This window comes from Ornithorhynchus anatinus, chromosome 9 (genome assembly GCF_004115215.2).
Source record: "Ornithorhynchus anatinus isolate Pmale09 chromosome 9, mOrnAna1.pri.v4, whole genome shotgun sequence".
NCBI classification, from domain to species: domain Eukaryota; kingdom Metazoa; phylum Chordata; class Mammalia; order Monotremata; family Ornithorhynchidae; genus Ornithorhynchus; species Ornithorhynchus anatinus.
This window is the reverse complement of record NC_041736.1, coordinates 29625487-29697113: the sequence shown is the minus strand read 5'-3', so window position 1 is coordinate 29697113 and position 71627 is coordinate 29625487. Positions and strand designations below refer to the sequence as shown.

General features: G+C 46.2%; 1 protein-coding gene across 2 annotated transcripts; it reads right to left on the bottom strand.

The window, feature by feature from the left end:
• Positions 1–12559: 12559 nt before the first annotated feature.
• Positions 12560–64106, bottom strand: ENTPD6 (ectonucleoside triphosphate diphosphohydrolase 6). Of its 2 annotated transcripts, none has more exons than XM_029072056.2 (14): positions 63968–64106; positions 55745–56051; positions 52365–52441; positions 42802–42945; positions 36438–36513; positions 35641–35676; positions 33194–33282; positions 31775–31854; positions 30546–30610; positions 29938–30039; positions 20677–20817; positions 16704–16760; positions 14328–14440; positions 12560–14216 (listed from the first exon to the last, which is right to left on the bottom strand). In XM_029072056.2, the coding sequence occupies exons 2-14, from the start codon at positions 56004–56006 to the stop codon at positions 14118–14120; spliced, it is 1341 nt and encodes a 446-aa protein (XP_028927889.1). In that variant the 5' UTR covers positions 56007–56051; positions 63968–64106; the 3' UTR covers positions 12560–14117. The 2 variants fall into 2 exon arrangements, with proteins under 2 accessions (XP_028927889.1, XP_028927890.1); XM_029072057.2 differs by having other exon boundaries at positions 55735–56051; positions 63968–64104.
• Between the last annotated feature and the right edge of the window lie 7521 nt (positions 64107–71627).

The following is a 71627-nucleotide window of genomic DNA, read 5'->3' as shown; positions in this document are numbered from 1 at the left end:
CCAAACTAGATGTATACACTCACTATCTCCTATTTATAAACAGGTTTTCGCTCCTTGCAATCCACAGAGAGGACACTCTTCAAAGTCCACAGTGACCACTTTCTTGCCCCATCCTAATCTCCGTCCTAATCCTCCTCAATCTCTTCAGCCTTCAATATTTTCCCTTCTCCTGGAAACACGATCTAACCTTATTTTTTCTGACCCAGTTCTCTCTCTCCTAGTTCTCTTATCTCGCTGGCCTCTCCTCAAATATTTACCAACTCTTCTGCCTTCCACTCCCTAATTGTAGGTGTCCCTCAGTGTTCTGTTCTGGGTCCCTTTCGTTTTTCAATGTATACTCATTTCCTTGGGGAGCTCATCTACTCCTACGGCTTCATCCTCTATGTGGATGACCTTGCAAGCCCTGAATTTTCCCCTTCTCTGTCATCTTGTCTTTCCTTCTACCTACAGGACATCTCTGTATGGATGTCCTTCCAGGCCCAAGTTCAATATATCCAAAACTGAATTCATTTTCTTTTCCAAATCCCTGCCTGCTGCTAACTTACATTCTCATCACAGTTGACACAGCCAGCCATCCTCCCTGTCTCTCTGGTTCACAACCTTGACATTAGCCTTGATTCCTCCCTCTCTTTCAACCGGCCACCAAATACTTGTGGTTCTTCCTCCACAACATTTCCAGAATCAATAGTATTTATTGAGCACTTACTCTGCATAGAGCACTGTACTAAGCACTAAAGAAAGTACAATAGGTACTAGACATGATGCCTTGCCCTCAAAAAGGTACAATACAGTGGGAATTCTCCCTTTCCTTTCCCGCCAAATGACTATCATGCAAATTTAGACACTTATCAGGTTCTGGCTTGCCTATTTCATCCATCTCCTCGCTGATGTCCCCGCATCCAGTTTTTTCCCCTCCTCTGTTGACACTTCTCTGCCAATCAGATCATTTTTCTAAAACATCCTTCTGTCCATGTCTCTCGATTCCTCAAAAACCTCCAATGGTCACACATTCCTTTCATGTCAAGCAGAATCTTCTGACCTTTGATATTCAAGCAGCTCTCTCCCTCCTACTTATTCACTCTCTTCTCCCCCATACTCCAGCTCAGAAGCTTTGGTCCTCTCAAACCTACCTACTCACTGTGCTTCATTTTCATCTCTCCCACCCCAAGCCTCTTGTTCACACCACCCCCTCCAGCTTCAAACTCTCATTTCCTTTACATATCCTCCTCATCCACAAAGCCCTTTTGAAAGTTGCTTTTTATTCATATTAATGCCTATCTCCCTCTCTAGACTGGAAGCTCGTTACGGGCAGGGAATGTGTCTGCTAATTCCATTAAATTGTACTCTCCTAAGTGCTTAGTATGGTACTCTGTGCATAGTAAGTGATCAATAAATGATCGATTCATTCACTCAATCATATTTATTGAGCACTTGTGAGCAGAGCACTGTGCTAAGCACTTGGGAAAGTACAACATAACGATAAACAGGCACATTCCCTCCTCCAGGAGGCCTTTCCTGATTGTCCCATCTCCCCCTAAATCCACTGCAACTCTTCGGCACTACCTAAGCACGTGGGTACCCTTCCCATTCCCTGAGGCACTTTTTTTAAATGGTCTTTGTTAAACACTTACTATGTGTCAGGTACTCTACTAAGCACTGGAGTAGATACAATATCAAGTTGGACACAGTTCCTGCCCCACATGGGGCTCACAGTCTTAGTCCCCATTTTACAGATGAGGTACCTGAGGCACAGAGAAATTAAGTGACTTTCACACAGGAGACAGGTGGGATTAGAACCCAGGTCCTTTGGACTTCCAGGCCCTTGCTGTAGTTACTTATCTATCTTTATAAGTATTATCTCTTTCCTCCTGTAATTTATCTTCATGTTTGTCTCCCACTCTGTATTGTCAACTCCTTGGGGAAAAGAGTAGCTGTCTTCTTAAGTCTGTTGTGCTTTGCCAAGTGTTTAGTGCAGTGCTGGGAACAAAGGTTTATAGTGAAAGCTAAGTGACTGAGGGAAGCCTTTCTTGCTCAGTTTTCCTCCCGGGGACCGAATTCCCAAGAGGACCTCCTCCAGATTTGGCACCAAGGTACTCCTTTCCATTCATTCCAGTGACTCTGTAGATTTCTGTACAGAAGCAGCGTGGCTCAGTGGAAAGAGCCCAGGCTTGGGAGTCAGAGGTCATGGGTTCAAATCCCGGCTCTGTGTGACTGTGGGCAAGTCACTTAACTTCTCCGTCCCTCAGTTTCCTCATCTGTAAAATGAGGCTTAAGACTGTGAGCCTCACGTGGGACAACCTGATTAGCCTGTATCTACCCCAGCGCTTAGAACAGTGCTCTGCACATAGTAAGCGCTTAACAAATGCCAACATTATTATTATTATTTCTCCTATTCTAATGACAACTATGGAAGTGGGAAGATTTTTGTCTCACAGATGATCGGAACCAGGCTGCAGAGTAGGTAAAGGGAGAGAAGCCAAAGATAAGTGAGAAAGCTGATAAAGTAGTGTAATTGGGGGCTGATGGGTGTTGGAACCAGAGTGAAGGCTGTTGGGGTATTCATGCAATTATATTTTTTGAATGCTTATTGTGTGCAGAGCACTCTACTAAGTGCTTGGAAAGTACAATTTGGCAACAGATAGAGACAATTCCTACCCAACAATGGGCTCACAGTCTAGAAGGGGTATGTAAGGACTCCCTGCCCACAGTGCCCATTCCCAACCCTCGAACTCTGTAGGTTTCAGATGGGCTATCTCAAGGTTTGTCTGTCTGCCAGTGGGCCTCATGGTTGACTGAGAGAAGAAGGTTAATTTCATGAACTAGTCCCACTCTAAGGAACTACAAAGAACAGGCAGGAGCAGCAGAAGAAATGAACAAGTACAAGCTCTGGTGGTCATCTCGTTCATTCATTCATTCATCCAATCATATTTATTAAGCAGTTACTGTGTGCAGAGCACTGTACTAAGCACTTGGAAAAGTCCAGTACAGCAATAAAGAGTGACGATCCCTGCCCACAGTGAGCTCACAGTCTAGATGGGGGAAATGGACATCAGTACAAATAAACAGACATCAGTGTAAGTAAATGAAATTACAGATACATACAGAAGTGCTGTGGGGTGGGGAGAGGGGAAAGAGCAAAGGGAGCAAGTCAGGGAGACTGAGAAGGGAGTGGGAAATGATGAAAAGTTGGGATTAGTCTGGAAATTTAGCCTTCTACCTTCACAAGTCAGCTACCTTTGTTCATTCATTCAATAGTATCTATTGAATGCTTAATATGCGCAGAGCACTGTACTAAGCACTTGGAATGGACAATTCGGCAACAGATAGTGACAATCCCCACCCAGTGACGGGCTCACAGTCTAATCGGTGGAGACAGACAGCAGAACAAAACAGAAGAAAACGAAAGCAAGACAATATCAACACGATAAATAGAATCAAGGGGATGTACACCTCGTTAACAAAATACATAGGGTAATAAATAATATATACAAATAAGCACAGTGCTGAGGGGAGGGGAAGGGGGCTCTGCACACACATTTCACATTCACGTCCTATAACTGCCCATGCTGCGGGTCAGGTTTTCTTTTGAAGGTAAGGTTGTAATAGTGGCCCTAGATATAGTAGAAAATAGACATGGTTCCTGTCCCTTGGGGGATTCACCATCTAAGCGTTTCAGTGGAGCCAAGAGAATGGAGACAGTTACAGCTGGAGTGATGAAACATTAAAACAACAAAATAAGCACAAAATGGGCTTAAAATCTCAGCGGGGATGGCAGAGAACGAGAACTTGTGGGAGCAGCTTTAATTGCTGGCCCCTTGGGCCCAGAGCACGCTAGAAGTGGGGACCCTTGGAGGCAGGAAGAAATGTGGGGAATGAAGAGCCTGAATCTCAATAACTTCAGCCGTTCGATCATTAAGAAATTGACACACCTACACCTTGCATGTTATGGTCCCTGGTCATCCCTCCAGTAAGAATCTTACAAGGAGGGGTTCCATGCCCCGCAACGGAGATGTTTGAGGCATCTCTCAGGTCTCGGGTGGACAGGACTCTTCCCAGTATTCCAATCTGTCCTGGGAGTGCTTTAATGGCTCAATGGAAAGAGCACGGGCTTTGGAGTCAGGGCTCATGAGTTCGAATCCCAGCTCTGCCACTTGTCGGCTGTGTGACTCTGGGCAAGTCACTTAACTTCTCTGTGCCTCAGTTCCCTCATCTGTAAAATGGGGATTAAGAGTGTGAGCCCCACGTGGGACAACCTGATTCCCCTATGTCTACCCCAGCGCTTAGAACAGTGCTCAGCACATAGTAAGCGCTTAACAAATACCAACATTATTATTCCTCAGGTGTAACAGGGTTGTTTTTTCTTTTTCCTGGGTGTTTGTGTTCAGTCTCAGGATCGTCATCATCAGTCCATCTTCCCCTTCCCCTTTCCTGGAGAGACCGTGGTCAGTATAGCTGGGTGACTTTGGGCAAGTCACCACTTCTCTGTGCCTCAGTTACCTCATCTGTAAAACGGGGATTAAAACTGTGAGCTCCGAGTGGGACTACCTGATGACCTTGTATCCCCCAGCGCTTAGAACAGTGATTTGCACATAGTAAGCACTTAACAAATACCACCATTTTTTAAAATTATATTTTTACACATGGGCAGTCTATAGGGTTAAGAGGAAGGAACAGATCCAAGAAAGGATGAGAGATTCTTGAATGTGGAGGATGGTGGCATTATCTACAGAGTTGGAAGGTTAGAAGCAGCATGGTCTAGTGGAAAGAACAGGGGCCTGGGCTCTAACAAAGAAGCAGCGTGGCTCAGTGGAAAGAGCCCGGGCTTGGGAGGCAGAGGTCATGGGTTTGAATCCCAGCTCTGCTACTTGTCAGCTGGGTGACTGTAGGCAAGTCACTTAACTTCTCTGAGCCTCAGTTACTCATCTGGAAAATGGGGATAAAGACTGCGAGCCTCACATGGGACAATCTGATTACCCTGTAAATCTACCCTAGCGCTTAGAACAGTGCTCTGCATATAGTAAGCGCTTAACAAACACCAACATTATTATTAATCCTTGCTCTGCCAATTGCTTGCTGTGTAACCACGGGCAATCTGTGCCTCATTTTCCTCAACAGTAATATGGGGATTCAATGCCTGTTCCCACTCCTATTTACACTGTAAGCCCCAAGTGGAACAGGGACTGTGTCCAACCAATTAACTTGTACCAAACCCAGCACTTAGAACAGTGTTAGACATAGTAAGTGCTTAACAAATACCATTTTAAAAAAAGGTTAGAATAAAGAGGCGGCTTAGAAGGCGAAGGTGACAGTTTCCATCGTAGACGTGTTGAGTTTGACATGTTGCTGGGATATATAAGGGGAGATGTTCTGGAGGCAAGAGGATGTTCCAAGGTGAACTCAAGGTCAAATGCTATCTTGTGACTGCCCTAACTAGCAAAGCAGAACTCAGAAATGCAGGCAGGATGCAGCCCCAACATCTGAAACCACTAGCTGGATATCCCGGGCCAGGAATGCAGAAGGTGTCCTTCCACGCCAACCAAATTAGGTATAGAGAAGGTGGGGGACAGAGATTGGGCAAGCAGAAATCAAAAGTCGGAAGGGCCCGGAAGGACAGGTGATAAATACGTGCCGCCTCCGATGTTCTGGGCAGCTGATCGATACTTGCAGCAGCTGGCTGCATGTTACCTCTGCCCAGAGCGTAGGCTGCCCACTCTGCCTCAAGTAAGGAGCTGTAGGACAGGTGATATCCCACTGAACGCTCATGGGCCTGGAAGCTAGGGTGCTTCATAATATGCATATAATGCATAAATGTATTCCTCCTGAGTGGGAAGTGTTTGTGGGTAGAATTAGATGCTTAGCAATGTGCAAATAACAGATATGTGAATTCTTCCCTACTGGGAAGCGTTCATGGATGGGAGGTAGATGCTTCACCATGTGCGAGTAACACATAAGTGAATTCCTCTCAAATGGGAAGGGTTTGTGGTCGGTAGCTAGGGGCTTCACCTTGTGGAAGGATAAGTGTAATCCTTCCGAGAGGAAAGTTCAATTTGCTGCGAGTGAATAATTAAAAATACGTGCATTCCTCCCAAAGGGAAGTTCAGTTGACCATGTAAAATATCTGATCTTGCATGGATCAGTCTATTTTGGGACTCGGGTCAATCCCTCTTGCGGTACTGATCCTTGAACCCATCCCCGTCTGACGGGTGACAGAGGAGATATGAGATTACGGAGTAGATGAGAGATGGTGGCTAGAGGTAGATTTGGAAGTCCTCCACCAAAGCTGGGGACTTTCCAAGGTGGAAGCTGACGGCATGAGAGTAGTTGAGCTCCCCAGTAAAATGTATAAGGCATGAAGAGTATGTGACCCAGAACTGAGCTTCGTGGGACATCTAGTTAAGGGAATGAGAAGGTGGAAGAGACATCAGTGGATGAGTTTGAGGAGAGGTCGGAACACTGGTTGGAAAATGGGTTGAGTATCATGTTGGCAAAATGTCTGAAAACGTTTCAAAAAGAGTCAATTGAAGGCAATTGAGAGGTCAAGAAACCCAATGGTCTGATGAACTTAAAAAGTGCAGATTCAAACCCAATTGTAGTGGGGACAGGAGAATAAGTAAAGGCAGCAAGGGTTTAAGAAATTTGGAAAGGGATGGGAATTGGGGGTTGGGAGATCCTTGAGAGGGTGCTGGGGAATCCAGGTGGGTTTTGGGGGGCTTTTTGTTTTGTTGTTGTTTTTGATAGAGGGACTATGTTTGAAGAGAGAAGTGAAGGAGCCATTAGAAAATGAGAAGCTAAATATAGTGATTGAGGAGGGGAGATGAGTGGGAACAAATGTTTTTAAGATAATGAAAGGTGATGGGGTCAAAGGCAAAGGTAAACGGGGTAGATTTTGAGAGCTGATGGGAGACCTCTTGAGAATTGGCTGGGGAGGCGGTGATAAGAGCAGCGAGGAAGCAACGGAGGAATTGGGGGAAGTTAACTCTAAAAAAGTAGTTGGAAAAGTAATTGGGGGATAGAGAAGAAAGAGGTGGGGACATCGGCGAGGGTCCGGAAGGAGTTAAAGGTTAAAGGAGTTAAAGGTTTGTAAGAATTGGTGGAGGCTGGGGTGTTTGCGTTGCCAAGCATGGCTGTAAGTGTTGTTGAGCAGAGGAAAGGGTTGAATTATAGACGGTCAGAATGAACTTGAAGAGGCAGAAGTTGGCTGGATGGATCTTTGCAACAACTCCAAGAGAGCAGCAGAAAAAGCTGGTTGTAGGGATGATTCCCTCCTATTTAGTGGTAATAATAATAATAATAATAATGTTGGTATTTGTTAAGCGCTTACTATGTGCAGAGCACTGTTCTAAGCGCTGGGGTAAACACAGGGGAATCAGGTTGTCCCACGTGGGGCTCACAGTCTTAATCCCCATTTTACAGATGAGGGAACTGAGGCACAGAGAAGTTAAGTGACTTGCCCACAGTCACACAGCTGACAAGGCAAGGGCAGGCAGTGTGTCTGACCTGATTAACTTGCATCTACCCCAGTGCCTAGTACAGTGCTGGACACATAGTAAGCACTTAAATATAATAATAACAATGATAATAACAATCATCGTAAGCCATGGGGGTGGGGAGTGGTGTGATGGCAGGACAGGACAAGGGAGTTGAGTTGTTGAAGGGCTGATGTGGAGGGAATGAACTTGAACTTCAGAGAAGGGCAGGGTTGGCAGGGTGTCTACGAGACAGGTTGGAGAGGCTTGAGACAGGTGGGATTCCAGGGTCCGGAAGTCACAGTGAGGCAAGAGGACAAAATCTGTTATCAGAATGGATAACAGACTAGATTTTGGTTGGCTAATGTTAAATTACCCTCTCAGGATCGCACCTGGACAGTTTCCAGTATTCTACCAGTCCTGGCTATGGGTTGGAGAGTCAAGCAGAGGCCTACTCACTCCATTCTTAGCTTGGGCAGTGGAAGGTGGAAGGCATTCTGCTAAAAGTCAAGACTCCCGTGCTAGGCAGCAGCAGCACGAGAGAAAGTCGAGGGTGGACTCTACTGCTTGGAAAAAGGAAATGGAATTCCATATTTTTACCAAGAAAATTCTGTGGATACACTCCCAGAGCAATTGCAGATGGAGGTGGGGGCGTTGTGGGTGATAGTGTCCATGGAGTTGCTATGGGTTGGAAATGACCTGACAGTCTAAGACAAGTTCGTTAAATTGGAGGTGAGATTAGAGATAGAACAGTGTCTGCAAATGATGAGATGTGACATCTGTTTCATGTGGTGGTGTGGCTGAAGTGGGATGGGGCAAGGTCAGTGAAGTTGAGTAGGGGGTGGAAGTAGATTTCTGGATGTGTCAAAGGGATCGTAGGCTTGGAGGCTGAAGTCCCCCAGTGGAGAAGGGAATGAGAGGAGGGAGGGAAGAAAGCCAACAAAATCAGAATTGTAGAGGTAGGGCTGGGAAGGTGTAGATAACACTCTTGGACTTTGAGCCCCATGTGGAATATGGATTGGGTCTGATCTGCTTATATTGTATTTACCCCAGTGCTTAGTACATAGTGAGCACTTTACCAAAATTGTTAATAATATACTTATTATGGTCTTTAAATGTTTAGTATGTACCAGGCAGTATACATAGTGCTGGAGTGGATATAAGCAAATTGGGTTGGACGCACACCCTTTTCCCACGTGGGGCTCACAGTCTCAATCTACATTTCACAGATGAGGAAACTGAGGCCCAGAGAAGTTAAGTAACTCACCTAAGGACATAGAGCAGACAAGTGGTGGAGGTGGGATTAGAACCCATGACCTTCTGACTGCCAGGCCCATGCTCTCTCTACTATGCTCCTTCTCTAATTATTATTAGATATTATATATTATACATATATTATAATATTATTATATATTACCACAGCAACTAATAGCTGCAGTGGGTGATAGATATGGACAGAATGTAATTCAAATGAAATGAAGGCAAATGGAGTCAAAACAGCTTTAGAGGAGAGGCATAAGAGACAGCCCCCTTTCCTTGTGTGTTAAGAGAGGTGGGAGAGGTGAGAACCACTTTGGAAGAATACAGCAAGAGGAGTCAGTGTCTTTGGCTGAGCAGCATGGCTTAGTAGAAAGAGCCCGGGCTTGGGAGTCAGAGGTTGTGGGTTCTAATCCCGGCTCGGCCACTTATCAGCTGTGTGACTTTGGGCAAGTCACTTAACTTCTCTGTGCCTCAATGACCTCATCTATAAGATGGGGATTAAGATGGTGAGCCCCATGTGGGACAAACTGATTACCTTGTATCTACCCCAGTGCTTAGAACAGGGTTCATATTCAGCCACCTAAGCATATACCCCATTCACTCAGCCACATATATTTGCCCACAAAGATGTTTCTGACATGAAACAGGAGTAACGGGCAAGAGACTTAAGGGATTGTTTCTTCCTTCCCAGTTTCCTCTGGCTACCGGCTATGAACTCCAGGCTGAGAATTCTGGACAATGGTGATAACTATGGCAGTAACTGCACATGGTTTATTGTTCCCTTACCTTAGTTTTTACATCATAACATTATTATTAATGATATTAATAATTATTAATGGCATTATTATCTAAGTCCCTAGGGATGTGTGCTCATTTGTATGTGTTTGATTGTATCTCCCATCTCTCTGCATCCTTTAGCAAACAGCATGGCACGAGGACAGAGCACAGGCCTGGGAGTTACGTCATGGGCTTTAATCCTGGCTCCGCCACTTTTTTGTGTGACCTTGGGCAAGTCACTTCACTTCTTTGTGTCTCAGTTACCTCATCTGTAAAATGGGAAGTGAGACTGTGAGCCCCATATGGGACAGAGATTGGGTCCAACCCGATTTGCTTAGCCAGCTTAACCCAGCGCTTAACCCAGCGCTTAGTAGAGGGCATGGCACATAGTAAGCACTTAAATACCACAATTGTTATTATTTCTATCTCATAAAAGGCACTGCTTTGCTCCCCCAGTAAGCTAGTGCGTGTGCTCTCTCTCCCTCCCTCCCCCTGCCCCAGTGTTACATGTTTGGTCACATATAATAAAGGTATTTGGAAAGCAAGTACCAAGGCAGGAAATGTGACTGTTTAATCACTGTAGGATACTCTCCCACCCTTCTCAGGATCGGACCTGGTGAATTTCCAGTACTCTACCAGTCTTGGCTACGGGAGGAGAGTCAAGCAGAGGCCTACCCATTCCACTCCTAGCTTGGCCAGAGGCTAGCGAGTGCAAGGCCATCTGCTACGAGTCAAAACTTACCCATGCTGGGCAGCAGCGGCATGGGACAGAGTCGAGGGCGGAGACTCGTTTACTGCACAGGAGACAGTGGTAAACCGTTTTCGTATTTTTACCAAGAAAACTCGCTGGATCCACTACCAGAACAATTGCAGATGCAGAGCAGGGCGTTCCTGGAGAGATGTGTCCACGGTGTCACCATGGGTCGGAGACGACTCGATGGCATAAGGCAAGATACTCTCCCAAGTGCCATAGTGCAATGCTCTGCACACAGTAAGCACTCAATAAATATGACTGAATGAATGAAGCACTAATGTACTAAGCACTGGCAGAGATACAAGATAATTGGGTTGTGCATAGTCCCTGTCCCTCATGGGGCTCACAGTCTAAGTACGTGCAAGAACAAGTATTTGATCCCCATTTTACAGATGAAGAAATGGAGATTTGTTGTGCGCAGGGTGTAAGACTTTTCAGATTAAAATCTGTATAGCACCTACAGCTGCTGACATGAAAAGGGCCCAAGACACAGTTGTTATTGTCATATTAAGATGGGTGTGCATTCACAAAGTCCTGGAGAAGTGAATTAAAAATGAGCACGTTGTTGGGCAGGGATTGTCTGTTGCCTAATTGTACATTCCAAGCACTTAGTACAGTGCTCTGCACATAAGCACTCAATAAATACGATTGAATGAATGAAAAAGCTGAATTTAAACTTTGGCTTGTGGTTCTATTGAAGAGTGACAGAACTGAGAGTCATCTGAGATGTGCAGAGCTTTGTGTTGGGGAGGGACCACGCTTAGAAGAAATTTCATCAATAAAATCTTTTCCATGGTGACTACTATAGCGTAGACTACCTGTAGTGATTTGCAGCAGAAAAAGACTAACATAGTGAAAAGGGGGCAAATGAAATCTTGTCAGCAGAAAGCTGCAAAATACAGAGCTCCCGTTTCATAAACCAAGAAACCCACTAATAGAACTGACCCGCTTATTTTCCAGGTCCTGTTGAATTTCATGACTCAGGAAACTTTCCTATGGTCAATAAAGCTTTCCAATGCTTATATATAAAATTAAAAAGAAAAGAATTCATCCAAATTAATCTCTAACCTTCCCATATAAAGTATCCTTCTTTATTTTACTAGTCTAAAATACTTATGGAAAATTCTTGTCAGACAGCTTTGGCAGGGAAAAGAGGTGAACAAGTAAAGCCTGGGGAGGGAAGATGACGGCAGAAAGCCTATTTCTCTATTCTCCAGCAGATTTTGCAGAGATGAAGGGTTTTAAAAATATTATTTTTCTTTGAGGAGACTCTCCTGCCAGGAAAAGTTTTGTTGTGCTTGCCATTGCACTACTGAGGCAAAGGGCCAAGACTCTCAACCTCTCTGTGCCTCAGTTTCCTCATCTTTAAAAATAGGGCTATGATACTCAGTCTTCCTCTCCCTTAGATTGTGAACCCAAAGTGCGACAAGGACTCTGTCCAATCTGCTTACCTTGGAGTGCTTAGAGCCACATAGTAAGCGCCTAACAAATACCACCATTATAATTACTTAGAGTTGAGTCAAACTCACTACTTTGACTCTCGGAAGAGGGTACAAAGAAGAAGCAAAGGTCTGGTGGGTCAGAATGTTGGTATGGCAGCCACCAAGGTCCAGTCCCGACATGAGCCATGCAGGTTCACTCCTGGACCAATCTGGCTCAACACTCCTGTTTCTCGTCCCTCCGCACCCTGGCCAAGACTTGTGAGGCCCGAGACAAGGTTCTATTCCCACGCCAAACCCCACCATTGATCTTTCTGTGAGGTGGAGGCAGTAGGAGAGGGTGCGGAAGAAGGGGCCTTTGGGAGGGATGACATGTTCTTCCCAGAAGGGCTGGCTTCCCCTCTTCCCCGTGCTGACTCTCTCTCACCGTTCAAGGAGGTGCCCCCATCAGTAGTGTCCCCAAGGATGGGCCAACTGTGCCCTTGCCACACAGGCTTAAATGGCTTTGGCCTGGGAACCCTGGAAAATTTTCTTTTTAGTTTGTGAGACAGCAAAATCTATAAAGAAGCAAAATGCTGGTTGTCCAGGAGTTCAAGATGGCCTTTTTTCCTGATTTCCTGGGGAACAAAAATTTGGAATATCAAGAATTCCACTGTGCTTTAGGCGCTCAAAGCGTTTTACAATCAGGGGTTTTTACTCTGTCCTAAGAGTTCTGTGATGGTCCCATTTGAAATAAGATGATTCAAATCTGGCAACTGGAAGGTTTGACAGCTGCCGGGTTGAAACTGTGCTTTGAAAGTAGCTCACTGGAAGTTCTCTCTGAGCAACCTCTCAGTAGTCGGGAACAGAACTCAAGATGACAGTGTTGGTTGAAAACTTTTTATTTCAGAGAGCACCCTCAATGCTCTGATTGCCCATGAACCGTTATTGCACATTTGCTGGCAAGAATGGCTTGCTCGGCACAATTTCTGAAAATGAAAATGAGGTTATAGCAAAATCCAAAGACCATCTCTTTCACAGCCCATCTCACGCCATCACGGCGGCAGCATGGAGGTAGGAGACAAGCCCTCTGGGAGTGTTGACAAAGTATTAGTATCTGTATGAAGAATCCATTGAGTGCATTCTGTGCTGTTTCAAAAAATAAAAAAAGCCAGATGAGACAGTTCTACAGCCCTCTGAACAGAGCCAAGCTGAGCACATTCACAAGGTCAGCCTACAGGGACTTAAAGTTGGCATGGCTTTCTGGCAGTCTCCTAGCTCCTCCTCCTCCCTGCCTCCTATTTTCTGGCTGTCTGCCAAGCTTAAGACAGCAATACATTCTTTTGGCCCACAAGACAAGAGCCAGGAACACTGGGAACTTCGCTTTTATCCATTTCACTCAGAGCTCTGCAGAAACAATCCGTGAACCAAGCAAGGAGAGAGAGGAGGGAAACCCTGGGGTTGAGCACAGACTGGAAGGCCTGCCTCCAAACCCCGTACATTCTTCACAAGGCTTTTTCTAACTGCAAAAATCTGTTAAAATAAAAAAAGATTATTGTTAACACAGTCAATTTCTGGAAAGACTTCACTGGCTCGGTACATAAATGCAAGGAGCTCCCCTGGCATGGTCTCACTAATGGTGACTCCCTGCTGGTTCTGGCTAGCTGAGCCATGGAACTTCTCTGGCACCACAGTGGATGACAGCTTTTCCCCCTTCATTTGCCTCTCCCTGGGGGATATTGACATTCACAGTAAAGCAGAGAGACCAGAGTTCAAAACCAACACTTCCTACGTTTACTGGCCTCTAACCTGAAGACAAACCCACCCCATCTTTAAATGTCCCCACAGCCAAGGAAAACAATGGAACTCGATTCTCAAGTGCACTACAGCCCACCTAGGGGATCAGGCGGCACTTACATTGGGCCAAGCACTTCTAATCCCTTTTTGAACAACAGCTGGCCAAGAAATCATTCATAAGCTTTACAGCAAAGGAAATACAGCCCCTAGACCTCCTCTTTCCTGTCATAGAAATTAATGTTTTCACTAAGAGATGGCTTGCCTCGTGGGTATCCCCCACCATACTTCAGCAACAGGCTGCCTGCTCAGGGTTCAGGGTGTGCAACAGGAGCAACCTTCGATGGAGTAGAAGGAATTGATCTCCTGCCTTCACTCCAGATTCCAGGTAGAGGGCTCTGAGGTTCACTCTGAAAACATGTAAACAGTAAAAGCTACTAAAAACCCGGGTTTAAATCAGTGTATTTCATCTGAAAGAGGGTCCGTTGCCCATTTTAAATTCCAGAAGAGGGAGGAGTATTTCACAAAGGTGTTCATTTCTTTCAGAGCATGCCGCTTCTTCTCAGTGAGAAACTTCCAGGTCAAAATTTCAGGCTCCTCCCTCAAGGACTCTGGATCCAGCCGACAGTCAGCCTGGGGTCTCAGTAGTTATGAGACTTGGGTCTCCTGTCTGCTCAGGGAATCGATATAATGAAAAGTGGCTCCGAGAGCCCAGCTGGTTTCCACCTCATCGATTTTCTGAGCCAGCTTGAAAAGAAAAGAGAAAGACTTCCATTAGCTAGATGTGCTTGTTGGCTCAAGAAAGGAGAGAGCGAGGGCATACTGAACTGCACAGAGCCTGGGGAAAATGCAGCTTACCTTTAGCTTTTTGTTCTTTGGGAACCCAAGCTCTTGGAGTAATAAACTGACATAGGTGAGATCCATGCAGAGGAAAGGGCTCTCTCGTGAGTGAACTTTTATTGTCCTACATACTAGAGAGATAGAGAAAATCAGGTTTGAATTGACAATCATTTTCCAAATGATCCATCCATCTACCCTGGCCCTGCCATTTGTCTGCTGTGACCTTGGGCAAGTCACTTAACTTTGGCCTCAGTTACCTCATCTGTAAAATGAGGATTAATACTGTGAGCTCTATGTGGGCTATTCACAGTATCCAACCTGAGTAGCTTGTATTCTCCCCAGTACTTAGTAAGTACAGTGCCTGGTACACAGTAAGCACTTAAATACCATTAAAAAAAACCTATGCATCCTGCTTAATTTATGAGCATTACCAACAGGAGGAAATACGCCTATCAATACCTTCTTACAAATAATTTATGGACACCCAGAATAATCTCAACAATGGTTTGAATAGCCTCAAGGTTCCAAACAGTCTTGATGGTTAGCTCAAAGACTAGTTATTTTCTTTTATATTTTTGAGATCAACTATAAATGAGTCTGTACAGTACAGCTGTAGGCATGTCAGGAAATTGATTATTTTATTCTAGGGGATAATATAGTTCAAAAACCCAAAAAACCCAAAGCCTAAAAATAGCCAACACCTTCTGACCAACTTCCTGCCAGGGAAAAGAGGGATTGTGGAGAAATTGATGGTGAGTGGCAAAATTGGGGGGCCCTAGGGGTCTGATGTAGAGGCCGGGGGGACTCATAATCCCATATGTCCACTCTGGCCACCGATTACATTCTTCATCCCTGCTGGGGGTTGTTTCTAGCCTGGCCAAGGCACCAGCGAAGGCTTGTGGGACACGGTGTTTTGGGGACCGCTGTGACAGGACTCCCTGAGGACATTGGAAGGTCATTCCTTCCTCACAAAGGTGGTGGGCCTAGATGAGCTGCCCTGCCTAATACATAAGCGGCCTAGACTATTAGAGCAAGCGGGGACACATTTCCTAGTATCCCACCAGGACAAATGTAGCTTTGGCTGGTAAGAGTAGTGATAGTATTTACTAAGCACTATGGGCAGAACACTGTACTAAGCCCTGGGAGAGAATATATAGATGGGTATTAGAGATTAAATATTAATAGATTAATTCATCAGATATCAGATATTAATTACAATATTAGATATCAGAGAAGCAGCGGGGCTTAGTGGAAAGAGCATGGACTCGGGAGTCAGAGGACATGGGTTCTAATATCGGCACTGCCACTTGTCTGCTGGGTGACCTTGGGCAGGCTGCTTACCTTCTCTGTGCCTCAGGTGCCTCATCTGTAAAATGGGGATTAAGACTGTGAGCCCTATGTGGGACCACCTGATTACTTTGTGCTTAGAACAGTGCGTGGCACATAGTAAGTGCTTAACAAATACCATAATTATTATTATTATACGGTTTCTGAACCTCAGGAAGAGCAACAGAATCAATTATTAACTTTTAAAAAATTTTCACATAGATGGACACCTAAATTCTGGTAACTGCAAAGCTAGCTATTTGGGTCCTTACACGCTTAACGAAGCAACATGGCCTAGTGGCAAGAGCATGGGCTTGGGACTCAGAAGAGATGGGTTTGAATTCTGGCTCTCCATTTGTCTGCTGTGGAGACAAGTCACTTCACTTCACTGTGTCTCAGTTACCTCATCTGTAAAATGGGGATTAAGACAGTGAGCCCCATGTGGGATAGGGACTGTGTCCAACCTGATTACCTTGTATTTACCTCAGTGCTTAGAACAGTATTTTGCATATAGTAAATGCTTAACAAATATTATTATTCTTATTATTAATGAAAGAATCCCTTGAAATATCTTTTAATACATCTTGCAACATTACCTTTAGCAAAGGCTCCCTGGGTTCAGTCAAGAATATGGTTAACTGATAAGATAATCTACCTAAAGGTGATGGGAAGGTTCTCCAATGCAGGCAGAACCTCAACACCCCCAAATTTAAATCTTGATTTTCAAATGCGTGGCATTTTGGCCAGAGTTATGTCATTTATTCCCAAACTGCAAGATGATATTGTTGGTGGAGGAAAACAGTTGCATCCGTGCAGAGAAAAAGAGCGCTCAGTGCAAAATATCTCTAGGGAAAGGTGCTCACAGCTGGCCTGTGAGAATGTGATCAATGTGATCGATTTCTACCAGAATAGTGTACGGATCTGATTTTTTGCAGAATACCTTCCTTTCATGCCAAGACGATGACTATACAATATAATTTGTGTCAGGTTACTTTATTCAGAGGGAAAACACCACCAACTGTACTCTTCGACTCTGCACAGGTTCAACTGGATTTGTCACATACTCACTGTATTTGGCTGCAATTTCGAAGTCTTCCACCGTGAGGTTACCTCCTTTCTGTTGATCTGAAAGAATGAGAAAGGCATACACTGTTTCATCAATTAGGCATTTGGTCCCTGGTTCTCTTGAAGAAACTGTAAAGACTGAAACAAGGAGACCTGGATGCCCGAGAAGCCCTATTTTACACCCTTCCCCACACTCCCATGCTGGAGGATAGAGAACCAAGAAGGGCTCATAAGAAAGCCACGGTTCTAAGCAGCCAATCACCAAGCCTTGTCCAGCCAAGCCAACCGTAGCACAGTGTGAAGCTGAACAGACAATGAGATCATTGCTGAACATACTGGTCAAAGTTTTTCTGGCTTAAGTTGTTAGAACCGCAGAGTATTCAGGCTGGGGAGGAGAAAAGGTGGCCCCAGTTGAACTCTGCCATGGGCCTCCTGGACTCTGCCCCAAAAGGCTCTCGGCCTGAAGAAGGTCTCCCTGCACCCTGGCACATACCCCATGCCTTGTTCTGAAGTGTTTTCTGTACTCTGGCAATATGTTCAGCCCAGCCTCTAAGGATCATTTTCCTCCAAGTTGAAAAGTTATGTTGGAACCAATCGCTTCGAATACCCATTCTGGAGGATGGGATTTATTTCCCAATACTCTCCAGCAAAAGGAAAATGGGCACTGAAGCCTTTTTCACGTTCCTTTGGAGGCTCTGACTGATGAATGACTGAAATGACTTGAGGACCAAACCAAAACAGAATCCCATTGTTCCTTCAGGTTTCTGGCCCTAGACCATTTTATGGCCAAGGATGGAACGGTTTCTACGTGAGGGCACCAAATAATTACACTCAGGCTGAAAGTGGCCCTGCAGTGTAACCCAGATAGAGAATAGCGCATGCTTCAGGAAATTTAGCTCTGCTCAGGACATTGCCAGGGTTACCGACCAATCCTCATTAAAATCCCAAGGCATTCAGACTTTTGGGAAATGGCAGCATTTACAAGACAAGTTTAATTCTGAATTCCACATACTCAATAGTATCAGTTTTTTTCTACTCAATGCTAAATAAATTGAATTAGGTACTCCAAAAGAATCACAGACTACACCTTGAAGGGGGTTGTGAGATTGGGCTTTCATCACAAGAAGGATGTACTTCATTTCAGCTAGAGTGGCAGAGTTTACAAAATTCTTGAACAAGTTGCACATCCTCCAACTCTCTTTTTGAACCACTACAATCTGGTTTGCATTGCCTCCAGTCCATTAAGATAACATTCACCGAGGACACCAATAACCTCCTCCTGGTCAAACTAAATGGACTCTACTCTAGCTTAATCTTCCTTGATCACTCAAGTGCACTGTGGACCATGCCCCTCTGCTGGAAACACAACTTAACCTTGTTTGAGACACACATTCTCTCCTGGTTATACTGTTATCTGTCCGCTCCGTCTTTTGTAAATTCCTCTTCCACCTCTTACCTCTTAATAGCAAGAGTTCCTTAAGGCTCTGTTCTAGGCTCCCTTCTCTTCTCACTTTACTCTCACACCCTTGGGGAGCTCATCTGCTCCTACTGTTTCAGTCACATCTATGAGGGTGACTCCCAAATCTATTTTGCTAAAATCAACCTCTCATTCCTCTATAATCTCTCATTTCCTCTTGTCTGCAGTGACATCTCCACATGAATGTCCACTAGCACCTTAAAACTCACAATGATTAAAACTGAATGCCTCAGCTTCCCATCCAAATCCACTCTTCGGCCTTTCTCACTGCAGTTGACAATGTCCCCATCCTCTGTCTCTGAAACCCCCGCAAAAGTCAATCTATGGCATTTGTTGAACACCTGTGTATGCAGGGTTTAGGAGGGATACAATAGTTAGTAGGAATGGTCTCTGCCCTCAAGGAGTTTACAATCTAGGAGGAAAAGGACGGACACTAAAAAAAATTCTAGATAGGATGATGATGGAAAAGGGGATCAGCACATGAAATAGTGCTTAAATAATAGGGCATATATGTACATAGGTCTTTGGGCAGTTGCTAGTAACTCAAGTGAATACGTAGCACATGAGGCCCAGAAGAGCCGAAGTGACCATTGCGGGGACATAATCTGGAGAGATTCAAAATTAATAGGGGAAGGACTCTTAGGGGAGAATAGCTGTGGTCTGTTAGATTTGAAGGAAGAGGGAGTTCCAGGTAGGGAGAAGAGCATGAGCAAGGGGTTGACAGTGAGAGAAGAGAATAAGACACCGTAAGTAGGTTATTTGGAGAGTAACGACAGTTGAGAGTCGTGGGAGAAAAAGAGTAGGAGGGAGAGAGCTAAGTGTCTTTAAAGGCAGTGGCCAGGAGTTTCTATTTGGTGTGGAGAGAAATGAGAAACTATTGGAAGCTTTTGAGATAAAGGGAGATCTGTGCAGAACAATTTTTTTGAAAATTAACCCAAGCAACAAAGTGTGGCCTGGAGGGGATAGCCTGGAGACAGGGAGACCAGGGAGGAGGCTGATGCAGTAGTAGAACTGGGATATGCAAGTATGGACTAAGGTAGAAGCAGCTTAGAAGGAGAGGAAGAGGTGGATCCGGGAAATGTTGTGGAGAACATATGGCAACAAACTGAATATGGGAGAAGCCCCTTGAGAGCAGGCATTAAGTCTTCTAACTCTACTTGCTCAGCCCCAAGTGCTCTCCACATAATAGGTGTTCAAAAAATATCAACTGATGAATTAAAGGATCTAGGATTCTTGCAGTCAGGTCATATCTACAGCCCAATGACCAAAATGCTGCTTTTCCCTTTTCAGACGACCTTGGCTTTGGATAGAAGAAACCTCAAACTAACAGAGTCCCAAAGCCTCAGCATCCTAAACCCTAGATCCTTGTCCTAGAGGCCCAAGCAGATCCAGAAACCCAAAGAGACATGCAGCTGACTCTGCATGGGTGAATTTGCTATCCAGGCGTGACAGCACTCCAACCTCCTAAACTCGATCCCCACCAAATCAAACCTGGTGGGGTGGAGGAAAGATGAGGAAGGGCCAGTGTGAGCAGATCCAAATTTATCCAGGAGGGAGGGAGAAAAGGGAGGAGGGAGACTACTGGTTGGTGAGACTCAAAACTTGATGGTCAAAAGGGACCTGTGCTGGGGTCCTGGACCAATCAAGCTGATGAAAGGGGGATAGACCCAGTGACTTGCAAGGCAGGACCCAATAGGGTGGGCCACTCTTTAACGTCTCATTAAGGTTTGGAACATGATCAGGAATAGGGGAGCAGAGAAATTCCGAGTCAGAACAGATGAGAGCCAGTGACCTGCCTCAACCTTGAGATTGGATCTGGACTGCAACTCTTTGGATCTAGGCCCAGGAAACTTAAAGTGCTGGCTTCCTGTCATCCAGCAAAGTACTCTCTAAAATCAAAATTCTTAAGACAAGGAACCTGAGAGCAATGGGACATTAAATGAGTAATGAGTAAATTCATTCCCAAAGCAATTTTTTTTTAGTCAGGTCTATCTTTTTGCCATTGCATCAATTATATAGGGAGCAGCATGGGGTAGTGGATAGAACACGGTCCTGGGAGTCAGAAGATAATGGGTTAATTCTGGCTCAGCCACCTGTCTGCTTTTGACCTTGGGCAATCACTTAACTTCTCTGTGCCTCAGTTCCTTCATCTGTAAAATGGGGATTAAGACCTAGCGCCTCACATGGGACAACCTGATTACCTTGTATCCACCTCAGTGCTTAGAACAGTGCTTGGCACATAGTAAGCACTTAACAAATACCATCATTATTATTATAAAAGTATAGGAAATGCGTTCAGTAAGTCTGTCAAAAAAATCACCAGAAGCCCCTTTATATAAAGGTTGTGATCTGCCCATCCAGTCCGCATCTGGAATTGCACATTCCAATTCCACATTGGAATTAGTCCTCCAATATTCACGAACTAATTTGGCTACTGTGCGACTGTTTAAACTTTTTCAGAACTTACCCTTGCAAAACAGTGATTACAAACCTACTTACCAATGAGGCCAACTTGTGCAGCAAGGTCATAGTAGTAGGAGAAAGCATAAAAATCCAAGGTCTTTACTTCTTTCGTTTTGTGCACTTTGTTGTTTAGGATTTCTGCAACTCTGTTGGCACATAATTCATAGTGGCGCAGCCCTGCCAGAGTAGGAAACAGTCCAAGCCAACAGGTTATTTCAGAATTCAGGACCAGAAAGCAGAGTCACTGCTGGGGCCCCAAACCACTAGCCCAATCCTCTATTGATCTCTGTTGCAAAGTGCACACAATTCTACCAAAACAGGATGCCAGAACAGAATAGAAAAACTGACATCATTTCAGAGGCCTAGTCCAGAACTCTTCATTAAATAAATCAATAAAAGTACTGAAAAAAGAAAAGGTGTATTTCCTGTCCTTTCACCTACAAAGCCAGCAAGGTCAGGAGGGAAAAATACACTCCCTGCTTCTAAGCTGAACTGCCACTACACCAACCTACAGCAGATACTGTTCTCTGTGGCTGGCACTGAGGGGACTGTAGGTTTACAGTCTTACCAAATGACTCTGGAAAAAAAGACACCCCCCTCATTCAAGGAAGACCTACAAGGGGTACAGCTTTAAAGACTGGGATGGGAATGATGGGGGACATGGTGGCATTTAGGGAAATCTAGATACAAAAGAGTACCATTCTTTCCAAACTGTTGGACTGCTTTCCACATAGTAACCGATTCACGCTCAGTTCGGAAGTTACGACAAATGATGTATTCAGGTGGATGCCCAGGGGCCCAGAGAGATGAAGTGACTTGTTTAGGAGTCAGAGATCAAGATAGGACTAGAATTTAGGTCTCTGAGCAGGAGTCAATGTTTAGGGAAGATCAGTCCCCAAGGCTGGCTGAAAACAGGAACTTTCAACCCAAGAAAGTTCAAGAAACAGGGAGGCTATTTAAGGTTCTGACAGTGGAGACAGTTGGACAATTCATCACTACCTTGGTGACTCCAGAAATCTGATGTTAATTATTTCCTTTTTTTCAGTAGAGCAATGTGAAAGATCTCAGCAAGAAAGAGTTCCCATGGCAACAGTTGGCTGGGCAAAAATCCAAGCTTTTCCCTCTATAATGACGCTTTGTTCAGTAGGGAGCCCTGAGGGAGGAGGAAGGTCTTAGACCAGTGAGGGCCCCCCAAGAAACTGTACTGCTCCTGGGAAGCGGGGCTCATAGCAACAGAAATGGGAGCAATAGATGGGAGACTCACTGAATAGGAAACAGTGAACTTTAGTCTTTTTTTTGGCCAAGCTCTTTAGCCCCGATTCAATTTCAGATCCAAATTTATTCTTTAAACTTAAGCCTCTGCTTTTGTTGAGTTGCAAACATGCAGAATGTAAGCTTCAAAGGGGCAGGGACATTATCTGTTTAGTTGAAAGACTGCCTAGCAATAGAGTTCCAATGAAAATGGATATATGCCGGGAGCTTGTTTTATTACAAAGACACCAAAATATCAAATGATGTGCCTTCCTCTCCTAGTGGAAGAGCCTGGGCCTGGGAGTGAGAGGACCTGGGTTCTAATCCCAGCTCTGCCACTTGTCTGCTGCGTGACCATGGGCAGGTCACTTAACTTCACTGTGCCTTAGTTCCCAAATCTACAAATTGGGGATTCAAACCCTACTTTCCTAGTACTTAGACTGTGAGCCCCACGTGGGACCTGATTATCTTGTATCTACCCCAGCATTTATACTGCATGATGCATAGTAAGCGATTAACAAATGCCATTATTACTATTATTCCTGAGCCTCACCCAGATCCTGGGATTGGAATGATTGACACGTTGTGAAACTCTGAACCACGGGACCTGAGTGATTGCCTGTTCTCACTTTTGTCACCATATCTTTGGTCTCTTTGCTGGGGCAAACCAAATATTGTTTTACCCAGAAACTTCTCCAATCATATTCTGTGAGTGCCTACTGTGTGAACAGCATTGAGTTAAGTGCTGTAGGGAGTGCAACAGAAGAAGACCCTAACCTAAACCTTCCCATTAGAAGCTTACAATATAACAGAGCCCAAATACATATTTCTGAATCGAAAAAATGCGTACACAAAATTTTCAATACACCCACGGGAGACAAGCACTGTGGTTTGGGCCCAAGAGTACATCAGCTGACCAGTGATTCGGGCAGGCTGTGAAGATGGATTTTTGTAGCTGGAAGTTAGTGGTATCTGATTGTATTGTAATTATTCTAGGACTTAGCACAGTGTGCTGCACACAGTAAACACTTATTTACAACAATTATCATTATTATAATTATTATTCTGCTCAGGTGGTCCTCTTGAGTGGCCCAAGAATCCACCTGAATGGCATCTACCAGTCAGGAACACTGGCAACTTATACTCCCCTGTCTCACCTGGCTTGGGGCCTACCTGATCTCTGAACAACTCTGAATAACAGTGTTTTGCCCCACCCAGGAGAGCAGTGGAGCAGGGTCCGGTGCTTGGAGCTGCCCCCAAGACATTAATGCAACCGCGGGAGCTTGAAGGCCAGCTTCCTGGTTCCAAATCATTTCCCTTTTTTTCCAGAGAGAGATGCAAATGTTTCTTGGGCACTGGAGGTTGGTTCTATCTAATGTAGATATCACTCTCTGACTGCAAACCTCTATCCTGCCAACTCTCTCACCATCACCACAGACACTTCCAATCTTTAGGGTCCCTCCAGTGAATTCCAAAGTTTCGTGTCCCAACTAAACACTCCACTCCCCTCCCTGAGGCACAAACCCACATTCTCAAAACAACCCTTCTCTACCAAACTCAAGAAATAAATGATGCTGATGAAGCACTTACTCTGTGCAGCGCACTGAACTAAGTGCTTGGGATGTCTAGCAGGAGAAATGGACATTAAAATCAATTCCCAGTATGGGAAGTCATGGAGTATAAAGTCACCCACAGAAACGCAAGTGAGGAGTGAGGTGAGTACCTAATTGCTTAGGGGTTTTGGCCTCAAGTTCATAGGTGCCCTGCCATGTAAATTCTGGATCACCAACCAGCAGCCAAGCTCAACCCTTCATACTAAAGAGCTTTGCAGGTGGAAATGCAGGCATTAGGCCAATTTCTGCCACTTCACATTACTCTAACTCTGATCTTCCTTCTCTGATCAGCAACATTACTTTTTTCTCCTTCGTGGGCTTTCCTGTGCACTGGTGCCACCAGAACTCTCTTCTTCTCCATTAATCCTGTCTTTCTCCTCTTTTTCTTGCCCCTGAAAATCTCATCAGTTCCAGTTAAAGTTGAAATCATTAGGTGAGCTCCCCTCTTCAGCTCCCTTTTGCCCCTACATCAACTTGCACTCCTTTCAGCCGTTTTCTCAAGCGAATGCCTGTCTGCTCTCAAAAGCCTCATCCCTCTATTTTTACCTTGGACGCCGCTCTCACCTTCTAAAATCACTTTGCTCCCAGCCTTCTTTCCTCCCAAATTGTGCTTCCTCAATCTCTAATAACTTCTTTCCCCCACTGAAAAACTTGCTCCCCCCATACCACTTAAAGCCTACTCTGGATCCCTCTGCCCACTCTCAACTATCACCTCATTTCCATCCAACCTCTTCACCTAGGTTATATACACCTTTACCTCCATTTTCTCTCCTCCAACTCCCTTCATTCCACTGTACTGAGACTGCACTAGCCACGAGAAGCACTGTGGCCTAGTGGATAGAGCACAGGACTGGGAATCAGAGGGACCTGGGTTCTAATCCTGACTCCGCTTTTGTCTGCTGTACGGCCTTGGGCAAGTCATTTAACTTCTCTGAGCTTCAGTTACTACATCTGTAAAATGGGGGTTAAGACTGTGAGCCTTTGTGGGACCTGGTCTGTGTCCAACCTGAATGGCATGTATCTACTCCGGAATTTGATAAATAACATAAAAAAAGTCACCAAATGTTATCCCTGTGCTAAATGGAACTGCCTATTCAATCCTCCTTGACTTCTTAGCCTCTTCTCAGCCCACTCCCTCCTCCTGGAAATGCTATCTAATATTGGTTTCACCAACACAGTTATGTCCCTGAATTTCTTCTTACCTCTCTGGCTGCTCTCAGTCTCTTTCCCTGGCTTCTCTTCTGTCTTTCATTCCTTCAACTGTGGTAACTGTGGGTGTCCCTCAAGGCTCTCTTCAGGGTTCCCAGATCCTCTCATTTTATACTCACTCTCTTGGGCAGCTCATCCAGTCCTATGGCTTCAGCTTCCTCCTCTGTAGACGACTCCTAAATAGATCTTGTCAGCCTCAACTTTTCTTCCTAGCTTCAACCTTACATTTCTGCTTATCTCCCAGGACATAGCCACACGAATGTCCTGCTGGCATCTCAAACTCAAGATGTCAAAAACTGAAGTCATCAGTTGATCACATTCCTTGTCTTTCCCCATCCTTACACTGATCCTTGGGCACTTCAATATCCATGTGGATGTTCCTGATGACCCTTCCTCTGCCTACTTCCTCTCACTCCTCAACTCCACTGACCTCTGGCTCCACCCCACCTCACCCCTTCACCAACTTGGACACCCACTCCACCTTATTTCTAGTCACTGTACAATCTCTACTCTCACCAAGTCTGAAATCCCTCTATCCGATCGCAGCTGCCCTCTCTCCCAAACATTCCCTCTTCATTTATCTGTAGTGTTCTCACACAGAAAGTTGTGATCTTTCGACCCACACCGATTTTCTAGAGTCATCACGCCCCATATAGTCTCCATGCCAACTACCTTCCCTCTGCTCCTTAACACAAGCTGTAGAGAGCCGCCGATGGTGGATATCTAATATCCAGATATCAAGCTCAACTCATTCATCTCCAACTTATCCTCATCTACTTTACCCTTGCCCTGTCAACATTATTTCTCCATCCTGATTGGCTCCCATGCCCACTGCCCAAACCAGTTGTTTCAGACATTTAACTTCCTCCTCAAACCCTCCACACTTCCCCACCACCAACAATCTCATGCCCCTAATGACTTGGCTACCTAATTTACTGATAAAATTGATAAACCATCAGGAGGTATCTTCCTAAAATCTCCACTGCTCCTCTCCAGTACCTATCTCCTCCTGTCTCTTCTTCAATTCTCCCATCCTTCCAGCAGTATTCAAGAGGAGATCTCTGCCTCCTCTCCACCTCCTCCACCTGCGCATCTGACCCCATTCCTTCACACCTTATCAAAACTCTCGTCCCTTCTCTCCTTAACAGCCATCTTCAACTGTTAACTCTCCAGTAGGTTCTTCCCCACTGCCTTCAAACATGCTCATGTCTCCCCATCCTTAAAAACCCCTCCCTTGACCCCACAGCTCCCTCCAATTATCACCCCATCTCCTTCCTACCATTTCTCTCCAAACTCCTTGAATGAGTCTTTTCCACCCACTGTCTCAAATTCCTCTCCTCCAACTCTCTCTTTGACCCCCTCCAATCTTGCTTCTGTTCCCTTCACTCCACAGAAACAGCCCTCTCAAAGGTCACAAATGATCTCTTTTTTGCCAGATCCAAAAGTCTCAACTCCATCCTAATCCTCTCACACCTTTCAGCAGCCTTAGTCACTGTTGACCACCCTTTTCTCCTGGAAACATTATCCATCCTTGGCATCACTGACACTATCCTCTCCTGGTTCTCCTCCTATCTCTCTGGCTGCTCAGTCTCTTTAGTGGGCTTCTCCTCTGCCTCCCATCCCTTAACTGTGGAGGGACCTCAAGGTTCGGTTCTGGTCCCCTTCTGTTCTCCATCTACCCCACTCCCTTGGAGAACTCATTCGCTCCCATGGCTTCAACTACCACTTTTATGCAGATGATACCCAAATTTACATCATTAGCCCTGGTCTCTCTCCCTTTCTGTAGTCTCACATTTCTTCCTACCTTCAAGACATCTCTACTTGGATGTCCTCCCATCACTTCAGACTTAACATGTCTAAAACAGAACTTATCTTCCCACCTAAACCCCATCCTCCCCCCTGACTTTCCCATCACTGTAGATGGCACTACCATTCTTCCTGTCTTACCAGCCCAAAATTTTTGCATTATCCTTGATTCCTCTCTTTCATTCAACCCACATAACTAATCCATCATTATGTCCTGTTGGTTCAACCTTCAAAACATCACTAAAATCCACCCTTTCCTCTTCATCCAATCTGCTAACACATTAATCCAATCACTTATCCTCCCCTGCCTTGATTACTGTATCAGCCTCTTTGCTAACCTCCCTTCCTCCTGTCTCTCCCAACTCCAGTCAATACTTTACTCTGCTGCTCAGATCATTTTTTACAAAAACGCTCAGACCATGTTTCCCACTCCACAAGAACCTCCAGTAGCTGCCCATCCAACTCTGCATCAAACAGAAATTTCTCACTATTGACTTTAGAGCACTCAATCACCTTGCCCCCTCCTACCTCACCTCACTACTCTCCTACTACAATCCAGCTCACACACTTCACTCCTCTAATGTTAACCTTCTCACTGTACCTCAACCTTGTCTATTTCGTTGCTGACCTCTTGCCCACATCCTGCCTGTGGCTTGGAAATCCCTCCCTCCTCATATCCGAAAGACAATTACTCTCACCCCTTCAAAGCATTGTTGAAGGCACATCTCCAAGAGGCCTTCCCTGACTAAGCCTTCTTTTCGTTTTCTTCGACTCCCATTTGTGTCACCCTGAATGCTCCCTTTATTCATCCCACTTCCCAGCCCCACAGCGCTTATGTATGTATCTCTAATTTATTTATGTTGATGTCTGTCTCCCCATCTAGACTGTGAGCTTGTTATGGGCACGGAATGTCTGTTATACTATCATACGGTACTCTCCCAAGCATAGTAAATGTCCAGTAAATGACTAACTCAAAATCTTCCCCATCTACTTGCACCTCCAACCCAGCTGTTTCGCACATTTTAAATCAATAAGTTAATCAATGGTATTTATTGAGCACTTACTGTGGGCAGAGTACTGTACTAAGCACTTGGGAGACTACAACACAACAGTTAGTAGACACGTTCTCTGCCCATAACAAACTTACACTCTAGAGGGGTTGGTGGATATTAAAACACCTACTCCCTCCCTTCCCTCTCTGATGGCCAATAGTACTCTTCAACGACTTCTCCACTGCTTTCAAACATGCTCGTATGTCCCTATTCTAAAAAAAACACCCCTCTCTTGTCCTTATGGCTCACTCCACTTATTGCCCCAATTCCCTCCTATCATTCCTCTCCAAAGTACTTCTGTTCACTTGCTGCCTCCATGTCCTCACTTCCAATTCTCTCCTTGAGCCCCTTCAATATGGTTTCATCTGCCTTCACTCCATAGGAACTTCCCTCTTAAATGTCACTAATGATCTTCTTGCTAAATTCAACAGCCTCTAAACCACCCTAATCTGCCTCAACCTCTCAACGTTTTTCAACACTGTAGACCACTCTCTTCTCCTGGAAACATTATCCATCCTTGGCTTCACTGACACTGTCCTATTCAGGTTCTCCTCGTATCTCTCTGGCTCCTCTATTCAGTCTCTTTTGTGGGCCTTAACCAGTCATATTTACTGAATCCTTATTGTGTGCAGAGTACTGTTCTAAGCGCTTGGGAGAGTACAATGTAACAGTCGGTAGACACATTCCCTGACCACAACCAGTTTACAGTCCATCAGGGGAGACAGACATTAATATAATAACCCAGATGTACCTAAGTGCTCTCCCAGCCCCGAACTGTGGGAGTCCCTCAAGGCTCAGTTCTACATCCCCTTCTATTCTCCAACTATAACGACTCCCTTGGAGAACTCATTCGCTCCCATTGCTCATCTTACCTCCCAAACCTTGTCCTCCACCTGCCTTTCCCATCACTGAAGACAACACCATTATCCTCCCTGCTTGACAGGCTGGTAACCCAGGCATTATCCTGGAATCAGCTCTATCATTCAACCCACATATTCAATCTGTCACCAAATCCTGTCGGTTATATCCTCCCAGCCCCACTAAAATCCACCCTCTCCTCTTCATCCAAATTGCTACCACACTGATCCAAGCACCTATCCTATCTTTCCTTGAATACTGGATCAGTCTCCTTGCTAAACTCCCTGCCTTCAGTTGCTCCCCATTTCAGTCCATACATCACTCTGCAGCCCAGACCATTAGTCTAAAAACAGGTTCAATCCATATTTCCCCACTCAAAAACCTTCGGTGGTTCCCTATCCACCTTCACATCAAACAGAAACTATTTAACGTCAGCTTTAAAGCATTCAAACACCTTGCCCTTCCTATCTTACCTTGTTAATCTCCTACAACCCGGCACGCTTGCTTCACTCCAACATCGGCCTACTCACTGTACCTCAGTCTCGTCTATCTCACTATCAACTCTACGCCGATATCCTGCCTCCGGCCTGAAACATCCTCCCCCTTCATATCCATCAGACACACTCTCTCCACCTACAAAGTCATATTTAAATCACATCTCCTCCATCAGGCCTTCCCTGACTAAGCCCTCATTTTACCTACTCCTTATCCCTTGTCCTTGCACTTAGATTTGTATCCTTTATTCACCCCACAGCACTTACGCAAATATCCATAATTTATTTTACCATCTGTCTCCCCCTCTGGACATTAAACTCCCTGTAGGCAAGGAACATGGCTAACAACTCTCTTATATTATCCTCTCCCTAATGCTTAGTATGGTGTCCTACACCCAGTAAATCCGACTGATCGACAAGGCTTGTATCTACCCCAGCACTTAGTATATAGTAAAGTCGTATCAAATGCTCAAAAAAACTGTCATATTTCCTTATCTTCAAAGCCCTTTTGAAATCTCACTCCCTTCCTTCCCCGATTTTTCTTCCCTCTCCCTGTTAAATCCTATTAACACTCATTATAGCACTTTTGGACTCACCACCTCCTGCTGCACTTGTGTACATGTCCAGTTACTTTCTGCTGATATTAAGGCATGTCCTACCTATAAAATCATCTTGTGCCTGTCTCCCCCATGAGGTTGCAAGCTCCTTGTCGTGGGGGACCATGCCTCCTACATTAACTGCATTCTTACAAGCACCCTTCAGAGTCCTCTGCACACAGTGAGATCTGAATAAATTCTACTGACTGATCGACTGATTAAATTTACCTTCCCAGAGTTAAGATCTTGCTTTGTCTCTTGGTAAAATGGGGTTACTATCTCTTACTGCCCTTTTCTCCTAATCCATTTTGAAAATCAACACAATACTACTTCTATTGAGCACTGCATTTCGGAGACTTCTTTTAAATCTGCATAAATTCTCACATCCTCCAAACAACCAGGGAGGAAACTGCCATACCTGCCTCCTGCCCAGTGATTCTATACATCACCTCAGCATGTTCCCATTCTCCTCTGAAGTGTGGTGATAGGCAGGGACTAACTAACTCTTCATCCTCCTTGGCTGAAACAGAAAAAACATATGGTAGAAGGAAGGTCAGAAATAGAGAAAATGGAAATGGAAACTGCAAGGTAACCCAGCCCAAACCACTGCCATGAAAGGGCAGTCTGGAAAGTAGGTATTTGTAAATTCATAAGTGGTTTGGGGAGCCAAACCAAGGGCATAATTTTGACCTTTTCATAAAGGTTCAGTTGAGGAATTTCAGTTAAGCCAAAGCGAAAGCTGTTTTTGCCTACAGACATTCAGGCCGAGAATTAGAAAATGCATTAATGGAGTGAGCTGGGGAATGGGGGTTGGAGAGTGGAGGCTGCATGGGGGATACATAAACACAGCAAATGCCCTATGGGAATTGGAAGGAAGGTTCCCAGACACAATCATCAGTGAGTGAGCCTGCTCCACACACAATCATCAGTGAGGGAGCCGGAGGGATTTTTCTGCTGCTTTTTTTTGGGTGGAAAATTTTAAATAGACACTCCAGGAGCTCTTTTTTTAAAATGGCTCTTACTTACCAGCTTGGCCCTCAACTCCTCCTAGAATTGCAAGCCTGGCCGACATCAAACCGAGCCCCAAGTAGCTGTTGAAGAGAAAGATGCTTAGTGAAAGAGACGGCCCTGCCCTCTTCTGGCAGCTTTCCTGGGGACTAGGGAGGGAACGGGGGCATTCTAATACCATTTCCAGGCCTCCTAACAGAGATGGAGGCTCACCTCTTAAAGCCACCCTAGCTGCGGCCAATCTTTAGCTAGGAGATCCAGGGAGGAGCTTTTGGGGACCAAAGTAGGGTTTGGTGGGAGAAACAAAACTTGAAGTACAAGGTAGGTTGGATTCAGGGTAATTCCGGCCCTTCACTCCCAGACCTTACCACAAGCGCCCGATCAATACCCCTAAGAGAAATGCCTCAGCCAATGGACTCCTTGTTTTTTTCATTAAAACCACCTCATACTCCTTACCTCTGACTGTCCATCCTGAACTGGAGTTAGCAGCTCAGTCTTGGAAGTCATTGTGTTTTCTGAAGTCGGGTCTCATACCTGCCTGTGCTCTGCTCTAGACAATAGTCAGAGGAGTTACAGGGCTTTCTTTTGGAGGACAGGTCGGATCTTGGGCTTAGATCCTTCTCCTCTAAACTAAAAGCTCTTCCTCTAGACTATAAGCTTGTTGTGGGCAGGGAATGTGTCTGTTTATTGTTATTTTATACTCCCCCAAGCGCTTAGTACAGTGTTCTGGACACAGTAAGCACTCAATAAATATGACTGAATGAATTAATTGTCCCTCACTATTCAAGTTACCCAGTAGGCTGAGCCTACCGCTGAACCTTCCAGTCTCCCCACCCTTCTCCACCCTCAAATTTCTGAGAAGGAGTGTGATTCAGTCCTGCCCTTGGCCACCCAGTCCAAAGCTGAATCAAGAAAGGCCAGATACCTCAGAGCTCTTAGAAAAGAGCAGAACCTGAAGGAACAAATCTGCTGGCACTGTGAACCTGGCTCTTGGAAATCCCAACCTGGGTGGTTACTGACCTCCAGGTTTCAGCCACTTGGCTTCTCAGAAACAGGGAAGGAAGGGGCAAGAATACACAATCCTAGTGGGTTTGGATAAAAGTGATCCAGGATTGTTATTTTACTGACATACTCAGTCCAAAGGAGTTCTCTGGCAGTGACACTGGGAGACAGTGAAAAGTCCTGCATCTTTAAACTCAATGGTGGATAAAACTCTTTATGCCCCTCTTTCCTTTGCTTCAACTAACCTGTAGGAATAGAGCTTGTAAGTACTGTTAAACAACTGGAATGAGGTTATATACCCAGCTCGAGATGTCTGGAGATTTTCCTGAAGAGTAAATAAGAGAGTTACTTCAGTACTCACCCCACCCTCAGCCCCACAACACTTAGACACATATCCTTTTCCCCTTCCAGACTGTGGGCCCGTTGTTGGGTAGGGATTGTCTCTATCTGTTGCCAAACTGAACTTTCCAAGCGCTTATTATAGGGTTCTGCACAGAGTAAGCGCTCAATAAATACGATTGAATGAATGAATGAATATCCATAAACTACTTTAATGTCTCTTTCCCCGTCTAGACTGTAAGTTTCTTGTGAGCAGGGAATGTGTCTACCAACTCTACATGTGAGCCCGTTGTTGGGTAGGGACTGTCTCTGTTGCCGAATTGTACTCTCCAAACGCTTAGTACAGTGCTCTGCACACAGTAAGTGCTCAATAAATAAGATTGAATGAAGGAATGAACTCCGCTGTACTGTCCTCTCCCCAGTGCTTATTCACAGTGCTGTGCACACAGCAAGCATTCAGTAAACACCACTGATTGATATGTGCATGGCATTTTCAAAAGCAAAACCTCGAAAATTCAGCACTTGAAAGAATGTGTGAGGCCAACTGGTAGATAAGCCCCACAGCTGAAACATCATCTTGCCGAGGTCTTGAACGAACAGCCAAAGCCACAAAAAGTGATTCAACAATTTAGTGTAATGTTAAACCAATGAAAACAATAAAATCCAAATGATCTTGTTTCTAAAAACTGATGAACTTCTGTTTCAGGCAAGTATTCTAAGTAATTTAAATATTTTCCTTAGGAGGCTCCTGAAAAAGACTCCTCATCTCAAAGGAAGAGGAGAAAACAATAATCCTTCATGTATCCTTTCCCGACCAAGGTGCAGGGGAGGAAAAAGGATGTTGACAGAAAAGGATTTAACCTTCTTGACCCAAAGACACTACGGAGTTATGGATTTTGCTTAGTAGAGTCAGAAACGAAACCATGACTGAAATGGAAAAAATACAACTTCCCCATGCAGTCTCTGGTTTCTCTACTGAACTAAAAACCAATTGTGAACCACTTATTATGAATAAGTTTAGAACTCAGGAAATGAAGAACCTTTTCATTGGCTTGAACAAGCTCTAAATAGCATCATTCAGATGAATGCACTTTGTATTTGCTCTACACTCTCTCTCAAGTGTTAGCCAGAGGCTTAGAGTCCTGCCAAACTGGATGGTAATTCTATGAGGCACAGTAACATTCTCAGTACACTGTTGAAACCCCCGAACTGGAGTATTTGGTAAACCAATGGGAAAAACAACAACTCCTCCAATAAACAATGACTACCCAGATAGTGAAAAACTAAAATGCTTACTGAAGCACAGAGAGAGTGTGTGAGATTACCTCCATTTGGGGAAGAAATGTGATTTGTGTTGATCCGCCGCCTAAATCTAGCATTCCCACACTCTTCTTTCCTGGAGAGTTTAAGCCGCCTGAAACACACACAACATTCCTTGGGGAGAAGCTATACACCAGGAAACAATAAAAAGAGGCAGGTTCCTTGGTGGAGAAACAAAGTGAGACCAACCAGAAGTCTGCAGCTGCCTGAAACGCACCCTTGCCCAGCTCTCGGCTGCTCAAGATGCCCGTTGCCCCTGGGATTCCGGGCAGCCGGCGACCCCCACCCCCTCCAGGAATAAGGGGCCATTTGGACAGGCTATGAAAGATGTCATTCTTTTTGTCTGGGACTAAATTTCTCTCTAAATCATCTTTATAAGTCCCAGGACCTATGGGAGTAACTCCTTTGTGGCTTGCGCAAGATGGCTCTGTGGTTAGTGAACGCTGAATACAGCACTCCTTCCCTAGTGGTAAATGAAGATTAGAGTCCCCAGTGATAGCTAATCGGCACACAACTTTCTATTAAAAGAAACACCACAATCTGATGAGCAAGATTGAAAGAAGGCAGGTACTCAGCTACGGGTCCTTATTTTTTTAGATCTAGAACCTTTTGGTGTTCTCAGTGGATGGAAAGCCTTGGAAAGGAGACGAGTCATATCAGGAGCAGTGGAAGGAGCATGGACCTGTGGATAGGCCGGGGAGTCAGAGGGTCAATGGGCTCTAATTCTGGCTCTGCCATTTGTCTGTTCTGTGACCTTGGGCAAGTCACTTATCTTCTCCATGCCTCAGTTTCCTCATTTGTAAAACAGAGATCAAGACTGAGTGCCCTATGTGGTACAGGGACTGGGTCCAACCCCATTATCTTGTATCTACCTCAGTGCTTAGAACAGGGCCTTGTACATAGGAAGCGTTTAACAAATTCTATAATTATTACTTGCTTCTTTACAGGTAAGTGGAGGAAGTAAGTCCTGCAGGAAGTCAAGGGCCTGTCAGTATGACCGATCCTCCATTAACCCCACCGTCACCCACACCAGAATACTGAAGCACAGGCATAAGGGACAGAGTTTGCAAGGAGGAGGAATAAAACTTGGTCCCAATGCTGGAAGATAATAATAATAATAATGTTGGTATTTGTTAAGCGCTATGTGCAAAGCACTGTTCTAAGCGCTGGGGGAGACACAAGGGAATCAGGTTGTCCCACGTGGGGCTCACAGTCTTCATCCCCCTTTTACAGATGAGGGAACTGAGGCACAGAGAAGTTAAGTGACTTGCCCACAGTCACACAGCTGACAAGTGGCAGAGCTGGGATTCAAACTCATGACCTCTGACTCCAAAGCCCACGCTCTTTCCACTGAGCCACGCCGCTTCTCTAAGCAGTCTAAGATAAACAGTCAAATCCCACAACCAGGCAATTAGATAGTAATAATAATAATATTATGGTATTTGTTAAGTGCTTACTAAGTGCCAAGCACTGTTTGAAGAGCTGGGGAAGACAAGGTAATCTGGTTGTCCCCCACGTGGGGCTCACAGGCTTAATCCCCATTTTACAGATGAGGCACAGAGAAGTTAAGTGGCTTGACCCAGGTCACACAGCTGACAAGTAGTGGAGCCGGGATGAGAACTCATGTCCTCTGACTCCCAAACCCGTGCTCTTTCCACTAAGCCACGCTGCCTCCCCAGGGAGCAGATAAGAAGGGGCCATTCCTGGACGGAGCCTGGCTGCAGCCCCAGGGAGTGGATTAATCATAGGGCTTGGTTACAGTGAGTTCTAGGGGCAGAGGAGGGAACGGGAAAACTGACACTGACTCTGACTTTGGCTGCTTCCCCTCCATCAGGGGGCCGTGCCCTACCGAGGCCCAAGAAGCTCGTGGCTCTCTTGCCCACTCTGCCACCCAGGGGGAGACTGCTCTGATGAGAACCAGGAAAAACTGAAGCAACACCTGACCTCAGCCGCTCCCTCACCAGCGGATCACTGGGCTGCGCTAAGATTCAAGAAGCTCATGTCTCCTCCCCTCCCACTACCGTCATGTGGATGGGGTCGGGGGGATGGGTGGGAGCTGCCCTAACCAGACAGGAACCAGGAGAAGGTGCTGCAAGCAATACCAAATTTGGAGTGATGGGAAGGCTCCGTCTGTTCTTTTTCTGCTGGACTCTGGATTGGACTGCCACAGTAATGCCAAGCCTGAAAACAGCTTCTTTATTATTTGTAATGGGATGTGGTCTTTGTTATTCTATTATTTTTATCATTTAATTTGGCCCTGTTTTCCAATGCCTTTCCCTCCTTATCCCTTATTCTTAGATGGGGGCCAGGGCCTACCTTTAATTTATCTTACGTTTTTATCTTTCTCCAGCATTTAGTATACTGCTCTGCACACAGCCAAGCGATAGATAAATATCACTGAATGAACAAATCACCCAAAGCCCCTACCCTAGGAAGAAGTTAATGTGCATACCTGTTAAAAAGTTCACTGTAATCCATGCGGAGACTCCTGGTAGGTGGAAAGCATTTCATCAAGACAACCATTTAAGTTTAGAGAACACTTGTGCAAATAAGCCTTAAAAAATACCCCACTGAATTGATATCCCTTTTTCACATTTGGAGGTTTCAGGGGATTAAGACTGTGAGCCCCAAGTAGGACAACCTGATTACCTTCTATCTCCCCCAGTGCTTAGCACACAGTAAGTGCTTAACAAATACATTATTACCCTGTAGGGGAGAAGGCCCTGGAGAAAAGAAGACAGCCATCCAGGGCCAGTTTTTCCCCTCAGCCTTTATAATGTGTGGCTAAGAAAACCCCAATAAGCATACTGGAGCAATTCAGATCGTTCTCTTCCCCCATCCCCCCTGAAAAAAGAGCATTCAAATTAACCAATTATATTTATTGAGCACTTACTGTGTACAGAGGATTGTACTAAATGCTTGGGACAGTATCAAAATGTGGATCTTCAATAGAAGTGTCCCATTTAAAATAGCCAAAAACTTATTTGTAATTGATGTCTCCAACCTGAGAAGTCAACCTGAATTTCTAGAAGCCACAAAAGTCATAATTTCCCCTTACCATCTTGGTAATTGAAGAGCGAAATGTTGAACTATAATGAACACTAATTTGGTTTAACATCCAATTTAAGCAGTTGTGGTCTCTCTAGGGCTCAGTATAGTGCTCTGCACACAGTAGAAACAGTTAAAGTAAGCTTCTTCCTTCCTGGATTCCTCTACTCAAATCAAATTGTTTCTCCAAGATAATCGTACCTTCATCAGTTCCATTCATTATGGAGACACAGTCATCACCCACAAAGAAAGGAGATGCCTTAAAAACGTCTCTCACCTAGTTTAAAGAGAAAAGTAAGGTTTACTAGTTCCATGCACAGTGCCTACCACAGAAGAATAATTTTCAAAATGGTAAAAAAAAAATCAACACAATTACACAATTTGGTGCTAACAAATACCTGGGAAGGTTACCGAGGCAACTGAATAAAAATAGCTCCTTGACCCACCAGGTACTACACTCTGCCAGAACCCATGCTTTCACTTTGTGCTTTGGATAGAAGGTGATGGAAGAATTAGGGAACATTTTTCTAATAATAATAATGTTGGCATTTGTTAAACGCTTACTATATGCAGAGCATTGTTCTAAGTGCTGGGGTAGATGCAGGGTTATCAGGTTGTCCCACATGGGGCTCACAGTCTTCTTTTCAGCCTCTTCTTTTCAGTTCATGCTTCACTCTACTGCCCACACCCTTTTTCTAGAACACTGTTCTGCATACATCTCTTCACTCCTCAAACATCTCCAAAGATTGCCCATCCTTTTCTGCCTCAAGCAGGAGCTCCTGACCCCTAGATTTAAGGAACTCAATCAGCTCTCTCCCCACTACTTATCCTCACTCCTCTCCCACTACAACCCAGCTCACCTCCTCCTCTAAGACCAAACTACTTATTCACAGTGTCTCATTCTCTTCTCTCATGCCCTCCCTCCCCACTTCAGAGCTGGCCGACCACTCTTTTCCCCATCTTCAAAGCCCTATTAAAAAAAAATCACATCTTTTCCAAGAAGTTTTCCCTAACTCATCTCACCTTTCCCCACTCTATCTCCCTCCCAACTGTATCACTAAGATTTGAAGTACTCACTCCACCCCCAACCCCAAGAGCCCTTATGCCCACCTCTTTATATTCTGTTGCTTCCCCTACCTAGAATTTATTTTAATGTCTGTCTCCCCCACTAGGCTGTAAGCTCCTTGAGGGAAGAGATCATTACTTACTCTATGGCACTCTCCGAAATGCTTATTACGGTGCTCTGCACATAGTCTTGTGGCCTTGGGGAGTCACCCACCTCCTTACACCTGACCTCCAGGGCCAAGCCCATGGGAAGTACGCAGCCCTAAATGCACAGTACTGGGGTTCCAGCCTGCAGGAGGACTTGACCAGCAGTAGTGTGTGGCCTCAGCTCTTAGAATGCTGAGAAGGTCACCACCGGGGCCATAGCTGGGGCTCCTGTGACTGTTAGTCGAGCCACAACCTCCTTTCATTTTTGTCTGTAATATTTCTGTTCGTCTTTCCTTTTGGGTCTCCAATCTCCACCATTCCCTCTTCATTCTTAGACTCTGAGCCTCTTGGGGATCAGGGACTAGTCTGTACCTCAATCTGTGTATTTATTTAAGAGCACCAAATACAAAATCCCATTACTATTACTACTAAAGTAAGTACTCCAACATGATTTCATAGCATCATAATATTTACAAAAAATTATCTGAGTAATTGACTGTATAATTGAATAAATAAATATAAATAAATATATATTTACACAGACGCAAGTACTGAATATGTCTGAATAAGTACTGTCCCGCGAACAGTCACCCGCAGCACCCACAAATCTTAATTTACATACTCCATTTACTTTTTCATTTATCTGTCTTTCCGTAAACTTGCTGTAAGAAAGGCGTGGCACTCTGAGCAAAAAAAAAAAAGGAGAAAAGTAGGAAAAAGAGAAAGAGCAACCGATTCTGGCCAGCATTAATCAGAATTCACCAAGGGACCCCCTTTCTGTGTGAGCAATGCAGCCAGGAACATGCTTCTGACACTGGCCTTTTCAGCCACTCCTGCACCACCAGTGACTTTCACAGTCAGCGATGTCTTCTTCGAATCCAAAGAACTATCACAGCATCTCTAAGACCTCTTGATGAGACCAGCTGTGGCCGTCTTTTTCACCTTGCTCCCACTGTGTACACCCCAGTCTATCAGTCTTTCCCATTGTATGACCCAAGGGCAGAGACCCTATCTTTTACTTTTATTACATGCCCTCGAGGTTCTAGTTGAGGCCCCTGTATATGAGGGGTGCCCAGACAATGCTCTGCATATGATGGGTTTCCAGTATAGTCTTCTTAATTCAGTGGGCCCGTACTAGAGCGCTCTGCCCAAAACCTCTCTCTGTACATTGTAGGTGTCCAGTACGTTGCAAACAGTAGATGCTCAATAAATGCTAATGCACGAGCAAGGGCAGATGACCTCTGTTGTTACTGCCTTCGTATATTATAGTGGTAACTGATCTAATAATAATAATAATGCTGGTAATTAAGTGCTTCCTATGTGCCAAGCACTGCTCTAAGTGCTGGACACTATTGCTGTCATTTACTTCACTGCCCTTACCATGACCCTTCAATCCCCCTGTTCCTGTCTGTCCAGCCCAGTCCTCTCCTCCCCCCTTCCCTCACACTGCCCCTAATCCTCCCCCGGCCCTGGAATCCCTCTGTCCCAGCACCACCCCTCGCTTCCGTCCCCCTGCACAGGCCCCTGTCAATTCTCTCCTAACCAACCCCTCCCCGCCCCTCCTCCCCAGCCTCATCCCTGCCCTCCTGTCCCAGCACCACCCCTCGTTCCCCCCACTCCACTATGCCAGCCCCCAGCAACCCACTCCCATCCAAACCCTCCCCACCCTCTGCACCATCCCCCCTCTCTCTTCTTCTTCCACAGCTGTTGCCAAGTGCGGCCTATGGAACCCCTGCTCCCTCATGGGGAAGCTCTCCTTCATCCTTGACCTGTTCCTGTCCCAGTCACTCCTCCTCCTTGCCATCCCTGAAAGCTGGCTCTCCCCAGAAGACATGGTCTTCCCTGCTGCTCTCTCCAAAGGGGGCCTCTTCTTCTCCCACTCCCCCAGACTCACTGGGAAAGATGTTAGCTTCCTTCTCGTATCCCAGTGCTACTTTCACACCATCTCACCCTCCCTTCCCTTTCTTTCCCCTTCTTTGAAGCCCAAATCATCCGCCTCTACCACCCCTTCCAGATTCTTGTCGTTTACCACCCCCCAGGTCCCACCTCCAACTTCTTTAACCATTTTGACCTGTCTCGCATTCCTCCTCTTTCTCCATGCCAATTTTGATCCTTGGAGACTTCGATATCCACACAGATGTACCTGATGACCCCTCTGCCATCCACCTTCTATTACTCCTCAACTCTGCCGATCTCCTGGTCCATCCCACCTCTCCTACTCACCAACCTGGACACCCGCTCGATCTCATTATCTCTAACCCCCACACAATCTGTACCCTCAACAACTCTGAAATCACAACCTTCTCACTTGCCTCCTCTCCCACACTCCTCTTCCCCATAAATCTGTGCCATCCCCCCACAGAGAACTCTGATCTCTAGACCCCATCCATCTCTCTCAATGCATCACACCCCAATCTACCCACTATTGATGATCATACAGATGTCCTCAACACCACCCTCTCTACTGATGTCAACTCGCTCGCTCCCTTATCCCTTCGTCGCTCTCGAACCACTAACCCACAACGCTGGATCACCTGTCGGCCTCCTTCGCGCTTGTGCTTGAGCCACAGAACTCTCCTGGCAGAAATCTAACCAGGCCGACCTTGTTTACTTCAAGTTTATACTTTCTTGCTTTAACTCTGCCCTCTCCTCTACCCGGCAAAACTATTTCTCTTCCATTATTGACACCCATGCCCATCACCCTCACCAGTTGTTCCAGACATTTAACTCCATCCCCAGGCTCCCATCCCTTGCCTCCAATGATATGGCCATCTACTTTAACGAAGTAAATTAACACCATCAGGTGTGAGCTCCCTAAAATCACCTTTCGCCCTCCTCAATCCCCACTCCTTCCGGCCCCCTCTTCAACTTTCCCCTCCTTCCCAGCACTGTCTCCTCTTAAATGCCACCCCTTCCACATGCGCATTGGATCCCATTCCTTGTAAAAACCTTCGTCCCTTCCCTCAACAGCCATCTTCAACAGTTCACTCTCCAATGGGTTCTTCCTCATCGCCTTCAAACATGTCCACATCTCCCCCATCCTAAAAATACCCCTCCCTTGACCCCACAGCTCTCCAGTTATCGTCCCATCTCCCTACTTTTCTTCTCCAAACTCCTTGAGCGAGTCATCTACACCTGCTGTCTGAAATTCCTCTCCTCCAACTCTCTTCTGGACCCCCTACAATCTGGCTTCCATCCCCTTCACTCCACTGAAACTGCTCTCTCAAGGGTCACCAATGATCTTGCCAAATCCAATGGTTCCTACTCCTTCCTAATCCTCCTCGACCTCTCAGCTGCCTCTGACACTGTGGACCACTCCCTTCTCCTCAAGATGTTTTTCACCTTGGCTTCACAGACTCTGTCCTCTCCTCATTCTCATCTCTCTGGCCATTCATTCTCAGTCTCCTTTGCGGGCTCCTCCTCTCCCTCCCATTCCCTAATTGTGGGGGTTCAGTTCTCGATCCCCTTCTATTCTCCATCTTCACTCATTCCCTTGGAGAACTCATTCAGTCCCACAACTTCAACTACCACCTCTATGCGGATGGTACCCAAATCTAAATCTCCATCCCTGATCTCTCCCTCTCTCTCCAGTCTCATATCTCCTCCTGCCTTCAAGACATCTCTACTTGGCTGTCCTCCCGTCACCTCAAACTTCACATGTCCAAAACAAAGCTCCTTATCTTCCCACCTAAACCATGTCCTCTCCTGGACTTTCTTGTCACTGTAGAAGGCACCACCATCCTTCCTGTCTCACAAGCCCGTAACCTTGGTATTATCAAACAAAAACTCCTCACTATTGGCTTCAAAGCTCTCCATCGCCTTGCCCCTTCTTACCTCACTTCCCTTCTCTCCTTCTTTGTCCCAGCTCGCACATTCCGCTCCTCTGGTGCTAACCTTCTCACTGTGCCTTGATCTCACCTGTCTCGCCGCCAACCCCTGGCCCACGTCCTGCCTCTGACATGGATGCCCTTCCTCTTCAAATTCGTCAAATCATCACTCTTCTCCTGAAGGCACACCTCCTCCATCCAGATTAAGCCCTCTTTTCCTCAGCTCCCCTTCCCTTCCACGTCACCTCAAATCACTCCCTTTGCTCTTCCCCCCCAAACAGCACTTATGTATATGTCTATAATTCTATTTATTTATACTGATACCTGTTTACTTGTCTTGATGTCTATCTCCCTGCCCCACCCAGGATGCAATCCCACTGTGCACAGGGTTTGTCTCTCTTTATTGCTGTACTGTATTCTCCAAGCAATTAGTACAGTGCTCTGCACACAATAAGCACTCAGTAAATACTACTGAATGAATGAATGTACGAATCCTTGACTTGGCTCTCTCAATCAACCTTCATATCCAATTCGTCACCAAATCCTGTCGGTCTCACCTTCACATCATCGCCAAAAATCCACCCTTTCCTCTCCATCCAAATTGCTACCACATTAGTAGAATCATCTTATTCCCACCTAGATTATTGCATCATCTTCCTTTCTGACCTCCCAACCTCCTGCCTCTCCCCACTTCAGTCCATACTTCAGTCTGCTGCCCAGATTATCTTTCCTTAGAAATGTTCAGGGCACATCACCCCCCTCCTTAAAAATCTCCAGTGGTTGCCTATCAATCTCCTAGCTGATCAAACAAAAACTCCTCACTATTGGCTTTAAAGCACTCCATCACCTTGCCCCCTTCTACCTCACCTCACATTCCGCTCCTCTGGTGCTAAACTTCTCACTGTGCCTCAATCTCACCTGTCTCGGCCGACCCCTGACCCACGTCCTGCTTCTGGCCTGGAATGTCCTCCCTCCTCAAATCTGACAGACAATTACTCTCCCCGCCTTCAAAGCCTTACTGAAGGCACTTCTCCTCCAAGAGGCCTTCCCAGACTAAGCCCCACTTTTCCTCATCTCCCACTCCCTTCTGATTCACCCTAACTTGCTCCTTTTGCTCTCCCCTTGCCCCATGGCACTTATGTATATATCTGTAATTTTATTTATTTATATTGATGCCTGTTTACTTGTATTGATGTCTGTCTCCCCTCGCTCTAGACTGTGAGTTCACTGTGGGGAGGGACTGCCTCTCTTTATTGCCACATTGTACTTGCCCAAGCGCTTAGTACAGCACTCCACACACAGTAAGTGCTCAATAAATACCAGTGAATGAATGACCTTTCAAGGACTTAACCGGCTTTTTAATTCTACGATAAAACAGCCATAAGATTATATCCACCACACTGGCACATCTGGTGAATTCTGCTGATTAAATATGGACAGCCTTATGACCTGTCAGGAAATATTTAATCAATCTTTTAACAGAAAAAGAAATGAAACCTTGGAAAGGAAAGAAACATCAGTCTTACCTTCTGCAGTAATTTCTGCGCCTTTCCCTCAGGCAACAGGCGCAAACCCGCTGTTGCCTTCAGGACCAAAGGTGTGCCCTTCCACAAGTTAGAAGGAATTTCCTTCTTAGCTACTTCAAGTAGTTCCAGTATTCCGTGTGTGCTCTGTGGCAAGTTTCAGAACAAAATATTAAAAATATAAGTCATAAAATGCTTCCATTTTGGTCCATAGACTAAATTCAAAAATTTATGAATGTGTAAAAAAGCCTCTCCTCACTGCCGAAGGAGATCGTTATTAAGAAAATGGCACATTATCAGTAGCTAGTAAGTAAGCAGAAGCAATAATATTGACTTGAGGCATTAAGTGGATTATAGATGAGGTGACTCTGTCCCACAGGCTTGCACTCTCATTTTGAAAAAAACCCTAGACAATAATAGCCATAAATGTACCACCATTGCCTTGAATTTACAAGACACCTTCCTTCCAAAGAGCTGAGAAAGCTTTTAAATATCTTAGGGTAGGAAGTGGCAAACTTTATCTTTCCCATTTTATGAGGGGATTGGTCAAAGTCAAATAGCTAGTACTCAGTCTTTAGATTCATCTGGATCATAAACTAACCACAAAAATAAGCACAGGCCTCAGGGTTTTTGACTCACTATCTTCACCATTGCCTGGGAAGTAGCAGGGCCTAGTGGAATGACTCAGGCCATGGAGTCAGAAGACCTGGGTTCTAATCCAGACTCTGCCATCTGCCTGCAGTGTGACCTTGGGCAAGTCACTAAATTTTCTCTGCCTGAGTTTCTTCATCTGTAAAATGGAGATTCTTTGAGCCCCATGTCGGACAGAGACTAGGTCCAACCTGATTACTTTGTATCTACCCCAGCACTTAATACAGTGCTTGGCACATAGTAAGCGCTTAATAAATACTATAAAAAGGAAAAACGGTAAGGAATACTCTTACCTGAGTGACACTGGCTTGAGAATGTGGAGCTATTTCAAATAGTGTCAATTCTAGTGACTACGGCAATGCTAGTTTTACTAGCGGTAATAATAATAATGATGGTATTTAAGTGCTTACTATGTGCAAAGTACTGTTCTAAGCTCTGGGGGGGGAATACAAAGTGATCAGGTTGGCCCACGTGGGGCTCACAGTCTTCATCCCCATTTTACAGATGAGGTAATGGAGGCCTAGAGAAGTGAAGTGGCTTGCCCAAAGTCACACAGCTGACAAGCGGTGGAGCCGGGACTAGAACCCATGACCTCTGACTCCCAAACCCGTGCTCTTTCCACTGAGTGCAATACATTATATTAAACACTTGGGAAAATGCAATAGAAACAAAACACGCACATATATCCTCTAATAGGGGAAACAGATATACAAAATATTTATAAATAGAGTGACTGGAATAAACAATTGAGTGGACAATTAAATACATACACACACATACCCAAGTGGTTAGGATGCGTAAAAATCAAGGCTAACAAAAAGCAGTGTGGCCTAACGGAAAGAGCATGGGCCTGGGAATCAGAGGACCTCGGTTCTAATCCTGACTGCTATGTGACCTTGGGCAAGGTGCTTACCATCTCTGTGACTTAGTCTACTCATCCGTAAAATGGGAATTAAAATTGTGAGCCCCATGTGGGACATGGACTGTGTCCAAACTGATTAGCTTTTATTTTCCCCAGAGCTTAATACAATGCCTGGCACATAGAGCTTAAAAAATACCAATAATAATAACAATATATTGTTCTGCTAAAATAATTTCAAACTCTTTACAAGGGAGGGACAAATCTTCTTAAACATTTTTTGCCATTTCCAAAAATCAAACTTAGTCATTAATATCATCAATTGTCAAAAAGTCTCATCAGAACTAGGTTTTGGGGCTTACAACCTGTTTTGTCAGCAAGTGACCTTATTAATAATAATAATAATAGTGGTATTTGTTAAGTGTTTACTATATGCCAGGCACTGTACTAAGCGCTGGAATGAATACAACCAAATCAGGCTGGACACAGTCCCTGTCCCACATGGGGCTCAGTCTTAATGCCCATTTTACAGATGAAGTAATAGAGGCAGAGAGAAGTGGAGTTAACCAGGGCCACACAGTAGACAAGTGGCAGGGCCAGGATTAGAATCCATGACCTTTACACTCCCGGCCCATGTTCCATCCACTACGCCATGCTGCTTCTCCAGAACCTCTGTTTAAAAAAACTTTTCATATGTTCTTACTAAAAGTTCCATCTGGTTGAGATAGTAGAACTACAGCTGTATCAGTGATAATCCATATATCCCAAAAAGATTCTTGAACTACAATGAAACTGTATATGGTTTCGGTATGCCTGCCACATTATCCCAATTCTCAGCAGCAGTGGAACACTCGCTTGTCCACGCTCAGGCCTGGAAGTCAGTCAGTCAGCCAGTCATATTTATTGACTGCTTACTGTGTGCGAAGCACTTAGGAGAGCACACTCTAACAGACACATTCCCTACCCACAACAAGCTTACATTCTAGAGGGGCAAATAAGCATTAATATAAATAAAATTAAAGATATGTCCATATCTGCTGTGGGGTTGGGCCGGGGGGTTGGGGTGGGGTTAATTAAAGGCATTAAGTCAGGGTGACGCAGAAAGGAGTGGACGAAAAGGAAAAGAGAGTTGGAGATGTACCTTCAATCAGGCTATGAAGTGGGGGAGAGTCTTTGTATGTTGGATATGAAGAGGGAGGGTATTGCAAGTCAAAGTTAGGTTGAGAGTGATAGGTCAGTGGCGAGGCAGACGAGAATGACATACAGTGGGAAGGATAGCATTAGAGGAGCGAAGTCTGTGGGCTGGGTTGAGGTAGGAGAGTAGTGAGGTGAAGTAGAAGGGGTCAAGGTGATTGAGTGCTTTAAAGCAGATGGTGAAAGGAGTTTCTCTTCGATGCAGAGGTGGATGGGCAAACACTGAAGGTTCCTGAGCAAGGAAAAATGGCCTAAACGTTTTTGTTGAAAAATAATCTGGGCAGCAGAGTGAAGTATGGACTGGAATGGAGAGAGAAAGGAGGTAGGGAGGTCAGCAAGGAGGTTAACAGTCATCAAGGTGAGATAGGATAAGTGAGCAGATTAATGTGGTAGCCGTTGGGATGGAGAGGAAAGGGCAGATTTTAGCTAAGTTGTGAAGGTTGAACTGAAACGACTTAGTGAAGGACTTAATGTGTGGGTTGAATAAGAGAGAGGAGTCGAGGATAACACCACAGTTAGGGCTTGTATGACAGGAAGGATGACAGTGACATCTATAGTGATGGGAAAGTCAGGGGAAGGACAGGTGGAAAGATAAGGAGTCGTGTTTTCAACATGTTAAGTTTGAGGTGGCAGCGGGACATCCAAGTAGAGATGTCTAGGAGGCAGGAGGAAATGCAAGACAGCAGAGAAGGAGAGATAAGGGTTGGAGATGTAGATTTGGGAATCAATTGCACAGAGGTGGTAGTTGAAGCAAATGAGTTTTCCAAGGGAGTGGGTTTAGAGGGAGAATAGAAAGGGACCCAGAACTGAACCTTGACGGACACCCATAGTTGGTGGGGGGAGGCAGAAAAGGGGTCCATGAAAGAGGCTGAGGATTCGCAGCCAGAGAAAAAGGAGGAGAACAAGGGGAGGACAGTGTCAGTGAAGCCGAAGTTGGGTGTTTTCAGGAGAAGGGGATGGTTGACAGTGTCAAAAACAGCTGAGAAGTTGAGGAGGATTAGAATGGAGTAGAGGCTGTCTGATCTGGCAAAAAGATCATTTTTGACCTGTGAGAAGGCAGTTTCTGTGGAGCGAAGGGGATGGACGCCAGAATGGAGGGGGTCAAGGACAGAATTGGAGGAGAGGAGAGGACAGCAGGTGCAGACAACTCAGGGGGATTTGAGAGAAATGGTAGGAGGGAGATGGGGTGATAACTGGAGGGAGCTGTGGGGTCAAGGGAGGGGATTTTTTTTTAGATTAGGGGATACATGGGCATGTTTGAAAGCAGACTCCCAGAGGAGTCAGATGACCTGGTCTATGGACATGTTTGAAGGCAGACTCCCAGAGGAGTCAGAGGACCTGGTTTCTAATCCCACTTGGCCACTTATCTGCTGTATTTCCTTGGGGAAGTCCTTTAATTTCTCTGTGCCTCAGTTACTTCATCTGTAAAATAGGGGTTAAGGTTGTGAATCTCATGTGGGACAAGGACTGTGTCCAACTTGATTAGTTTGTATCTACCCCAGGGCTTAGTACTGTGCCTGGCAAATAGCAAGCACTTAATAATACCATATTTTAAAAAAAATCATGGGAGTTTGGCACAAGCTCTCAACTCTTTCTTGAGACTGAGACTCCAGCTAAATAAAGGGAAAACGGACTAAGTTTCACCCCCACTGCATTTTGGGCAGGATAATAATAATAATGTTGGTATTTGTTAAGCGCTTACTATATGCAGAGCACTGTTCTAAGTGCTGGGGGAGATATAGGGTAATCAGGTTGCCCCACGTGAGACTCACAGTCTTAATCCCCATTTTTACAGATGAGAGAACTGAGGCACAGGGAAGTTAAGTGACTTGCCCATAGTCACACAAGTGACAAGTGGCAGAGCCGGGATGCAAACCCACGACCGCTGATAGGCAGCGAAAGACAGCCTTCCCTGTCTCTTTGAGCCTGCAAGGGGCCAGAGGGGGAGCCCAGATGGCAGCTCTTCATTGTGCCCCGCTGCCAGACTGTGGCTCCTACTCTCACTCCTATGGGGTTTCTCCCTCATCTCAACAAGCCCTGGGACCAGGTCAGTGGCTCCACTCCTTCTGGCCCCACAGTCCAGTGAGACTAAGCAGGCCCCCAGAGCTGTTGAGGCTCACTGGACAGACCCTACAGGGCTATGTGCTGTTCTCACGCTGTTCCAAAGCCTGGAGCTACCTTCTAAACAGCAATGGCCCAATTTCAACTGGCTCATCCTGGGCGGAGTGCTCCGGCCACAACCACTTGTCTGATAAGAGAAGTAGGATTAAGTGGTGGTAGAAGGAAGACCCTCTCCTCACCTCTCCTCGTTTTACCTGTCCATACCTCAGCCATTCCTGTGGACCCACTCAGTAATAATGATGACAGTGATGATAAAAATAATGATTGTGGCATCTGTTAAGCACTTACTATGTTGCAGGCACTGTACTAAGTGCTGGGGTGAATACAAGCAAATCAGGTTGGACACATTTCGCACATGGGGCTCATAAGGCGGAGCGGATGGAGCACAAGCCTGGAAGTCGGAAGGTCATGGGTTCTAGTCCCCTCTCCTCCACTTGTCTGCTGTGTGACCGCGGGCAAGTCACTTCACTTCTCCGTACGTGTTTCCTCATCTGTAAAATGGGGATTCAGACTGTGAGCCCCACGTGGGACTGGGACTGTGTCGACCTGATTGGTTTGGATCCACCTCAGCACTTAGTAATAATAATAATAATAATAATAATAATAATGTTGGTGTTTGCCAAGCTCTTACTACTTACCAAGCACTGTTCTAGACGCTAGGGTCGATACAAGGTAATCAGTTGTCCCACGTGGGGCTCCCAGTCTTAATCCCCATTTTACAGATGAGGTAACTGAGGCCCAGAGAAGTTAAGTGACTTGCCTAAAGTCACCCAGCAGACAAGTGGCAGAGCAGGGATTAGAACCCACAACCTCTGACTCCCAAGCCCAGGCTTTTTCCACTAAGCCAGGCTGCTTCTCTGCCAGTGCCTGGCACACACTAAGCACCTCACAAATACCAGAATGGTTATTATCATCACCATCATCATCTCCATTTCACAGATGAGGTAACTAAGTGACTTGCCCAAAGTCACACAGCAGACAAGTGGCAGAGCCAGGATTAGAATCCAGGTCCTTCTGACACCCAGGCCTGTGCTCTATCCACTGCTTCTCAGTTCTGCCATTAACTACGTTTATGCGTGCTTCGGCTAGAACGCTGAGAGGGAATTAGAGAACATCTGTCCAAAAACATGAGCCTGCTTGGTCCTGGCAAGACTGAAAGAAGTGGTCTGTGCCTGTGGGCATGTGTGGGGCACTGAAATGAGTGGGGATTATAGATGAGATTTCTTTAATGTGGGATTTTACAAGGCAACTCTCATGCATCCATAACAGTTTTTTTGGCTGGCTTTGTCTGAATCACTTGAAACTAGGCTAGTAGCCTTGTTCTTTTTGTTTACAATTTCTATCTTTTCTCTCCATTGGGCTTTTTGCCAGGCACTGTTCTAAGCGCTGGGGTAGCTACAAGACAGTCGGGTCAGATCCAGTCCCAGTCCCGCAAGGGGCTCACAGTCTTAGTCTCCATTCTACAGATGAGGTAACTGAGGTACAGAGAAGTGAAGTGACTTGCCCAAGGTCACACAGCAAGCATTTTTGTCCGCTTGTTTCCCCCGCTTAGAAGCATTTTTGTCCGCTTGTCTCCCCTGCTTAGACTGTAAACCCGTCAATGGGCAGGGATTGTCTCTATCTGTTGCCGATTCCGAGGGCTTAGTACAGTGCTCTGCATATAGTAAGCACTCAATAAATACTACTGAATGAATGAATGAAAAGCATTTGGAAGATCTGGGATTAGAGTCAAGGTCCTCTGATTCCCAGGCCCATGCTCTTTCTGCTAGGCCATGCTGCTTCTCTTGTTTGTTTTGCTGCATTTACAATAAAGGCTCTCTGTTAATTTTATCAATCAATCACATTTACTGTTTACTGTGTGCAAGGCACAGTACTAGTGCTTTAGAGAGTACAAAAAATAAAGTAGATGAACAGTTCCCTGTCCACAACAAGCTTGTTATGGACTACGAATATGTGCATAAGTACTGTGGGGCTGAGGGAGGGGTGAATACAGAGAGCAAATCCAAGCACAAGGGAGTGATGCAGAAGGGAGTGGGAGAAGAGGTAAAGAGAATTTAGTCAAGGAAAGGCCTCTTGGAAGAGATGGGCCTTTAATAAGGCTTTGAAGGGGGGGAGAGTGATCGTCTGGTGGATATGAAGAAGGAGGGCATTCTAGGACAGAAGCAGGACGTGGGTGAGATGGCGGCAGATATAGATCAAAGTACTGTGAGGAGGTTGGCACAAGAGGAGCAGAGTGTGGGCTGGGCTGTAGTAGGAAGTCAGGGAGGTGAGGTAGGAGTGGGCAAGGTGACTGAGTGCTTTAAAGTCCTTGGTAAGATATTCTGTTTGTTTTGGAGCTAAATGGGCACCACTGGAGGTTCCTGAGGAGTGATGGAACACAGACTGAATAATTTCATAGAAAAATGACCCAGGTGGCCAGAGAGACACAGCATGGGGTTTGGGTGGGAAGAGGAGGAGTTCTGTTTCAGATGTGTTAAGTTTGAGGTGCTGATGGGACATCCAAGTAGATGTGTAATGAATGCAGGAGGAAATGTGAGACTGCAGAGAAGGAGAAAGATCAGGGCTGGAGATGTAGATTTGGGAATCATTTGCACAGAGATGGCAGTTGAAGCTATGGGAGCAAATGAACTCTCCAAGAAAGTAGGTGGAGAACAGAAGGGGACCCAGAACTCAGCCTTGAGTGATTCCCAGACTTAGGGAGTGAGAGACAGTGGAGGAGCCTGCAAAAGAGATGGAGAATGAACAGCCAGAGAGATGGGGCTGGGAGTCCAAAGGACCTGGGTTTTAGTGCCGGCTATGCCAATCTGTCTGCTCTGTGACATTGGGCAAGACACTTAACTTTGCTTCAATTACCTCATCTGTAAAATGGGAATTAAGACTGAGCCCTTAGTGGGACCAAGGACTGTGTCCAACTCGATTACCTTGCATCGACCTCAGTGCTTAGAACAGTGCCTGGCATACAGTAAGTGCTTAAATATCATAAGAAAAAAGTGAAGTATGGACTGCAGTGGGGAGAGACAGGAGGCAGGGAGGTCAGCAAGAATGCTGATGAAGAAATCAAGGTGAGATGGAGTAAATGCTCAGATTAACACGATAGCAGTCTGGATAGAGATGAAAGGGTGGGTTTTAGTGATGTTGGGAAGGTTGAACGGCCAGGATTTGGTGACAGACTGAATATGAGGGTTGAATGAGAGAGAGTGGAGGATACTGCCAAACTGACAGGCTTCTGGGACACAGAGGATGGTGGTGCTGTCTGCAGTGATGGGAAAGTCAGGAGAGGGATGGGGTTTGGGTGGGAAGATAAGGGGTTCTGTTTTGGACATGTTAAGCTTGAGGTGTTGGTGGGACATCCAAGTAGAGATGTACTGAATGCAGGAAGAAATGTGAGACTGCAGAGAAGGAGAGAGATCAGGGCTGGAGATTTAAATTTGAGAATCATTTGCATAGAGAAGGTAGTTGAAGCCAGAGGTCTCCAAGGAAGTGGGTGTAGGTGGAGAATAGAAGGTGACTCAGAACTGAGCCTTGAGAGACCCCCACAGTTAGGGGGTGGGAGATAGAGGAGGAGCCCGCAAAAGAGACTGAGAATGAGCGGCCAGAGAGATAAGAAGAAAACCAGGAGAGGATGGTGTCAGCAAAGGCAAGGATGGATAATGTTTCCAGGAGGCGGTCAATAGTGTCAAAGGCATCTAAGAGGTCGAAGAGGATAAGGATGGAGAAGAAGCTGTTGGATTTGGCAAGAAGGAGATCATTGGTGACCTTTGAGAAGGTAGTTTATATGGAGTGAAGGGAGCAGAAGCCAGATTGGAGGGGGTCAAGGAGAGAAATGGAAAATAGGAAGGGAAGTGGACACAGAAGGTCACGCAAGGAGTTGCAAGAGGAATGGTAAGAAGAAGACAGGGTGTCGACTGAAGGGAGCCATGGATCAAGGGAGGGTTTTTTTTTAGGACATGGGAGACATGAGCATGTTTGAAAGCAGTGGGAAAGAAGCCATCGGAGAGTGAACAGTTGAAGATGATGGTCAGGGGTGGAAGAAGGGAGTGGGGGCAACCATTTTGATAAGGTACAGTGGGACGGGATCAGAGGAGCAGGTGGAGGGGGCGGATTTTGAGAGGAGGCAGGAGATCTCCTCTTGAGATACTGCTGGAAAAGACAGGAGAGTTGGCAAAGGGACAGGAGTAGGAAGGGACTGGAGAGGAGATTTTAGAGCAAGCACGCCTGTTTGGGAAAGTGAGGGGAAAAGGGGTGTAAGGAGGAAGTTAAACGCCTCAAACAACTGGCGAGGACAGTGGGTAGGGGAGTCTCTAAGAATGGAAGATATGAATGATATTCTACTTCTTCCTGCCTCCTGGCTCCGGCTCTACCTGGCGAAAGGGAGGAGATTTTTCTTATCCCCACCAGGAGGCTAACTGCTTTGGCCCTGGTCCCTGCCCCTTCAAAGCAGTCCCTTATTTTAAGAGCCCCATCCCAAGTTTGTCCCCGTACTCAAAATTAAAAGTTGCCCCTCCTGCCAAAGACAACCCCAGTCAAGAATGCATTTTTGAGGTCTTTGGGAAAAGAAGTGTCACTTTGCAAAGTCTATTTCTAAAGACTATTCCTAATGAGAGAGAATGTCACACCACCCAGTCAGGAGGTGACATTTTTTTTCCCAGAGACTTAACTATATTTTTATAACCCACACACATTTACTTTGTTGAAAAAAATTTCATCCTCCAACCCAGTATATTAATAAAAAAAAAGTCACCTTATCCACATCATCAGCATAAGCAGATAATCCAGGCTTCAGAGCTTTGAAAGTTTCATGGGTCAGTCTGGGATTCTCTGGAAAAAAAACAATTTTATCAAAAGGATAAATCAGTGATATTCATTTCTGTCATCTTTCATTGTCAGTCATAGCATTTACTATTCTTCATATCTCACGTAAATCCATTCATCCTGACTCCAACCCATAGTACTGCCCTCGTATCTTGCCCTCCCCATTTTCTTCAGTGATTCTCAGATGGCACTGACACTCAACATTTCTTTACTGAGCTTCGTCTACCTGCTTTATCGGAAGAAATTTGACATGATGTGAAACTTAGGTGACATGAGAGCTAATCCACCTGCTCAACTAAACATTATAGAAAAACGGGTACTGTTCACTGGCTGGAAAGACGCAAAATGACGCTCTTAAAAATGGGACCGTCCAACCACTCTGGAAAGGGGATTCCATTGAAAGAGGTGTTGCTTCCCCCAGGAAGAACCTTCCCTAGTTTCTGCTGGTTGACTCTGAAGAATAAGGTGAAAGATGAACTGGGTGCCTCCACTCTCTCTGAGAGAACCTGGTGTAATCCAGAGCAGGTACGGGAATCTCCTCAGAATCCCTGTTATCCAATTCCCTGACCTCACTCTCTACCGTGCTTCCACTCACATAGGTCAGAGCCATAGTCCACTCAGAGGCACCGGGGTGCTTGGCTGTTCCATGTGATAACTGTCCTCTTGGATCTCTATCCTCATGTTTAGGGATGGACCATCCGATACCCCTAACTTTTCTTAAGAAGCAGCATGGCGTCGTTGAAAGAGTACAGGCCAGGGGGTCAGCAGAACATTAAATTCTGAGGCCAGCTCCACCACTTCATTACATAAATGTTATCTGTTAACTGCTTACTGTGTTTCAGGCACTGAGGTAGGTTCAATCATAATTACTGAGCGCTTACTGTGTGCAGAGCACTGTACTAAGAGCTTGGAAAGCACAATTCGGCAACAAATAGAGACAATCCCTACCCAACAACGGGCTCACAATCTAGAAGACAAGTTAATCAGGTTGGACACCATCCATATCCCACATGGAGCTCAGGCTTAATCCCCATTTTACAGATGAGGTAACTGAGACTCAGTGAAGTTGAGTAATTTGCCCAAAGTCACAAAGCCGGCAAGTGGCAGAGCTAGGATTAGAACCAACCCAGGTCCTCTGATTCCCAGGCCTGTGCTTTCTGATGTTTAACTGCCTTCTCAAACCCCATGTTCTCCCTTGACTCAAAAGCTCCCTCCTGTTATCATCCCATTTCCCTCCTACCATTCCTCTCCAAAGTCCTTGAGCGACTTATCTACATGTGCTGTCTCCAATTCTCTCCTCCAATTCTTACCTTCGCTCCACAGAAAACACCCTCTCAAAGGTCACCAATAAGCTCCTTCTTGCAATATCCAACAGCCTCTGCTCCATCCTAATCTTCCTCAACCTCTCAGCTGCCTTCCACAGTCAACCAACTCTTCTCCTAGAAACATTATCCAACCTTGGCTTCACTGACACTATCCTCTCCTGAATTTCCTCCTATCTCTCTGGATGCTCATTCTCAGTCTCTTTAGCAGGCTCCTCCTTTGCCTCCCACTCCCAACTATGGGAGTCCCTCAAAGTTCATTTCTGGGTTCCCATATATTCTTCATCTACAACCCCTCCCTTGGAGAACTCATTCGTTCACATGGCTTCAACTACCACATCTATACGAACAACACACAAACCTTCATCTTCAACACATAAATGTCCTCCTGTCACCTCAAACTTAGCATGTCTAAAACAAAACATCTTCCCACCCAAACCCTGTCCTCCACATGGCTTTCCCATCATTATAGATTGCATCACCATCCTTTCTGTCTCAAAAGCCCATAACCCTGGCCTTATTCTTTACTTCTGTCTCTCATTCAACCCACATATTCAATCCATCAGTAATTCTGTAGGTTCAACCTTCGCATCCCCCAAATCCACTCTTTCCTCTCCATCCAAACTGCTACCGAGTTAAATTTAATCACTCATCCTATCCCACCTTGATTACTATATCAGCTTCCTTGCTGACTTCCCGGCCTCCTGTCTCTCTCCACTCCAGTCCACACTTCACTCTGGTGCTGGGATTATTTTTTCTACCCAAATGATCAGGCCATGTTTCCCCACTCTTCAAGAACCTCGAGTGGTTGCCCATCCTTCTCCACATAAAACAAAAACTCCTCACCACTGGCTTTAAAGTACTCAATCACCTTGCCCCCCTCCTACAATACCTCGCTACTTTCCTACTATATTCCAGCCCACACTCGTCAATCCTCTAATGCTAACCTTCTCACTCTACTTCTATCTCATCTATCTTGCCACCAACCTCTCGCCCTCACCCTGTCTCTGGTCTGGAACGCCCTCCTTCCTCATAAACAATTCCCCCTGACTTCTAAGCCTTACTGAAGCCACATCTCTTCAAGAGGCCTTCTCTGAGTAAGCCCTCCTTTTCTCCCACTCCCTTCTGTGTCACCCTGATTTGCTCTCTTTATGCATTCCCCCATCCCAGCCCCACATTACTTATGTACATAGCTCTAATTTTATTTATTTATACCTGTAAGCTTGTTGTGGGCAGGGAATATGTCCATTTACCATTGCATTGTACTCTCCAAAGCTCCACACACAGTAATCACTCAATAAATACAACTGACTGAATGAATGAATGAATATACTTTATCCACTAGGCTATGCTGCTTCTCAATTGCCTTCTTTGTGACCTTGGGTAGATCACTTAAATTCTGTGGGGCTCAGTGCCCACATCTGTGGACGCTAAGTACTTGTCCTCCTACTCAGAATGCGAGTTCCATGTGGGTCAAGGACTGTGCCTGACCTGGTTATCTTTTACCCATCACAGCAATTATTACAGAGCTCGGCGCCTATTCATCAGTTAACAAATATCACAGTTTTTATCACTATTATTTCTCTGCAGTAACTGACTTTTGGACCTCTCGCCCTGAATGTATCCCAACTCTTCTTAAACCTGCCAATTCCCTGAGGTAACAAATTACAAAAGCTTAGCCCCTGCTGAGGAACTTCTTTAAATTCTCTTGAAACCTCACCCCACGGCCCCGACACTTGACCTGGCGGGATTTGAGGGACTGTGGGATTTGAAGAACGACAATTCCATGTTCACCTTATATACCTTCTTCATGATTTTGTAAACTTTGATCCTGTCTCCTATCTTTTTTCCCCACAGTGAAGTGTCAATCTTTTCAGGCCGCCCTCCGATAGAGGCTTCTCTATCCCCATCTTACAACTCATTAGACTGCCTCCGATGTAAGTCATGAAAAGAACCGTGGTGCCAGTTTCTTGCTACCTGAGAGTACCTTTTGCGACCCGGGTAAACTGAAAGATATGGACGCGCGTTCCGGTGCTTCCAGCATCAAACATAATTCCATAGAACACAGCATGATTGTCCATCTCTATCACCAGGTGATCCTGATGGACTTCCCTTGGCCCAGCTGCAGTCTCTGCTATGCTGAAGATCGGTTGGGGAGCCCAACGCCATTTTACGTATGCAACATAAATGAATAGACATACAAAGAGTCCCAAAGGGTAGGCAATTTTTGACATCTTCATGGTTTCCATTGATCAAGTATATATATTTTTCTGATGTCTTCAAGTTCTAGGATTCTGAAAGACAGGAAACGTGCATTTCAAGCCAGATGACCATCAGCTAAAAAAGAAAGTACAATAGCATACATTCATTCATTAGTATTTATTGAGCGCTTACTATGTGCAGAGCACTGTACTAAAGCACTTGGAATGTACAATTCGGCAACAGAGACAGTCCCTCCCCACTGACGGGCTTACAGTCTAATCGGGGGAGACAGACAAAAACAATAGCAATAAATAGAATCCTTCACTGCAGACAGAAATTGCATCTGAATGATTCCTTTTTTACTGTTGCCAAAATGTGCCTGAACTATTACATTCAATTCCGCCTTATGTATGCTTTCACTGTGCATTTTGGCTAAAATGCAATCAGAGAATTAAGGATTGTTCTTCGGTGTCTAAAGAAATGGTTGTAGGCATGCAAGCAGCATCAGAGTTTTTCTCACTCTGGGGCTCTTCAATAATGCAGACCTTCTGATATAAGAAAACTCAGAAGTACCTGGCATTTAGAAGTGCCCCGAGTCAAGACAAATGTGAACAGGAATTAAAATATGAATAAAAACAACAGAACACACTGAGCACATACTGAGCCCTGATGGGGGGTGGCATTTGCCAACAGTTCTGCCAACAGTGCAGATTTCAGCTAAAACATTCTAGAGAGTGAGGGAACATTTTTCAAACAACATGAACCTTTTTTTGGATACAGCACACTTAGGACTTGGAAGAAATGGTTCATGTGCATGTGCATGCCATCAGAACAGGCAAGTATGGGCTCTCCCCAGCAGGATGTATACGCAATTTGTTCGACAAAAATGTGGATGTATTGTGAACCATTGTATTGTGGGATTTGTTTTCCACACCCTTAAATATAACTTGTGAGTGTCCTGTTCCAGAACTAAGTCCAATATGATGACAGGTAATTTAAGAGTATGCTCCCCACTGGCCCTCTCCCCTTCACTATTCCTAGGGACTTTCCTGATGCCTGTGTCCAAGTTTCTGCAGTATTTTTTTTTTCTTAACCAGGGACTTGTGCAAATCCAGCTCAAGTTATGTGAGCTGTCACGGCCACCACCATTTCCAGCTGAGAGGGGGAAGGAAAATGTTAAGGGGTTCCAACTGACTAGATCCCCAGGGCTGGCCTAGGGTCTGACGGTTCTTGTGAGCAGGACTTGAACTGTACTCTCCCAAGCACTTAATTCAGTGCTCTGCACACAGAAAGTGCTCAATAAATACCACTGATTGCTCCAAATGACCGTGAGCAGTTGGTGCAGCTAAGAAGTTGCCTGTCAGCTTTTCCTGCCAAGGAGATTGATAAGGTTCAGTAGTTTCCCATAAGTCACCCTCTCTCCTCCTCCCATCCCCCACTAATGCTGCAGAGAACTGGGAGATGAGGAACACCCTCCCTCCTCTAACTTGACAACCACTTTCTCCCGCTTCAAAGCCTTATTGAAGGCACATCTCCTCCAAGAGGCCTTCCCAGACTAAGCCCCACTTTTCCTCATCTCCCACTCCCTTCTGCATCACCCTGACCTGATCCCTTTGTTCTTCCCCCCTCCCAGCCCCAAAGCACTGATGTACGAATCTCTAATTTTATTTATCCGTATTGAGGTCTGTCTCCCCCACTCTAGACTGTGAGCTCCTTGTGGGAAGGGAATGTCACTCTTTATTGTTGTACTGTACTTTCCCAAGCACTTAGTTTAGTGCTCTGCACACAATAAGCACTCAATAAATATGACTGAATGAAGGAAAAGTGGGGCTTAGTCTGGGAAGGCTTCTTGGAGGAGTTGTGCCTTCAATAAGGCTTTGAAGGAGGGGGAAGTAATTGTTGGTCAGATTTGAGGAGGGAGAGAGTACCAGGCCAGGGGCAGGACATGGGCTAGAGGTTGGCAGCGAGACAGGTGAGAATGAGGTTGGCATTAGAGGAGCGGAGTGTGCGGGTTGGGTTGTACAAGGAGAGAAGCGAGGTGAGGTAGGAGGGGTGAAATGGTAGAGTGTTTTAAAGTCAATGATGAGTTTTGATTTGATGCAGAGGTGGGCGAGCGACTCTCCCGTCACTGTGGAGAGCACTACCATCCTTCCCGTCTCACAAGCCCGCAACTTTGGAGTCATCCTTGATTCTGCTCTCTCATTCACCCCACACAACCAATCCGTCCCCAAAACCTGCTAGTCTCACCTTGACAACATCATCAAGATCCATCCTTTACTCTCCATCCAAACCACTACCTGGTTAGTACAATCACTCATCATATCCCGACTGGATTACTGCATCAGCACCCTTTCTGATCTCCCAACCTCGAGCCTCCCTACTTCAGTCTATACTTCACTCTGCTGCCCGGATTATCTTTCTACAGAAATGCTTTGAGAATGTCAGCCCCCTTCTCAAAAATCTTCAGTGGTTGCCTATCAACCGTCGAATCAAGCAAAAACTACTCACTATTGGCTTCAAAGCTCTCCATCACCTTGCCGTCTCCTACCTCACCTCCCTTCTCTCCTACAGCCCACCCCGAACACTCCACCCCTCTGCCGCTAACCTCGCTGTGTCTCGTTCTCGCCTTGCCCCGCTGTCGACCCCTGGCCCACATCCTAGCTCTGCCTTGGAATGTCCCCCCTCCTCATCTCTGCCAAACTTGCTCACTTCCCCCCTTCAAAGCCCTATTGAAAGCTCACCTCCTCCAGGAACCTTCCAAACTGAGGCCCTCTGCTCCTCCCCTCCAGCTCTAACCCCGCCGTCCCACAGCACTTGTGTATATTTGTACATATAATTCTATTGATTTAATTAATGATATGTATATCTATAATTTTATTTATTTATATTGATGCCTGTCAACTTCTTTTGTTTCGGACTGTGACCCATTGTTGGTTAGGGATTGTCTCTATTTGTTGTCGAATTGTACTTTTCAAATACTTAGTACAGTGCTCTGCACACAGAAAGCTCTCAGTAAATATGACAATGAATGAATGAACCACTGGAATTTTTTGAGGTGCGGGGTGACATGTCCTCAATGCTTTTGTAGAAAAATGATCCAGGAAGCAGACAAGTTTGGACTGGAGTGGGGAAAGACAAGAGGATGATGAAGTAATCCAGGTAGGATAGGATGAGTGATTGTATTAACATGGTAACACTTTGGATGGAAAGGGCAAATTTTAGGTTTGTAGTTAAAATGGGACCAACAGGATTTATAGATGAATTGAACATGTAGGTTGAATGACAGAGAGGAGACAAGGATAATGACAAGGATACAGGCTTGTAATAATAACAATAATGATGGTATTTGTTAAGTGTGCAAAGCACTGTTCTAAGCGCTGGAGGGACGTTTCAAGGTGATCAGGTTGTCCCACGTGAGGCTCACTGTCTTAATCCCCATTTTACAGATGAGGTAACTGAGGCACAGAGAAGTGACTTGCCCAAAGTCACACAGCCGACACGCGGCGGGGCAGGGATTAGAACCCATGACCTCTGACTCCCGAGCCCGTGCTCTTTCCACTGAGCCACGCTGCTTCTGTTTGTGAGGCAGGAAGTATGGCGGTGCCATCGACAGTGATGGGAAAGTTATGGGGAGGACGGAGTTTGGGTGGAAAGATAAGGAGCTCTGTTTTGGATACGTTAAGTTTGAGGTGACGGGAGGACAACCAAGTAGGGATGTCTCGAAGGCAGGAGGAGATGTGAGCCCGGAGACAGGGAGAGAGATCAGGGCTGGAGATGTAGATTTGGGTACCATCCACACAGAGGTGGTAGTTGAACCCAAGGGCGCGGAAAGCTTCCTATATGGAGGAATGAAACTCCTGCGCTACAGAAAAACTGGGTGTGTTCCGATTTGGCCTTCTTCCAACGTTACTTCTCTTCTTAATGTTTGCAATTCATCTGTTGAAAAGTCCTTGAACAAATAACGTTCAACCAATGAAAGCAATCAATTTTAAATGTTGCTTTTTAAGGCACTCCTACAAATGGATCTGTTATGCCCATAGAGCATTTTATAAAGAAGGTAATAACATATTCATTAGCCCATAACAATGCGTTACAGGCCCATCCTTCTCTAGGTGATAGCAATGTCATAAAATAGTACTCTTTCTTCTTAGATGAGCAAAATACATTACTGGCTCTGCTGAGTGGCCATTTGAAGGCCAGTTAAATTACAAGCAAGGCCTGTTAAACTACAAGCACAGGCATACAAGGAGTTGATGTGCAAGTCCCAGACCCAGATGGGATGCCCCTTCTTTGGGTATTAATGACTATTTTTCCCTGAGAATTTAATGTCTTGGGGTTGAATCCACAGTACTTGTTCGTTTTTATATATTCCTGCCTTAAAACTAAAATGTCCTTCTTTCCTTGTAGACAAGGAAGTGCCGACTAGACCAGGAAATAGTTCAAAAACAGATTTTTATATATGACGATTATCCTGGTTCTTTGCTGTTCTAACCAGCCTTCCAACCAGATCTGTTCCAACCAGATAGGCATACCGGAGTGAAGATTTTGCCCTCACAAGCAGGCAGTTTGGAAAATTACCACTGAGGTAGTCTAAAGTTTTTAACGGTTTACCTTATTCCAGTGTAATGCCTGCAGAATATACGACAACCATGGTTGAAAGATGAAGAGAAAGATGGAAATTATCTGTTTACTCTTGAAAAAGGCACTGTGGTGGGCTGCCCACCCCATGCCTCACAGAACCAAGTTCGTCAACAAATGACCAGGCCTACGTGGAGCCACAAAAGAACTCTGGGACTCAGAGATCATGGGTTCAAATCCCAGCTCTGCCGCTTGGGGAAGCAGCGTGGCTCAGTGGAAAGAGCCTGGGCTTCGGAGTCAGAGGTCATGGGTTCGACTCCCGGCTCTACCACTTGTCAGCTGTGTGACTGTGGGCAAGTCACTTCACTTCTCTGTGCCTCAGTTACCTCATCTGTAAAATGGGGATTAACTGTGAGCCTCACGTGGGACAACCTGATTACCCTGTATCTACCCCAGCGCTTAGAAGAGTGCTCTGCACATAGTAAGCGCTTAACAAATACCAACATTATTCCTTCAACTCTAAAATGGGGATTAAGACTGTGAGCCCCACGTGGGACAACCTGATGACCTTCTATCCTCCCCAGCACTTAGAATAGTGCTTTGCACATAGTAAGCGCTTAACAAATGCCATCATTAAAAGAACTCCCCAAGCCCTCTTGGGTGATCAGAAGGCTTGGATTCTCAGGTTTTTGCTATTTATACTCCTTTTCATTTTCTCCCAAGGAAGGAAAAGTCAGTCCCAAGCCCTTTCCCGGCCCCCAAATGCGTACACTTCTGTTGGCTCATTGTGGGCAGCACTGACTGAATTTGCTGTATTGTACTTTCCCAAGCGTTTAGTTCAGTGCTCTATTCATTCATTCAATAGTATTTACTGAGCGCTTACTATGTGCAGAGCACTGTACTAAGCTCTTGGAATGTACAATTCGGCAACAGATAGAGAGAGTCCCTGCCCATTGACGGGCTTACAGTCTAATCGGGGGGGAGACAGGCAAAAACAATAGCAATAAATAGAATCAAGGGGATGTACATCTCATTAACAAAATAAATAGGGTAATAAAAATATATACGAATGAGCAGATGAGCACAGTGCTGAGGGGAAGGGAGATGGGGAGGAGCAGAGGGAAAAGGGGGGAAGGGGGCTTAGTTGAGGGGAGGTGAAGGGGGGACAGAGTCAGCAGAGGGAAAAGGGGAAGCTCAGTCTGGGAAGGCCTCTTGGAGGAGGTGAGCTCTCAGTAGGGCTTTGAAGAGGGGAAGAGAGTTAGTTTGGTGCAGGTGAGGAGGGAGGGCATTCCAGGACAGTGGGAGGACATGGGCAGGATAGGCAAGAATGGGGGACGGTGAGGAGGTGAACGGCAGAGGAGCGGAGCATGTGGGGTGGGGTGCCTACCCCCAGTAGGCACTCGATAAATACCCTTGATGGACTGAGCTCATCAGAAACTCTCCACCCAGGTCCACCACCTGCACACAACCCCCTACATCCACTCCCTCCATTAAGCTAGCAGAGGTGAGTCCTGGGGTTCGGCTGCCTCACCTCATGGGCCGCCCCAGAGCCCTCGACATGGCAAGGATGTAGGCAGGCTCGGCAGCCACCTCTGCCCTAGTCACCCAGCCCCAGTTTGAATTGCCTTCCTTCCTCCTGGGGGAGAAGAGGGGTATCCCTTCTGGTTTTGCCCCCAACCAGGGAGGAGACCATCAGCTCCATTAGAGAAGCAGCGTGACTCAGAGGAAAGAGCCCGGGCTTAGGAGTCAGAGGTCACGGGTTCTAACCCCGGCTCCGCCACCTGTCAGCTCTGTGACTTTGGGCAAGTCACTTCACTTCTCGGTGCCTCAGTTCCCTCATCTGCCAAATGGGGATTAAGACTGTTAGCCTCACGTTGGCCAACCTGATTAGAGAAGCAGTGTGGTTCAGTAAAAAGAGCACGGGCTTGGGAGTTAGAGGTCATGGGTGTGAATCCTGGCTCTGCCACTTGGCAGCTGGGTGACTGTGGGCAAGTCACTTAACTTCTCTGTGCCTCAGTTACCTTATCTGTAAACTGGGGATTAACTGGGAACCTCACGTGGGACAACGTGATGACCTGTATCTACTCCATCGCTTAGAACAGTGCTCTGCACATAGTAAGCATTTAACAAACACCAATATTATTATTACCCTGTATCTACCTGAGTGCTTACAGCAGTGCTCGGCCTATAGTAAGCACTTAAATACCAACATTATTATTATTATTATCAGCTACCAAAGCAGCACCTGGTCCCCTGGTGGGGGAGGCTGGGTTGGGGTTAGGGAGGAGGATGGGGGGCAGCCAGGCAACGTGATCCAAGAGAAGGAGAGGACACCAGGGGAGGGAGGAGTTGCTCAGATGGTTCGACTTGGGCCCTGCTGGGGCGGGGGGGCTCACTCTACCCTGAAGCGGGGGAGAGAGGAGGACATGGGGGGGCGGCACTGCTTGATTCTATTTAGTCGCCATTGTTTTTACGAGATGTTCTTCCCCTTGACTCTATTTATTGCCATTGTTCTTGTCTGTCCGTCTCCCCCGATTAGACTGTAAGCCCGTCAAACGGCAGGGACTGTCTCTATCTGTTGCCGACTTGTTCATCCCAAGCGTTTAGTACAGTGCTCTGCACATAGTAAGCGCTCAATAAATACTATTGAATGAATGAATCCTTGCCCCTCAAGGGGTCCCACCGGGCACCCTGGGGAGGCCAGGGGGCGGTCCTTTAATCACTGGCATTTACTGAGCGCATACTCTGTGCATTCATCCAATCGTATTTATTGAGCGCTTACTATGCTCTCTGCCTTCCTTCCAGGCTGAGAAGCAGCGTGGTTCAGTGGAAAAAGGCCAGGCTTGGGAGTCAGAGGTCATGGGTTCGAATCCCGGCTCTGCCACTTGGCAGCTGGGTGACTCTGGGCAAGTCACTTCACTTCTCCGGGCCTCAGTGCCCTCAACTGGAAAATGGGGATGAAGACTGTGAGCCTCACGTGGGACAACCTGATTACCCTGTCTCTCCCCCAGCGCTTAGAACAGTGCTCTGCACATAGTAAACGCTTAACAAATACCAACAATATTATTATTACATGCAGAGTAGTGTACTGAGCGCTTGGAATGGACAATTCGGCAGACAGAGCCCATCCCTGCCCCACGGGCAGCACGGTCCAATAGACGTGCTTGGGAGTCAGAGCACTATAGTAAGCGCTTGGGCGAGGCCAATCCCACAAAAAGGGTAGCCTCGTTCCTTGACCAGGACGAGCTCACATCGCGGAGGGGCGGCCGATGTTCATTCGACCGTATTTACGGAGAGCTTCCGGTGCGCAGAACACTGTGCTGAGCGCTTGGAACAGACAATCCGGCACCAGACAGGGACCATCCCTGCCCAATGAGGCGCTGAGGCGAGACCAGCGGCCCGCCTCCCACCTCCCGGCCCAGCTCCTTACCTCCCTGGCTGGCGGGGGGTGGGCGCCACCCTGTACGGGTCACCGGGAGCCCCTGGGGTTGGCGGCCCCCAACTCACGGTCGCCAAAAGCCCGGCCTCTCTCGGCCGCCGCGCAGGCGCAGCAGGCCTCGGCCCCATTCGGCCTCCGCGCAGGCGCAACAGGCCCCGGCCCGGCCCTTACGCTACGTCATCGGCGGGCCTGGGGCGGGGCGGGGCCGGGTGCGGCTACGCAGGCGCGAGCGATTCCTGCTTCGTTCTGCCTCCTTCCTCCTCCTCGAAGGCAGCGTGGGAGGGCCCCCCATCTGGTCATCTGGTCTCTCTCCTCGGGGGCCTCCCTTTCCTTTCCTTTCCTTTCCTTTCCTTTCCTTTCCTTTTCCTTTCCTTTCCTCTCCTCTCCTCTCCCTCTCCTCTCCTCTCCTCTCCTCTCCTCTCCTCTCCTCTCCCCTCCCCTCCCCTCCCCTCCCTCCCCTCCCCTCCCCTCCCCTCCCCTCCCCTCCCTCCCCTCCCCTCCCTCCCCTCCCCTCCCCCTCCCCTCCCCTCCCCTCCCCTCCCCTCCCCTCCCCTCCCTCCCCTCCCCTCCCCTCCCCTCCCCTCCCCTCCCCTCTCCTCTCCTCTCCTCTCCTCTCCTCTCCTCTCCCTTTCTTCCTTTTCCTTCATTCATTCCCCATCAGCCTGGTAACCCCCAACCCTGAAGTAAGGATGGGGCAGTCATCTTTATCGAGGCTTGAATGGATCCCAAGACCCACCCTCCCTGCCTACAGAGAGCTGACACAAAGAGACAGGAAAACATTACTTGCAAATGGCCAGAGAAAAAATAAATAAGAAGAATTACAAATATATCTGGATGAAATAGCGGAATAATGATGATGATTATTGTGGTATTCTTTAATAATAATCATGGTATTTGTTTAGCACTGTTCTAAGCACTGGGGTAGATACAAGGTAATCCCACGTGGTGCTCACATTGTTAATCCCCATTTTACAGGTGAGGTAACAGGCACAGAGAAGTAAAGTGACTTGCCCAAGGTCACACAGCAGACAAGTGGCGAAGCCAAGATTAGAACCCATGCCCTCTGACTCTCAAGCCCATGCTCTTTCCACTAAATCATGCTGCTTCTCTAATGTGCCAAGTACTGCATTAAGCACTAGGATACATAAAGTATACACAGATGGGACTTATAGTCTAAGTAGGAGGTAACAAATAATGGAACAGACAAATTTGTACAAATGTACAAATTAACCTTTGTATATATAGGTTCTAAGGATAGGAATAAAGTACCTGAGTGCTAAAAGTGGCTGTTGGGTTAAAGTGAAGAGAGTGTTGTGAATTAATTGGGGAGTCTTCCTGAAGCAGTTGGGATTTTAAGAGGGCTTTGAAGATGGGGAGAAAAGGGAGAGTTGAAGAACAATAAGGAATCAAGAATGACACTAAGGTTGCTGGCTTCTAGAATAAGCAGGAGGGCAGTGTTTCTGACAGGTAGAAAAGTTAAAAGAAGTAGATTTAGGAGGGAAGATGAGTAGTTTGGTTGTCATGTTGAGTTTTAAGTGCCGGCAGGATGTCCAGGGTTAGCTGAGAGGTCGGGCCTGGAGAGGCAACTGGGGAAGGAGAGGTAGGTGACCGGTCATCAGGGGACCCTGGGCAAATCCTAGAACCCTGAATGTTGTAGGGAGCTTCAGACCATGTGGTTTCCATCTCTGTTCACCCTGCTCCTATCAGTAGGGAAAAACTTTCTGAATGAGAGGACAGCAACACTAAAGGAATGAAAACAGCTGTTCCCTTTTTTTTAAGGTGAATGAGGGATAGGGGAGAGAGTCTGGCTCAGGCTTCTGCACACAGAGAGTCTATAAAAGTTATAGACTGACTGGTAGGGTTGTATATGCTGTTCTCCCAAATGCTTAATCCCTCACCCCCAGCGATCTGGCTACTTACTTCATTAGGAAAATTAACACCATCAAGTCTGAGCTCCCCCAAATCACCCATTCCCCTCCTCCATATCCCCTCCTCTTGGCCCCCTTTTCAACTTTCCCATCCTTCTCAGCAGTATCTTCAGAGGAGATCTCCTACCTCCTTTCAAGTGCCATCCCCTCTACATGCACATCGGACCCCATTCCCTCCCACCTTATAAAAACTCTCTCCTCTTCCGTCCTCACCTCAACTTCCATCTTCACCGCTCACTTTCCAATGTCTTCTTCCCCTCTGCCTTCAAACAAGCCCACGTCTCCCCCATCCTAAAAAAACCCCTCCCTTGTCCCCACACACCCCTCCGGTTATCACCCCTTCTCCTTCCTACCCTTCCTTTCCAAACTCCTGGAGTGAGTCGTCTACACTCGCTTCCTCGAATTCCTCTCCTCCAACCCCCTACAATCTGGCTTTCACTCCCTCCACTCCACTGAAACCACCCTCTCAAAAGTCACCACTGACCTCCTTCTTGCCAAATCCAACGGCTCCTACTCCATCCTAATCCTCCTCAACCCCATCCCATGTGGACCATCCCTTTCTCTGCAACACGTTATCCAACCTTGGCTTCACGGAATCCATCCTCTCCTGGTTCTCCTCTTATCTCTCTGTCCATTCATTCTCGGTCTCCGTCGCGGACTCCTCTTCCCCCTCCCATCCCCTAACTGTAGGAGTCCATCAAGGGTCAGTTCTTGGTCCCCTTCTGTTCTCCATCTGCACTCACTCCCTTGGCTCATTCGCTCCTATGACTTCAACTATCATCTCTATGTGGATGACACCCAAATCTATACCTCCTCCCCTGTTCTCTCTCCCTCCTTCCAGGCTGGCATCTCCTCCTGCCTTCAGGACATCTCTACTTGGATGTTCTCCCACCACCTAAAACTCGACATGTCTAAGACTGAGCTCCTTATCTTCCCTCCCAAACTCTGTCCTCTCCCTGACTTTCCCATCATTGTGGATGGCATAGCCATCCTTCCAGTCTCACAAGCCCACAAACTTGGTGTCATTCTTGTCTCCGCTCTCTCATTCACCCCACATATCCAATCGGTGCCAAAGCCTGCAGGTCTCACCTTCACAAAATCACCAAGATCCCCCCTCTCCTCTCCATCCAAATTGCTACCACATTAGTACAATCACTCATCCTGTCCTGACTGGATTACTGCATCAGCCTCTTCTCTAACCAACCACCTTCCTGCCTCACCCCTCTTCAGTCAATTCTTCACAGTGCTGCCCGTATTATCTCTCTACAGACACGCTCAAGGCATGTCGCTTCCCTCCTCAAAAATCTCCAGTGGTTACCTATCAACCTCCATATCAAAACAAAAACTCCTCACTATTGGCTTCAGAGCTCTCTATCATCTTGCCCCTTCTTACCTCATTTCCCTTCTCTCCTTCTATATCCCAGCCTGCATACTCTGCTCCTCTTGTGCTAACCTTCTCTCTAGTCCTTGTTCTCACTTGTCCTGTTGTTGACCCCTGACCCACATCCTTCCTCTGTCCTGGATCGCCCTCCCTCCTCAAATCTGCCAAACAATCACACTTTCCCCCTTCAAAGCCCTACTGAAGGCTCACCTCCTCCAAGAGGCCTTCCCCCCTTTTCCTCAGCTCTCCCTCCCCTGCACATCCCCCAACTCGCTCCCTTTACTCTCTCCCCACCCCACAACACTTGTGTATATATGTACATATCTATAACTCTATTTCTATTAATGCCTGTTTACTTGTTTTGATGTCTGCCTCCTCAGCAACCTAGACTTTAAACTCAGTGTGGGCAGGGATTTTCTCGCTTTATTGCAGAATTGTACTTCCAAGTGCTTAGTACAGTGCTCTGCACACAGTAAGTGCTCAGTAAATAGATTGAATGAATGAATTTTGAGGAATCAATCAATCATATTTATTGAGTACTTACTATATGCAGAACACTATACTAAGATCTTGCCTGCCTCATCTCTCACATTCCCTCCACCTGCAAATCTTTGCTACTCCCCCACAGAGACCTCCGCTCTCTTGATCCCATCTGTCTTTCCAAAAGCATCTCTCCTCACCTTGACCCCCTGTCCTCACTTCCCACTCTCGATGATCAGGTCTCCGCTCTCAACTCCACCCTCTCTACTCATCTCAACTCTCTCGCCCCCCATTTTCCTCCGCCACTCTCACTCCACTAACCCACAGACCTGGATCACCTCCTCTGTCCGCCTCCTACGCTCCTATGCTCGAGCTGCTGAGCGCTGCTGGCGAAAGTCCAAGCACCAAGCCGATCTCATACATTTCAAATTTATCCTTTCCTGCCTTAACTCTGCCCTCTCCTCCGCCAGGCAAAACTTCTTCTCCTCCCTCATCGACACCCATACCCTTCACCCCCGCCAATTGTTCCGGACCTTTAATTCTCTCCTTAGGCCCCCTGTTCCTCCCCCTCCCCCATCTCTCACCCCCAGTGATCCTTCCACCTACTTCATCACAAAAATCAACACAATCAGGTCTGAGCTCCCCAAAGTCACCCCTCCCCTTCTCCCCTCCCCCCCACCAACCCTCTCCCCTACTTTCCCATCCTTCCCTGCAGTATCCTCAGAGGAGATCTCCTCCATCCTCGCAAGTGCCACCCCCTCCACCTGCGCCTCGGACCCCATTCCCGCTCACCTTATTAAAACCATCGCCCCTGCCCTCCTCCCTTCCTTAACTTCTATCTTTAACCACTCAATCTCCAATGGTTCCTTCTCCTCTGCCTTCAAACATGTCCACGTCTCCCCCATCCTAAAAAAACCCTCTCTCGACCCTACTTCCCCCTCCAGTTATCGCCCTATCTCTCTACTACCCTTCCTTTCCAAAATCCTAGAACGAGTTGTCTACACTCGCTGCTTAGAATTCCTTAACTCCCATTCTCTCCTGGACCCCCTCCGATCTGGCTTCTGTCCCCTCCACTCTACTGAGACTGCTCTCCCTAAGGTCACCCATGACCTCCTTCTTGCCAAATCCAATGGCTCCTACTCCATTCTAATCTCCTTGACCTCTCTGCTGCCTCTGACACTGTCAACCATCCCCTCCTCCTCTACACCTTATCTCACCTTGGCTTCACGGACTCCGTCCTCTCCTGGTTCTCCTCCTATCTCTCTGGCCAGTCATTCTCCGTCTCCTTCGCAGGCGCCTCCTCCCCCTCCCATCCTTTAACTGTTGGAGTTCCTCAAGGTGCAGTTCTTGGCCCTCTTCCTTTCTCCATTTACACTCACTCCCTTGGTGAACACATTCTCTCTCACGGCTTTGACTACCATCTCTACGCAGATGACATGCAGATCTACATCTCTGCCCCTGTCCTCTCCCCCTCCCTTCAGGCTCGCATCTCCTCCTGCCTCCAGGATGTCTCCACCTGGATGTCGGCCCGCAGCCTAAAACTCAACATGAGCAAGACTGAGCTCCTCATCTTCCCTCCCAAGCCCGGTCCTCTCCCAGACTTCCCTATCACTGTGGATGGTATGACCATCCTTCCCCTCTCTCAGGCCCACAACCTCGGTGTCATCTTTGACTCGTCTCTCTCGTTCACCCTTCACATCCGATCCATTACCGAGACCTGCCGGTCTCACCTTTACAATATCACCAAGATCCGCCCTTTCCTCTCCACCCAAATGGCTACCTTACTTCTACAGGCTCTCGTTATATCCTGGCTAGGCTACTGTGTCAGCCTTCTCTCTGATCTCCCTTCCTCCTCTCTCTCCCTGCTCCAGTCTATTCTTCACTCCGCTGCCCGGCTCATCTTCCTGCAGAAACGTTCTGGGCATGTCACTCCCCTTCTTAAACACCTCCAGTGGTTACCTATCAACCTCTGCTCCAAACAAAAACTCCTCACTCTAGGCTTCAAGGCTCTCCATCACCTTGCCCCTTCCTACCTCTCCTCCCTTCTTTCTTTCTACTGCCCACCCCGCACGCTCCGCTCCTCTGCCGCCCACCTCCTCACCGTCCCTCGGTCTCGCCTATCCCGCCGTCGACCCCTGGGCCTTGTCCTCCTGCGGTCCTGGAATGCCCTCCCTCCTCACCTCCGACAATCTAATTCTCTTCCCCTCTACAAATCCCTGCTTAAAGCTCACCTCCTCCAAGAGGCCTTCCCAGACTGAGCTCCCCCCCTTTTCCCCTATGCTCCCTCCCCCTCCCTTCACCTCTCCGCAGCTAAACCCTCTTCTCCCCCTTTCCCTCTCCTCCTCCCCCTTTCCCATCCCACCCCCTCAGCACTGTACTCGTCCGCTCAGCTGTATATATCTTCATCACCCAATTTATTTTGTTTATTGAGATGTACATCACCCTGATTCTATTTATTTGCTATTGTTTTAATGAGATGTTCTTCCCCTTGACTCTATTTATTGCCATTGTTCTTGTCTGCCTGTCTCCCCCGATTAGACTGTAAGCCCGTCAAAGGGCAGGGACTGTCTCTCTCTGTTGCTGATTTGTACACTCCAAGCGCTTAGTACAGTGCTCTGCACAGAGTAAGCGCTCAATAAATACTATTGAATGAATGAATCTTGGGAGAATACAATACTATATGAAGATCTTGGGAGAATACAGTACAACAGAATTGGCAGGCATAATTCCGTCCATAAGGAGCTTACAGTCTAGAGGAGGAGACAGACATTAGTATGAATAAATAATTCATAATATATAATTTAAGCTCACTTAGAACCAGGGACAAAACCAATTAAACCGGCTATTTCATAAGCTGGTGTAGGCTTTTCCCGTTCATAATAAAATGGCCCTATTTTACTTTACCCCGAATGCCAGAATGGCTTTGCCCTGTCACACAATGGATTGTCTGTTAATAGTCTTGTTAAGAATGTCAATAATAATGTTAATGGAGTCTTGTGTAGTATAATAATAATAATGTTAATAAAGTGTTGTGTAGCCTTCTCTCTTGAGGCTGCTAAATTTGGATTTCTAACAGAGGGTGGCAGTATGTTGTCATGAACACAGCTTTTAGATTCAGTTTACAACACTGCTCTGAACAAACTAAACGGCTTTAAAACATGGGTCCGGTTCCTGCTATGTGACTGGTGCCTGCTTACTGCTCTACTGACTGTATCTGTTTCTTCAGGAAGCCAAAAACCGAGACGATTTTATGCCAGGCTGTCTCGATTTCCTCTTCTCTCCAGTCTACTCTTGATGAGTGCAATAGCATTGTCCTGGGAGTCACACTTGCCTTCTTTGTGCCAATGGGTAAGTCACTTAACTACTTGGTGCTCCAGTTTACTCATCTGTAAAATGGGGATTCAATACCTGTTCTCCCTCCTACTGAGACTGTGAGCCCCATGTGGAACAGGGTCAGACACTTTAATCTGACCTGATTATCTAATACATATTTGTCTCTACTGCTGTACTGTACTTTCCCAAGCGCTTAGTACAGTGCTCTGCACACAGTAAGCACTCAATAAATACGATTGAATGAATGAATGAATGAATACCCCAGCACTTAATACAGTGCTTAATACATAATTATTGTACAGAATACATTATGAGAAGCAGGGTGGCTCAGTGGAAAGAGCCCGGGCTTGGGAGTCAGAGGTCATGGGTTCGAATTCCGACTCTGCCACTTGTCAGTTGTGTGACTGTGGGCAAGTCACTTAACTTCTCTGTGCCTCAGTTACCTCATCTGTAAAATGAGGATTAACTGTGAGTCTCACATGGGACAACCCGATTACCCTGTATCTACCCCAGCGTTTAGAACAGTGCT

Coding starts and splice junctions, on each gene's coding strand:
- ENTPD6 (XM_029072056.2), bottom strand. CDS start 56,006: ATGGAAACCATGAAGATGTCAAAAATTGCCTACCCTTTGGGACTCTTT. Junction 36,514..42,801: donor CGCAGAAATTACTGCAGAAG/GTAAGACTGATG, acceptor TCTTTAAACTAG/GTGAGAGACGTTTTTAAGGC. Junction 16,761..20,676: donor TGCACAAGTTGGCCTCATTG/GTAAGTAGGTTT, acceptor TCATTCTTTCAG/ATCAACAGAAAGGAGGTAAC.